Raw genomic sequence first — 69,461 nt, 5'->3', positions numbered from 1 at the left:
GGCCCCGGCCCCTTCCTCTTCTTCCTCTTCTTCCTCCTCGCTGCTGCCGGGATTCAGCCCCCGCCGCCGCCCGGCTCCTTCTGCCGCTCCTGCCCGGCTCGAAGCCTCAGGGCCGGGCCGGGGAGTGACCGCACGGGTGGGGAGGGACCCCCCGATGGCCAGGGCAGGACTGACCCCATGGGAGGGACCCCGCGCCGGAGCAGGGAAGGATTCCTGTCCCCGAGGGCGAAGCAGCGGCACGAACTGACCGCGACTCCCATCCCTTCTCCCTGCCCCGCTGGGCACAGCAGGGAGGAGCCGGGGATAAAGTGAACTCCGTGAAGGAGAAAGAGGTCGGGGGAAGGTTCTGTACCAGGGTTTATTTTCCTCCTCACTCTCCTGTTCTGATCCGCTCCGTCCCAAATCCAGTTCATCTCCCCACGGCGGGGCTCTTGCGGCCGCGATGGCGATCCCTGAGTGACCTCTCCCTGCCCTTAGCCCGAGCCACGAGGACTCGGATCTGTTCCAGTTCCGTGCAATTCACGGGCATTTGGGGCAGCTGGAGCGAAGCAGCTGGAAAGCACAGCGGGCTCGAGAGGGACTCAAGCAGGGCAGGAGCCGGGGCTGCCCCGAGGGAGCTCTCCCGACACGAACCTTCCCGGGCTCTTTCTACGGCAATTGCGGGGAATGTTTCCATTCATCGCTACAAAGCAGAGTCACAAGTGGAGCTGAGCTTTCAGCTTGAAGTGAGGGAATCGAACGTGTGCGCGGGGACTGCTGGAACCTCAAGGTGTCACTTGATACTTTAGTTTCGGGAATATTCAGCCCCTCAGCAGCAACGTTATCTTCGTATTTGCTCATTACCGAAATTTGCATGATCATTAGCGCTGTGATTGATGTATCCACTCATTAGTGAAACATGTATTGACCTTTCTGTGTTTAGAAGCCGGACAAGGCCATGAAATCCAACATCTGGCCTTGTTTGGGGCTATATGGTCAAAGTCGACTGCCTTGGCTCCTCCTTGAGCCCTGGCCAGGCTTAGGAGGAAGCCAAGAGGAGGATGAAAGCAGATGTTCCCACACTGGAAGTGCTGTCAGTTTGTTTCTCCAGCACTGTCAAAGCTGGGCCCTCTCCCAGCGGGGTTGGAGCCTCAGCTGTGGCTGGAGGCAGCTGCAGGAATTCCCAGTGTCCGGGAGTGGCTCTCCAGTCCCTGGCTGGGACAGCTTCCCCCAGCTGATGGGTGGCTCTGGGTGATGGTAAAGTCTGAGGGGGACTGAGGCTGGATCTTGGTTAATCACTGCAGGCAATCTTTGGCAGTGATGGTTGGGGGCATTGCTGAGCTGCTCCTGCTGTGATTCTTTGCTAATGATTATGTGCTTTGCTGAGCTTATGCTTTTGTGATTCTTTGCAGCTTTGCATTTTATAAATTACACAGTTCCTACAGTTGGTGTCTGTGTCTTTGGTGCTGACCCTGCCCACCAGCAAAACAGGGCCCCATCCTGCCTGAGTGTTACCTGGGAAGACAAAAACCCTCACTGCAAATGTCCTCCCTTCCTCCTTGTTCCCCCCACTTTATCCACTGGCCATGATGTCCTGTGGTCTGGGATATGCCTGGGGTCAGTTGGGGTCAGCTGTCCTGGCTGTGACCCCTGCCAAGCTGCCCCGCACCCCCAGCCCCTCGCCAGCGTGGCCGGACGAGGGGCAGGAAAGGCCTTGGCTCTGTGCAAGCTCAGCAAGAACAAAACCATCTCTGTGTGAGCAATGCTGTGCTCAGCACAGAGCCAAACACAGCCCCAGAGAAAGGCCTGGCAAGGAAATTCCCTCTGGCCCAGCCCACAGCAGCACCCCATGGCCACCCAGCATCACCACGGCTCCACAGCTTCCTTTCCATGGCCCCGGCCCTGGCCACGGGACCTTGGGCTGGTGGCCACGGCAGCTGCCTGTGGCCCAGGGCTCCGTGCCCGTGTCCATGGCAGCAGTGCCCAGCCACGGGCCCTGAGTGCAGGTGACCGTGCCAATGCCCATGGCAGCGGGGCCAAGCGTTGGTGTCTGTGGCACCAAAGTGAGGAACGGGTCCCTGTGGCCGCTGCCATGGCACCTGAGGGCATCAGCGAGTGTCACTGCAATTGTAGCTGGCACCAGCCCCGGCAGCGCTCTGTCCTGAGGGCTGCCATGGCAGCCGAGGGCAGCCACAGCTCTGCGGGCAAGTGGCCACGGAGCCTGACTGCAGCAATGGGTCCTGGGGGGGTTTCCAAGGGAACTGGAACTGATGAGGGTTGGCCATGGCATCCAACCCCCTGGGATGTCACACAGCCACCCTGTGATGTCATAGACACTCTGTGATGTCACAGCTGACTCTATGATGTCATACAGCTCCCCTGTGATGTTACATGACAACTCTGTGATGTCACACAAGTGCCCAGTGATGTCACAGCCCTATCAGTGATGTCACAACACTGCTCTGTGCTGTCACACCAGCACCCTGTGATGTCACAGCCTGCTCTGTGATGTCACAATTGCTCTGTGATGTCATAGTCTGCTAGATGATGTCTGATCTCTGCCCTGTGATGTCAGAGCCCAATTTTTGATGTCACAGCCAACGCTATGATGTCATAGCACCACTCTGTGATGTCACAACCCACTCTGTGATGTCACACAGCCCCTTTCTGACATCACAGCTGCTCTGGGGTTCTGTGACACAGGCACAGAGGTGTTACCAAAACTTCAGTGAAACAAAACCTCCTCAGCACCAGCGCAGCACGAAGCAGCAGCATTCTTTATTGGGCCGATGCACGAGGGGAGAGCCCCTCCCAAAGCCGTGTGTGCCGAGTTCAGGAATGTTCCTGTTTGCAGACTGTGTTTCACAGACACATTCCCAGATTGTCCCACAAGAAACACACACATGATCATCATTGCCCCAAAATCATTGCAGATTTCCCCCACCCCTTGGCACATCCGTTCTTCTGCCCTGGGGGTCTCTCTGGGGTCCCTGGTGGTCGCTGACCCCAAAGCCAGCCCTGAGTGCCCGGTGAACTGGTGAAAGTTGGCACACCTGGGCTGGTTGCTGCCTACAGAATCAGCCTTGTGCGGTTCTGTGGCCAGTGGCTTTTGGAGAAGAAGCATTGTATGAACCCACCAGGTGCAAACGGTTTTTCATCTGGCAAATCTCCCCCCCCTTGGAGGGCTGTGAAGCTTCTCCTCCCTTCAAGCCTTCCTAAGCCTCACTCTGCTCCTTTACTCACATCCCACGAGTTCCTCAGCTGCTTTCACAACCATGTTCTTTACACAGCTCAAAGCAAGTGTCATAAGCACAAGTATTGCTGTGATCCCAGTTAGACTTTGCAAAAGTGAGGCCAACCATCAGTCAGGGAAAATCCAAGTCCTCTGAATATTTTATCCAGTTACTGTCTAACCCTCCCCTTAATTCCCTGCTGGATGCAGTAACTGATTTTATCCTCTCTACCCGATCATCCCATCCAGCATCACATTTGGAATGTGCACACAACAAGTGTTGCTGTTTCAGTTCAAGAATCCACACACTCCCTGTCCATGTAGCAGCAATAGGGCTAAAGCCAATCTGCTCTGGAAGGTCATTTTAGCTGGGGCTGGCAATTGTTCCTTTATTTCAGCAAACCCCAAAGGAGCTGCATTCACTGAAGTTCCCATTTGCAGAGCCCAATGGTGTGGGGCTGGTCTGTTCCTAAAGGCAGATCTGTGCGGAGCAGGGATGGATTCTAAAATCCATCCCGCTGGAGTTCCCACACTGGGATGTTTCCAAGTTCCATCCCCTTTAACCTTTCCCCACAGTCGGGTTCCCAGTGGTGACTCCTTGTACGAGGGACGGAACGTTCATACCCCCAGTGTCCATGGTGCTCCTGATTCTCCCGGGGCAAACGTGTGCTCCAAATTCCATCCCTTCCCACCCATCCTGGGGCTCCTAAGGATCTGACCGTGTCCTGCTGACACTCTCTGCCTCTCCAAGGCTCCTTGTTTGTTGGCTCAGCCCAGGTGTCCCTGAGAAAGGCAGAATCATTTCTACAAACACAGCCCAGCCTCAGAGCCTGGGCCACAGCCAGGAGCCGCTGGACCTCAGCATTCCAAACAGCTCAAGTGTCTGTCCCAGGGCAATCCCACTTTTCCTTTGTCCTGGGATCCTTTGGCCTTGACCTTGTTAAATCAGGATCTTTTATACCCACCTCTAAGGGGTCCTGTGGGAGGCCTGGGCTCTCTTCCCAGCCCAGACGCCCCTGAACTGGCTGGAAACATTCCCATTGTCCTGTCTGAGGGTGATTCCATACTTCTGGAATTTGACAGCCCCAGGGGGTATCAGTGCACTCTGTCAGCTGATCAATATTTCCTGAGGTAATTTCCAGATCCGCTTTGGAAGTGTTACAATTCTCAGCAGTATTGTTCTGATGTGTCCATGGTAAGGAATATTCTCCTTCCATCCCTGTCCAGGTGCCCTGGGTGCTATTTCCTTCCCACACGCGCTCCCAGATTTTTGTCAAATTGCTGACTGAAGCTTCCTACGGAACTGGATTTTCTGCAGAGGTTGGTGTTGGCAAACAAGCTGTTACAGGGGTTACATTCTGTCATCTGCCAACATCTTGCACTGACTTTGAAAACCGCATTTCCCTTCCCTGAAGTCAGGAACATCGTTTCTATTATTATTATAGATACACAATTATTGATCATCTTCATCTAGATCCAATAAATAGTATCCCCTTAGAAAATCATATTCAATACCTAAAACAATAGGATTTATATAAAAAACCCAAACTCCACAGTGTCAGTCAGTCTTGTTTCTGCTGTGTTTAATGTGGGCTCGCTGGTTTTACCCACATGTGATGAACCCCGAGTTTGATTCCTTCTACCTTGAGTGCAGGGTAGGTTACCAGGAGGACTTGAGATGGTCCCTTCCACTTTGGCTGGATTGTGCCAAAATTCCAGGTTCTGATGCACACCGCATCTCCTGGATGGAAAGGATGTACAGGCGAGTCCAGCCCCAGTGATCTGTTGAGAACCATGCACCTTTTACGGCTTACAAGAGTTAGTCCCAGTGCTATTAAATATTCATTTCTGCAAAACTTCTGAGACTTCCCTTGTCTTGTTGGTGCCACATGGGAAAGCTTCTGGCCATCCAGAAAAAGGATCCACCAATACCAAAATGTGCCAGTCCCCCTTCTGCCTGGGCAGTTCTGCAAAATCAGTTTGCCAAAATCACCTGGTGATTCCCATTTAACGAGCCCTGGAGGCAGCCTTCTTCCTTCAAAGCCAATCCCATCTTTCTCAACAACTGATCTATTATTTTTTGCCATTTTTGTGCTTACTAGATGCTTTTGTAAACTGGCCACCAGATTCTCCATTTCCTCATGTGTTTCCTGATGTTTTAGTTCCGTTATACATTAATTGTGGAGCTACAATTACCTGCCCACACGGGGTTACCAATCACCTGCTGGCATTTTCCGTAGCTGCTGCTGCTGCTGCTGGGGCTGACTGCCTGTCCTGATCACTGGAATCTGGTTTTTGTTGCAGAACATTCCAGTTTTTGCCAGGTATTAGTGCAAGGAGAGCTTTTTCAGCACCCTCTTGAGCTGTTTGGTCAGCCAATGGATTCCCTGGATTAACTGGGGAGTCTCCAAACCCATGGGCTTTACAAGGGCGTCAGGGCCACTTCTTTTGGCTTTGGCACACTCTGCAGCAGGTGACTGATTTCTTTTTGTACTCACTGGAGACCTCTGTGCCCTTTCCTTCCATGTGGCTCCCTGGGCGTGTATTATTCCAAACCCAGAGTTCAAATCAGTCCATATGTTCACCCTTTTTCCTTCAGTGATTTCTAGGCAAGGTCATTCATTCTGCTTTTTGTGCTGCTGTGTTCAAAGCTAAAGCCTGGCCTTCTATGACCTGGCTCGAGGTTCCCACTGCACACCCAGCTGCCCGTTTCCCATCCGCACCACGCTGCTCCCACCAGGGTGCAGGGCCAGTGCTGGCTCCTGCATGGGATTGCTCTCGAGGTCCCAGAGTCTGCCAGAACACACTTGTTCCATGGATCCCAGGCAGTCATGGCACAAAGACTCCAAGCCTTCTCTTAGAAGGGACTCAAATACTTCCCTGTTCCAACCTTGGGGACCTTGAACCAAACCCTGCAAAGCTTTTGCTGCACCTTACAGGCAGGTCAACAGATTACACAAAAAAAGGAAAAGGAAAAGGAAAAGGAAAAGGAAAAGGAAAAGGAAAAGGAAAAGGAAAAGGAAAAGGAAAAGGTGCCTTGACCTGACCAGGGCTCTTTCTCTGATTTCCTTTGGAGCAGGGATCAAAGGCTCTCCCCAGAATCCTTCCGTGCTGCCTGCAGGTGCTGCCATCCCTCAGATCTGTTGGAATTCCAGAGGATGAGGCCACGGGGTGTCCCAATGGTGCCTTGGTTCCATGGGCCCCGCAGTGTAACCATGGTGTCCTTGGCTCTGCAGTGGCACCATGGACCCTTCATTCCATGAGGCCCCACAGTGTGGCAATGGTCCCTTGAGTCCAGGAGGCCCCACAAGGTCCCAATGGTGCCTTGGTTCCCTGGCCCCGCACTCTCACAATGCTCTCCTTGGCTGCACAAGGTCCCGCAGTGTCACAAGGGTTGCATTTCTCTTTCATTTCTTTGAGCTTTCTTTCTTTCTTCCTTCATTCTTTCATCTTTTTTCTTTCTTTCTCCTGTTTTTTTTTTTGTTGCTTTCTGTCTTTCTTCTTTCTTTCTTTTCTTCTTTTTTCTTGTCTTTCTTTTTTTCCTTGTCTTTTTCTTTTTTGGTTCTTTCCTCTTTTTTTAAAAAGTTTTTTTGCTTCACATTACTTAGTCTTTCTTTCTTCTTCTCTTTTTCTTCACTTTTTAAATTTTCTGGTTGATTTCTTTTCATTTTCTTTCCTTTTTTCTTTCCTTCATTTTTTTACCTTTTTTCTTTTTCTTTCTGTTTTGTTACTTTCTGTCTTTTGTCTTTCTTTTTTTGCTTTCCTTTGGTTCTCTTGTACTTTTATTTTTTCTTGTGTCATTCTTTCTGTCATTTTCTTTCTTCCTTGTTTCTTTCTTTCTTCTTTTTTTGACTTTTCTTAACATTTATTTTCTTGTTGGTTTCATGTTTTAAGCCTTTCTTTTTTTTCTTCCTTTCTTTCATTTTTATTATCTTTTTGCTTTTTTCTTTCTTTCTTCATTTTTGAATATTTTTCTTGGTTGTTTTCATCGTTTCTTGCTGCTTTCTTCTTTTCTTTTTTTTCATTTTTCTTCTTGGTCTCATGTTATTGAGTCTTTCTTTTATCTTTTACTTTGCTTTTTAAATTTTTGTGTTGATTTCTTTCAGCTTTCTTTCTTCATTCTTTTATCTTTTTTTCTTTCTTTTAATGTTTTTTTTTGTTGCTTTCTGTCTTCCTTCTTTCTCTTTTTGCTTTCTTTCTTTTCTTCTTTTGTTTTATTCTTGTGTCTTTCTATCTGTTCTTTTTTTCTTTCTTCCTGGTTTCTTTCTTTCTTCTTTTTTTTCCATTTTCTTTTATTTTCCTGTTGGTTTCATGTTATGTACTCCTGCTTTCTTTGTTTATTTCTTTGTTTCTTTCTTCTTTTCTTTTTTCTTCACTTTTTTCATTTTCTTGTCTTTCTTTTCTTTCTTTCTTTCTTTCTCTTTCTTTCCTTTCTTTCCTTTCTTTCCTTTCTTTCCTTTCTTTCCTTTCCTTCCTTCCTTTCTTTCTTTCTTTCTTTCTTTCTTTCTTTCTTTCTTTCTTTCTTTCTTTCTTTCTTTCTTTCTTTCTTTCTTTCTTTCTTTCTTTCTTTCTTTCTTTCTTTCTTTCTTTCTTTCTTTCTTTCTTTCTTTTTCTTTCTTTCTTCTTTCTTTCTCCTTCCTTTTTCCTTCCTTCCTTCCTTTTTCCTTCCTTCCTTCCTTCCTTCCTTCCTTCCTTCCTTCCTTCCTTCCTTCCTTCCTTCCTTCCTTCCTTCCTTCCTTCCTTCCTTCCTTCCTTCCTTCCTTCCTTCCTTCCTTCCTTCCTTCCTTCCTTCCTTCCTTCCTTCCTTCCTTCCTTCCTTCCTTCCTTCCTTCCTTCCTTCCTTCCTTCCTTCCTTCCTTCCTTCCGAATTCCTTCCGAATTCCTTCCTTCCTTCCTTCCGAATTCCTTCCTTCCTTCCTTCCTTCCTTCCTTCCTTCCTTCCTTCCTTCCTTCCTTCCTTCCTTCCGAATTCCTTCCGAATTCCTTCCGAATTCCTTCCGAATTCCTTCCTTCCGAATTCCTTCCTTCCTTCCTTCCGAATTCCTTCCGAATTCCTTCCTTCCTTCCGAATTCCTTCCTTCCTTCCTTCCTTCCTTCCTTCCTTCCTTCCTTCCTTCCTTCCTTCCTTCCTTCCTTCCTTCCTTCCTTCCTTCCTTCCTTCCTTCCTTCCTTCCTTCCTTCCGAATTCCTTCCTTCCTTCCTTCCTTCCTTCCTTCCTTCCTTCCTTCCTTCCTTCCTTCCTTCCTTCCGAATTCCTTCCGAATTCCTTCCGAATTCCTTCCGAATTCCTTCCTTCCGAATTCCTTCCTTCCTTCCGAATTCCTTCCTTCCGAATTCCTTCCTTCCTTCCTTCCGAATTCCTTCCTTCCGAATTCCTTCCTTCCTTCCGAATTCCTTCCTTCCTTCCTTCCTTCCTTCCTTCCAAATTCCTTCCTTCCTTCCTTCCGAATTCTTTCCTTCCTTCCTTCCTTCCTTCCTTCCTTCCTTCCTTCCTTCCTTCCTTCCTTCCTTCCTTCCTTCCGAATTCCTTCCGAATTCCTTCCGAATTCCTTCCGAATTCCTTCCTTCCTTCCGAATTCCTTCCTTCCTTCCTTCCTTCCTTCCTTCCGAATTCCTTCCGAATTCCTTCCTTCAGAATTCCTTCCTTCCTTCCGAATTCCTTCCTTCCTTCCTTCCTTCCTTCCTTCCTTCCTTCTGAATTCCTTCCGAATTCCTTCCTTCAGAATTCCTTCCTTCCTTCCGAATTCCTTCCTTCCTTCCGAATTCCTTCCGAATTCCTTCCGAATTCCTTCCGAATTCCTTCCTTCCTTCCGAATTCCTTCCTTCCGAATTCCTTCCGAATTCCTTCCGAATTCCTTCCTTCCTTCCGAATTCCTTCCGAATTCCTTCCGAATTCCTTCCTTCCGAATTCCTTCCGAATTCCTTCCGAATTCCTTCCTTCCTTCCTTCCGAATTCCTTCCTTCCTTCCTTCCTTCCTTCCTTCCGAATTCCTTCCGAATTCCTTCCTTCTGAATTCCTTCCTTCCGAATTCCTTCCTTCCTTCCGAATTCCTTCCGAATTCCTTCCGAATTCCTTCCTTCCGAATTCCTTCCTTCCGAATTCCTTCCGAATTCCTTCCGAATTCCTTCCTTCCTTCCGAATTCCTTCCTTCCGAATTCCTTCCTTCCTTCCAAATTCCTTCTTCTTTTCTTTCTTCCTCTCTTTCATTTTTATTATCTTTTTGCTTGCTTGCTTCATTTTTTATGATCTTTCTGTTTTAAAAATTTTTTTCTTGTTGCTTTCTTCTTTATTTTTTCATTTTTCTTGTTGGTTTCATGTTATTGAGTATTTTTCTTTCTCTCTTCTTTATCTTCACTTTTTTCATTTTCTTGTTGATTTCCGTCTTTTCAATTATTTTTTCTTTCTTTCCTTCTTCCTTCCCTCCTTCCTTCCTTCCTTTCCTGCTTTCTTGCTTTCATTTTTATATCTTTTTGCTCTCTGTTTCTGTTTCTTGTTGCTTGCTTTTTCTTTCTACTTTTCTTTTTCCTTCTCTTTTTAAATTTTCTTTGTTGATTTCTGTCTTTTGATCTTTCTTTTCTTTCTTTCGTTCTTTCCTTTTTGTTTCATTTTTTTAATCTTTTTGCTTTCTTTCTTTTCCTTTTTCTTGTTGCTTGCTTGCTTCTTTTCTTTTATTCTACTCTCCGTTTTTTCCCCCTCTTTTTCTTGTTTCTTTCCGTCTTGTTTTTCTTTCATTAATGTTTTTATCTTCTTGCTTTCGTTTTTTCTTTCTTCATTTTAATATTTTTTCTATCTTTTTTCCCCTTTTTTTGTTTCTTGTTGCTTTCTTTCTGTCTTATTTTTTAAATTTTTCTTCTTGGTTTTACGTTATGGAGTCGCTTTTTCATCTTTCATTTTTCTTCACTTTTTTCATTTTCTTGTTGATTTCTTTTAGCTTTCCTTCTTCATTCTTTTATCTTTTTTCTTTCTTACTCCTGGTGTTTTTTGTTGCTTTCTTTCTTCTTTTTTTCTTTTTTCTTTCTATTTATCTTGTGTATATATTTCTGGGGTTTTTTCTTTCTTCCTTGTTTTTTTTTCATTTTTTTTGTTTTCTTGTTGCTGTCTTCTTTGTTTTTTTTCGTTTTTCTTGTTCATTTCACGTTTTTGAGTCTTTTCTTTTTTTCTCTTCTCCTTTTTCATTTTCTTGTTGATTTCTGTATTTTCATTTCCTCCCTTTCTTTCTTTTCTGCATTCTTGCTTTCATTTTTATATCTTTTTGCTTTCTTTTCCTTTTTCTGTTTCTTGTTGCTTTCTTTGTTTCTTCTTTTCTTTTATCTTCTCTTTTTGATTTTGTTGATTTCTGTCTTTGATTTTCTTTCTTTCTTTTATTCTTTTTTTCTTTCACCTTTTTGCTTTTTCTGTTTCTGTGTCTTTTTTCTTTCTTTCTTTCTTCTTTTCTTTTATTCTGGTTTTCCTTTTCTTTTTTCCTTTCTTATTGCTTTCTGTCTTCTTTCTTTCACTTATTTTCTTTCTTCATTTTTTAGTTTTTTCTTTCTTTTTCTCTTTTTCTAATTTCTGTTGCTTTCTTTATTTTTTTTATTTTTATTCTTCGTTTCATGTTATTGAGTCTTTTTTTCATCTTTTGTATTTCTTTGCTTTGTTCATTTTCTTGTTGATTTCTTTCAGTTTTCTTTCTTTCTTTATTTCCTTCTCCAATTTTAATTTTTTTTCTTTCCTTTTTTTGTTTTTTGTTGCTTTCTCTCTTTCTTCTTTCTTGTTCTTTCTGTTCTTTCTTTTTCTTTCTTCCCTGTTTCTGTCTTTCTCTTTTCCTTGTTGGTTCATGTTACTGAGTCTTTGTTTCTTTCTTCATTTTTTAAATTTTTTTTCCCTTTTTTGGGTTTTTTTGTTGCCTTCTTTCTTTTTTTGCTCTCTTTCTAATTAATTTTTCTTGTGTCTTTCTTTTTATTCTCTCTTTTTTTCTTCCTTGTTTCATTCTTTCTTCTTTTTTTTCTTTTTTTTTTCTTTTCCTGTTATATTTTTGTTGGTTTCATGTTATTTAGTCTTTGTTTCTTTCTTTCTTCTTTCCTTTTTTCTTCTCTTTTTTCCTTTTATTGATGATTTCTGTCTTTTGATTTTCTTCCTTTCTGCTTTCTTGCTTTCATTTTTATTATCTTCTTGCTCGCTTGCTTTCTTCATTCTTTATGCTTTTTCTTTCGATTCTTTTTTTGTTCTTCTTGCTTTCTTCTTTCATCCTTTTTTTCAATTTTTCTTATTGGTTTCATGTTATTGAGTCTTTCTTGCTTGCTTTCTTTTTGTCTTTTTGCTTTTTCTTGTTCCCTTCAGGTTATTGAATCCTTTTCTTCTGTCTTCTATTAAAAATCTTTTTTCTCCCTTTTTTCTGTTTCATTTGCTTTCTTTCTTCTTTTTTTTCTTTTTCTCTTTAATTTTTTCTTGTGTCTTTCTTTCTGTTCTTTTTTTTACTTTCGTCCTTCCATTTTTTTCTTTTCTTTAATTTTCTTGTTGGTTTCATGTTATTTAGTCTTGCTTCCTTTTTTTTCTTTTCTTTTTTCAATACTTTCCTTTTCTTGTAGATACCTGTCTTTTGATTTTCTTCCTTTCTTCTTTTCTTTCTTTCATTTTTATTATATTTTGCTTGCTTCCTTTCTTCATTTTAAAATGTTTTTTCTTTTTTTTCTTTTTTATTATTTCTTGTTGCTTTCTTTTTTCTTTCTTCTATCCTTCCTTCCTTCCTTCCTTCTGAATTCCGAATTCCGAATTCCTTCCTTCCGAATTCCTTCCGAATTCCTTCCGAATTCCTTCCTTCCTTCCTTCCGAATTCCTTCCTTCCTTCCTTCCTTCCTTCCTTCCTTCCGAATTCCTTCCTTCCTTCCGAATTCCATCCTTCCTTCCTTCCGAATTCCTTCCTTCCTTCCCTCCCAAGCTACTTCTCACCCCATTGAAGGGGTGCAAACCAGCAGGATCCCCTCCCAGTTGGGGTCCCCACACCGTCCCAAAATTGGGGACTTCACCTCAGGTGCCCAACTTGCGGAGGGTTTACGGCACCTTCCCCAAATTCACTGCAACCTCCCAGAAGCCACTTAGAGGCCCCAAAATTGAGAAAAAGCAGCAGGAGCCTCCCCAAAAGCAGCTCCTGGTTTCCCTCCCTGGAGTGCTTCACTCCAAGTGGCCAAAGCACCCCATCCCTCCCAAACTTCATCCCACCCCAACAATGCCACCCCCACCCATCCCATCCCATCCCATCCCATCCCATCCCATCCCATCCCATCCCATCCCACCCCACCCCATCCCATCCCACCCCATCCCATCCCATCCCACCCCATCCCATCCCACCCCACCCCATCCCACCCCATCCCATCCCATCCCATCCCATCCCATCCCATCCCATCCCATCCCATCCCATCCCATCCCATCCCACCCCTCCTGGACACCAATTCCCCTTCTGTGATTCCTGACTCCCCACAGCCGACCCTTGGGGCTGACGGATCGAGCCATTTGGGGCTGCCATCAACACATTGGGGCTGGCATTGAGTTTATTGCAGGCACCCGCTCAATCCCTCCATCCCAAATGGGAGCTTGGAACCTCTCCTGAGCCCTTGCTGTGCCCATGGGCTCACCTCAAGTGCCAAAATGAGAGCCAGGGCCCCACAGCCCATTCAGAACCTCTCAACATTGCCAGAAACAGCAGCAGCCTTCCCAAAATGGGCTCCCCACATCCCTGACAACAGCTCCCCCTTCCAAGTACCAGAGCCCCCCTCTCACAACCCCTCCCAAAGCATTGGGGGCACCCCAAAACTGCCTCAGAAACGGGACATACCCTGACATCCCTTCAGGAATGTGGGATACCCCAGCACCCAGTCAGGAACGGTGTCCACCCGGCCTCATCATGCGCAGCCTTCAGCTGTCTCAGGCAGAGCCCATCCCGCCCTCAGCAGCCCCAGCCCAGCCCAGCCCTCGTGGGCAGGAAGCCCCAATGGCCGAGCCGGCCTGGGACACTTGCAGGGATGCGGGGGCAGCCGCAGCTTCTGGGGCCAGCCTGTGCCAGGCCCTGAGCGCCCTGCCAGGGAACCATTGCTGCCCCACATCCCATCTCAGCCTGCCCTCGGGCAGCGGGAAGCCGTTCCCTGGGGCCCGGCCCTGCAGGCCCTTGGCAAGAGTCTCTCTCAGCCAGCAATTGCTGCTCCTCCCTGCTGCGGGGCCCAAGCTGCAAGTTGATTTTCTGCTGCTGGCCCCGGCCCAGCCCCGAGCCAGGGCCAGGACCTTGCCCTGCAGCTCTGCGGGCGCTGCCTTTGTGCGGCCGCAGCGCAGCGGCCGAAGCTCGGAGCTGCCCTTTGTGTCCCCGCCGGCAGCTGGCAGAGCTGGCGGGGCCGGGCCAGGGCCGGGCCAGCCCCGGCCTTCCCGGCTCTGGGACACAGCGGCGGCAGCCCCAGCCTTCCAGCCCTGCACACGCTCCCACACAAGCCTCCAGAGCCGCGGCCACGCAACGCAACTGACCGGCCGCTGACCCCCCAGCCTGGCCTGATGGCCATTCCTCTGCCCACACCTCGGCCAAGCTCCCCTTGGCCACCTCCTGAGCCACAGTGCCACAGACAAGTGGCACATACAGGTACAGAGCTCTGCCCAGAGCTGGCAGGGAACGTTCATTCAACAGAAAAACCACCAAGAAAAAGAGAACTGCCCCCAGCAGAGCTGTTCCCTCCTGCAGTAGTTACACCTGCACACCCACAGTGCCTGAGACTGCAAGCAATGAGCATTCCCTGGGCACATGTGCAGCCCAAGCAGCTCGAGGACAGCCTTGCAGCAGGACTGCTCTCAGCTGAGCCAAAAAGGCCCCTCTGGCAGCTGCAGGGCCATTGCAAAGGGCAAGGGCCAGAGCCTGGGCCCACGGGGGAGGAAAGGGCTCTGAATTCCCCTGCCCTGGCACCTAAACCCTGTTCCCAGGGTACTTCCCACACAGGATTCTTCTGGAGGACTGCAGAAAGCTGAGAGGCAGCTCTGGCTTTTCCACTTTTCATGTGCTAAAGCTGCCTGGCAGAAGAAATGGAGGGACAGCTCTGGTGGCACAATCCCTCCCGGCCCAGGGCACAGCGCTGGGAAGGTCTTTCCGTGCCGAGGCTTTGCTGCGGCCAAGGAAAGCTCCTGGCTCAGGGTCACCTTTCCTGCTGGGCCAGACCCCCCGAGCGGCCCAGCAGCAGCAGCAGAGAATTCCAGCACAGCCCCGGCACGGGCAGGGCGGCCCTGGGCGGGCTGCGGGAGCCGGCAGCGCCTCAGCTCAGAGCAGCTGAGCCCGGGGGCTCTTGGCCAAGGCCGAGGCCCAGCGAGCATTTCTCAGCTCGCAGGGCGGCCTGGAAAGGTGCTGGGGGGGATAATTCACCTCCCAGTGCGGTCCCAGTGGCTCCCAGTATTTCCATGTCTGTGGTCCCAGTGCTGCTCCCAGCCCTGATCCTTGGGGATGGGAATGTCCCGCTCCCTTCCCGGGGCAGGGTTGTAATAAATGGTTAGAAGTTTTTTTTTTGGTTAAAAGGGAGTTAATAGTTGCTTGTTATATACAGTTAATAAGTTGATTATCGTTGCGACTGTACGGGTGTAATGCTGCTTTGTGATCGCTAGATGGTGACACCAATGGGGGAAGAGTGGTGGGTCTATAGAAAAAGGGGAACGTTCTGGAATGTTCTTAAGATGACTTAATAGTTTATGATGTAAACATCTTGAGGAATTATTGGTAAGAGGGCAAACCAATCACTCGACGCCCCAGAGATTGATGGAGCTGAACACCAATGAGGACCCTGGCAACAAGCCACCAGAGGGAGGATCGGAGCTCCACCAATCATAACATCAGAGAGACTATAAAACTGCCCGGGGGCTCAGCCTGTTGCGGGGTTTTCTGAGGCACCTGAGTCTGAGGGAATGTCTTGTGCGTCGCACGGTTGTTTTTTTCTGGGTTGCCAAGTGGGACTCAGGCTTATCTCGAGTTTCCGCTCCTGGTTTTTCATTTTAAATAAACGAGCAGACTTTTACCCCACCCAAAAAAAGTCCAGGCTCCGTTTATAACAGGGTCACACCTGAGCCAGGTGTGCAGGGCAGGACCTTGCCCTGAGCCCAAGCCCTGTCCCCCCTGCAGGATCTGCTTCCCATCGGCCTCTTCCTCCTGCGGCCCCAAGCCCAGCTCGGTGCTGAACGAAGGGCGCTGGGCCGGGGTCATCCCCCGGCGGGGGCTGCGCACCCCCTCTGCCCCCTCCCCAAATTCCCTCCCGGGGCAGCAGGGGCTGGCTCAGGAGCCCTGTGGGCAGGGAAAAAAGGGGGTGACACCGGGATGGGGGGGTCACACATGCTCTGGGGGACACCCAGGGCCCCTGGGGACCTCCCCTCACCTTCTCCCGCAGTTCCAGGAGAATGAACCCCAACATGGAGCCTTTAACTCTAGGCAGCATCTTGGCGGTGGGGTCTGGTGGCAGCTTTGGGGTCTGGGGGAGAGGCCCTAAAACCGTGTCCCAGCCCCACAGCCACTCCTGGACCCCTCAAAGCACCCCACAGCTCCTGGCCAGGAACCCCCCCAACCACTCCCTGCATCATAAATGACCCCAAGAACCAACCAAATTCTCTCCGAGCCACACAGCTCAGCCAAGATCACCAAAACTCTCTCAGAGACCCCCCCCAAAAGGCCCCTCCAAGCACCACAAATGGCCCCAAGAGCCACAAAAGCCCCTCCCAGTCCCCCAAGGAGCTCCCAGACCCTCTCCACCCCCCATGGCACCGACAAGGACAGGCTGGGGGACAGGAATATCCACAGCCCAGAGCACCTCGGGCGCTTCAGCAGTGATTTGGGCACTTTGGAGGTCACACCCCAAAGGGAGAGACCCAGGGCAGAGACTGGGACAGACAGCCAGAATTCCTGGAGAACAGACAGGCTCAGGTGGACACGTTCTGCCCCCACAACTACGAGATCGTGGCCCCAATCTGCCTGCCTTCATGGCCCCACAACGCTCAGATCCTCCCAAATATTCCTCTGAACCCCAAGTTCACCCCCAAATTCCAGGAAAACGGTGCAGCTTTAGATCTCTTTGTTTAATTTCTTTATTTTTACACCAATTTTGGTTGTTTCAGTAGGATTAACACAGAAATTACTGTGAAGCAGAAGATCTCCAAGATCATCCAGGGTTGCTTGATGCCACCAGAAGAAACAATTGGACAGAGCAGATGAAAATTTTAGGGTGTAAAGGTAAAAAATCAGCTCTTTCCAATGAATGTCTAATGCTGATCTGAGTCCCGATGGATGTTCCTGCCCCTGCGTTCACCCAGGTGACTACGGGGATCCAGGAGAACGTGGAGAGCACCAGCCAGGGGTCTTCCCAACACGGATCACAGGGAATGTAAGTCACCAGGGCTCTTCCCAACGTGGGTCCTCTGATGGCAGATGGAGTTGGAGCAGAGGACAAAGCTCTTCCCGCAGTTGGGGCACTTGCAGGGCTTCCATTAGGGGTGCCTTTGTTGGTGTCTGGTCAAGGCTGAGCTCCTGGAGAAGCTCTTCCCACACTGGGGACACTCGTAGGGCCTCTCCCCGGTGTGGATGCGCCGGTGCCTGACGAGGTGGGAGTTGTACCTGAAGCCCCTCCGGCACACAGAGCAGCGGAAGGGCCTCTCCTCTGTGTGAATCCGCTGGTGCAGGAGGAGATAGGAGCTGGTCTGAAACCTCTTCCCACACTTGGAACACTCGTAGGGCCTCTCTCCTGTGTGAATGCGCTGGTGGACGATGAAGGCGGAGCTCTGTGAGAAGCTCTTCCCACACTCGGGACACTCGTAGGGCCTCTCCCCGGTGTGGATGCGCCGGTGGCGGATCAGGTGGGAGCTGTCTGTGAAGTTCTTCCCACATTCCCCACACTCGTAGGGCCTCTCCCCGGTGTGGATGTGCTGGTGGCGGATCAGGTGGGAGCTCCATCTGAAGCTCTTCCCACATTCCCCACACTTATAGGGCTTCTCCCCATCGTGAAGCTGCTCATGAACCACCAGGTCCGAGCTCTGGCTGGATCTCCAGCCGCCTTCCCCGCACAGGGTGGGTCTTTCCTCCTCAGAGCACCCAGGGCTGCGTTTGCAGCCCCTCCTCCTGCAGGACCTCTGGGGCTTTTCCTCCCCGTTGGATTCCTGCGCCGTGGAGCCGCTCAAAACGGCCTCTTCCACCAGGTTCTGCCATGGGGATTTGTCCTCCCTGGGCTCCGTGCTCAGCTCCTTGTCTGGGGGAGGAAGGACAAGGAGAGGATGGGATTTGCCTCCGTGCCACAGGGAAGGGGAAGGAGATCCCCCCAGTCCGTCCCCGGCAGGACAGCGTCGGCAGCGGGGTTGTCCTGCAGCCGGGGGCGATGCTGGGCTGGGAGATGGAGCAGGAGAGAGGGGAAAGGGCCACTGACTTCCTCCTCACCTGCCTGGGGCTCCCGGGGCATCTTCCTCTTCCTCACAGCCTCCTCCTCCATCTGGCCAAGGGTCGGGAATGGGAAATCCTGTTTGGGGAGAAACAAGGGATGAGTGTGTTGGGTTGGGGGTTCCTCCTGCCCAAGTCCATCTCTAGAAGTCACCGGTGTCCATAAAACCAACAAAAAATTGACAGTGAGTCCAAAAAAAGCCTCCAGGAGTTCCCCCTTTCCAGTCTCCTTACTTTGGGTTCTGGGGGTCCCCCTTGTCAGGGCTGCAGGGGGTCCCGTGGGTCCTGAGGATCCCCCCCGCTCTCTGGGGTCCTGCTTAGGGATGCTGGGGGGTTTTGGGGGTCCCACAGGTCCCTTTTTCCTGATTCTGCATTGGATCCCAGAGGTCCTAGGGTCTCCCTCTTCAGCCTCCCTCCACTCCAGGCACTTGGGGCTCCCCCTTCTCCTCATCCCCCCTTTCAGGGCCAAGGGTCCCAGCCCTGCCTCATCTCCAGGCCCCCCCACCCCTTCAGGCTCTTGGGGGTCCCCCAGTTCTGGTATCGTCCCTCTCTGCTCTCCCCACTCCAGGGGTCCCATGTTCCAGCCCCCGGCTCTCCTGGGGATCCCCAAAGCCAATGTCCAACCCCACCAGTACCGGGTGATCCTCACATGGACCCCCCAAGATCCCCAAGGGGCAATTATGGCTCAGCTTTGGAGTCCTGCAAGATCCAGGTATCCCCTCCGGCCCAAAAAATCCCTCCCAGGGACATGCAAGGACATCTGGGGCTCAATTCCAGAATCTGCAAGCTCCAAACACCCCTCCAAAAAAACCCCTCCTGCTGACCCCCCGATAGATTTGGGGTGAGCTCCCCTCCCCGCTCACCTGCAGGATGGGGGGGAAGATGCTACCGGGGCTGGGGGTGCTGCGGACACAGTGGGCGGGCAGTGGAACCTCGTGGTTCTCCAGCTCCTCCTCCTCCTCTCTCCCTCCTCTTCCTCCCGCTCCTCCTCCACTCCCACCCTGCCCCCCTTTCCCACCCCCTCTGCCCCACGGCTGCCGCAGCACCGGCTGCTGTGTGGGGGGAGCCCCCGATCAGCCCCAGGGATGGACAGGGGGGTTGGGGACCCCCCCAGTGCGGATCCCTCCCTTCCCCAGAGCCCCAGGGAATCGCTCCAGGGCTCAGGTGCTGGGGGACAGGGCTGGACCCCAATGGAACCGCTCTTCTTCTGGCCCAACCCCACCTTTCCCTCCTCTCTCCTCCCCTTTCTCAGCGTTCCCCCAATCCACAGCCCCATTCCAGCTCAATTTGGGTGTCCCAGCCCCATCCCGCTTTCTTTGGGGATCCCAGCCCCCTCTCGCCCCCCCCTTCTGCACCTTCCCCATCCCCAATCCCCACCTCCCCTCCCCCGGCCTTGGTTTTGGGGGTTCCAGGCCCCTCCTGCTCACTTTGGGGGTTCCATTCCCCATTTCGCTCAATTTGGGCTCCCAGACCCGCCCCCTTCTCACCGCTCGCCCCGCGGCCGGGGGGGCTCCCAGCACCACCAGTGCCACCAGTGCGGCCCCAGCTGCCCCCACACGCCCCATGCCCAGCGCCGGGCGGTGCCCACAGCCCCAAAGCAGCCGCGCTGTGCCCTGGGGGGTCCCCAGAGCGGCCCCGCCCCGCACGGCACTGGGAGCACCAGTCCGGACCAGTGCGGAGCGCGGCCGGGCGGCATCAGCCGTGCCCGGGCAGGGCCGGGCCCCGCGGGGCTCCCGCCCGCACTCGGCCCCCGCCGGGACAGCGCGGGGGGGCCCGGCCTGGCCGCCCCCACCTCCCCCTCCCCAAATTCCGCTCCGGGGGGCGCTGGGGGCGGGGGGGGCTCAGCTGGGGCCAGAGCTGCCGGAGCCACGTGTCCCCCGCTGCCAGCACCACCCCCTCAGGATTAGGGGTGCCCCAAAACTCCCTCAGAGCTGCCGGATACCCCGCAGGCCCCTGAGGAGTGGGGTCCCCCCGGCCTCATCATCCCCAACCTTCGGCTGCCCCATCCCAGGCCCCATCCCGCCCATCCCCCTCCGCCACACTTCATCCCACACCCCAATCCACATCCCACCCTTCCCGGGCCCCATCCCGCCCCATCCCATTTCTCCCGGCAGCCGCCACCGGGACCCCAAAAACCCCGCGTGCCGGGGACTCCCCAATATCCCCCAAGGGGCATGTGCGGCGCACATTTGGAGCCCTGCAAGATCCAAACATCCGCCTCCCCCCCGCCCCACCAAACCCCCCTTCCCCCAGGAACCAACAAAGATATTTGGGGCTCGGTGCTGGAGTCCTCCAAGCTCCAAAACTCCCCTCTCCCAAAAACAACCCCAGGCACCAACAAAGATATTTGGGGCGAGCTGCCCCTCCCCGGTCACCTGCGGGATGGGGGGAGCGATGTTCCCAGAGCCAAGAGCTGCGGACGCAGAGAGCGATGAATGCACGTGGAGGATCCTTTTCCTGCCTCCTCTGTCCCGCCTCTTCCTCCCGCTCCTCCCCCTTTATCCCCCCTCTTCCTCCCGCTCCTGCTCCTTCATCCGTCCTCCCCCCTCGCTCTTCCTCCTCCTGTTGTTTGTGGCTCCCATCCCGGCTTTGTCTGGCATCAGCCCTGGGGCCGTCCAGTGCTCAGCAGCAGCAGCAGCAGCAGCAGCAGCAGCAGCAGCAGCAGCAGCAGCATCCTGTGCTCTGGCAGCACTCGCTGCTCCTTAGGGAAGGCTTTGGCATTTCTGCCGGGCACAGACACTGAAGCTCACCCCGACCTGCCCCGCTCCCATTGCTGTCCCCTGGGCGCTGGGCAGCTGCTGTGCCAGGGCAGCCAGAGGCACAAACGAAGCCAAGTCCAGCCCAGCTGCCCGGGCTGATGCAGACGAGCCCCAGGGCCGAGGTCCTGCAGAGCCCCACGGAGCCCTGGGCTCCTCGCTGGGAACGGGCTGTGCTGCGGCTGCCACAGCGGCCACAGCGAGTCCTGGGGCTCCCCCGGCGCCGCTGCAGCAGCACCCAGGTTCCACCTCCTGTGCCAGGCCCTGGCCAGGGGCCATCAGATCCATGGGCTCCGTGCCGAGAGGGAACACAACAACAGTGGATCAGATGCAGCCCCCAAGGACCTCGAGCAAATCGTGCAGGAACATCTAGACCTGGACCTGACGTTTGCAAAGCTGCAGCCGGCAGAGTTCTGTGGCGCAAGAGAGCCGGCACAGGGAGAGGAGACCTGCAAGGAGCTGCAGGAGAAACACCCTGAGCCTCAAAGGCCGCCACGGCCTGAATCTGTGCTGGGGAAAGTTCTTCCTGTCCAGGAAGAGATCCCGGGATGAGGCAAAAGCCAAGGTCATGGCAAAGTATTCTGAATACACATACAGTACAATATACTAGAGTCCAAAATTAAAAACTTCCAGTCATGGAAATATGGGGTAAGGGATATGTTTATTTGGAAAAATCAGTTCAGCAGAGATCTCTTTGCTACAAATATCTTGAAGTTAATTCTTCTGCCTTGATACAACCTCCTGAGAAAATAAAAAATAAAATAAAAATCCTAAAGGAAAACCTTGTGTTGGATGCAATCTACTCCCTCAGACCTGATACAAAAGTCTAATTTATTCTCTTGATTTATTGTCTTAAGGAGAATGAATTAATTATTCTTCCACTCAGAGGTCTATGGCATTAATCCTTGAGTTGAATCAGAGAAAATTCAATCTCTCATGAGTTCCCACTCCATTTACTTTTCTTGTAGTATTCTGTTTCAGGGACATGTAATGAGAAAATTACATACAAGCTCCTCCACTGTTTTTAATTTGGCATAAAACCATGTATTTCACCAAGAGAAAATTCCACTTCCACCTGTATGAATTTAATACTCTTTCTTCACTGCACTGAAATCAAAGCCAGTGATTCTAACCACGGTTAATTGTGCTGGAACAGAGTCCGAGAGACTTGTGAAGTATTCGCATAAAATGTCCAGTGATTTACTCCACTTCAAACGCTACAATCGCTTTGTAAAAAGTCCTGAAGAAGCCCAGATCCTGAGGTTTATTTATTTAAACAAGAGGCTGAATCACCTTTTAACTTGTATTAAAATTGTCTGTAGTGTTTTAGAATACAATACATAAGAAAGACTTGGTTTTGATGTAAAGTGCAAAAAGAAAGACAATCAAGACAGAGGCACTTGGGGCTGAAGCTGCTTCTCACGTGCTTTAGAACCAGACAGGAACTCCCACCTTTCTGTCTTAGCAGATGACTCTTTTCCTGATTGTGATCAGAAGGAATTACCCTCAGAGGCACAGCAGTGAAAATGAGTGCCTGCACACTGCAGCTCTGTCAAGGGTCCCTCTCGAGGCCAGAGACCATCCACGTTTCACCCGCACGAGCAGAGGTCCTTCGGCAATCCTTATCCATCTGAGCTATGAAAGTCTCTGTACTCACTCCATGAGCAAAATCCTCACACACATCCCACTCCGTGCTTCTTAAACACAGGAAGATGGAAGATGAAAAATTACTGGTTTAAAGGAAAACTCTCTGTCTCTGTTGCCTCATATCAATACAAAGGAGATTTTTTCCTCCTTCAATGAGCATTCAGTATCACATAACATTAAAAGCTTTTGCACAGGATGAGCTAGATTTGAAAATGCATGGTTCTGAGAGCTTACCAATATATTTTGGGAGAAAAAATAATTTTCAGTGGTGAGCATTGCTATGGACGAACCAGCAATTTACAGAAAGAACACTTAAAACTGAGGATAAGCGTCTCTGTGCAAAACTGCTTTGCCTCATGCACCCTTTCTGAAAAGCAGTAGTGATCTACACATGGGGAAAAATCTGCATTGTTTGTAAAAAGATTGTTTGAAAGTATCCTGTTCCCATCTGCCAGGGACTGCAGAACTGATGCACAGAAGGTGCTCCTACACGGATCTTTTGCAAAAGTAGCACTCTGGAGAACATCTGAGGAAGACATACAGGGATGATAGGAAAGTATATTTCATTTACTTTATTTTTTCCAGATGAGCCAGTAGCAGAGCCTCAGCATGTCCAGTCTGAGAATTTTGGAACAGTTTGGATGGTAACAGATGGGTGAATATTGCTGCCAGTGACTGTCGATGGGGTGCAGTGCCTTTGGTGCTATGTCTGAAAGAGGGAGGGCTTCACACTGCAATAAAAGAAGAACGGGAAACAAATCATTAAAGGTACAGAAGAAGCTGAGTGGGCTGTGTGTTTTGTGGCAGCCCATTTCTGAACTGTTTGAACAGGCAGATCTAAGGCTGTTTTACTGCCATTCTTGAGAGCTTATTATGGTGCTCAAACAGCTGCTATCTCTTAGCACAACTCTATTAACCTTAGTTCCACGACAATGAGTTTAATGTTAGGGTTATGTCACTGAAACAGGCTTGGGAGTTCCTCTGGCTTTCCCATACAATTATCTTGGTTTGTTGTTTTCTCTCCAAGCTTCACGTTGCACATTCCTCAATCCTAATCTGTGTCCACTTTATCCACATGGAACCATTTACTCATGGCAGAGTCAGGAGTGTCAACCCAGCCCTACACTGTGTTACACAATTGTGCAACCATCAAGGCTGTGAAGTAATTTACCCAGTTATTCCTAATTTACACAAATAAAAGTGAAAATAGGATTGTACCAAAGAGGACTGGAAACTCTTATATTGAACAGTAACCTGAAAAGTTAAATAAAACCATCAAATTAAAAAGTTGCCTCACTTAAATTTTTATGGACACAAACACATCTAGACAAATGGGAAAAGCATCTACCTTTACTACATCTAGAGTAATCCCAGAATGCTTACAAACAAACTGGTGAGCAGTAGTCCAGTAGCCCAGTATCTGTTCTATTCTTGCTCTTCCTTGCAGAGAAATCAAAATAACCTCAATTTAAGAATAAACGCTTTTGCTAAAAATGTTAATATTATGCTTTCCAGTTGGCAAGTTCCAAAAAGGAGGATTAAGTACATAAATGAAAATTTAGCACTGCACTTTCAAACTTGAGTGCTTGAGGGAAGGCATCTAATAAGGTATCTAATAGTTAGAATTGTTATATCTGAGTTACTTTAACTGAAGAATTTGGGTCCCAGTTTTTCACACTAAGATACTGAAAATTTTGTACATTATACTTGTGTCACTGATAACAAATATAAAAGGAATTTGGAAATATAGTGGAGCTAGGGCAAGGAATATCTGCAGAAGCTCAGAACTTCCTGAAGTCAAGATCATTCATTCTCCCATAATTGCCCTCAGTGGCAATGACCTCCTACTAATCTAAGAAGAAGGATTCCCACAAACATGCTCCCTGCATGCCAGCAGCCTGTGGGTACGGATGGGTCCTGCAGAGAGAAAGACTGGAGAACCTCTTCATTCCTTTCCCACCTGAACGTGTTTTCTTAGGAGGGTTAACAAAAGCCATGCATTAAACAGTACCTGAAAATAAGGCTCCTGGAGATGGGAAGCACCTCATTCATACAAAGAAAATACATTGCTCTAAACTAGAGCCATAAAAGCCCAAATGCTTCTTTTGCCCTTACATCAGCTTTGCTTCAATTTGGTCCAGGCTTTAGCTCAGTCACACCAAGGACATGGTGAACAAATGTGTGATGAAGGCCTGAGCTTTATAAACTCTTTACCTCCAGCTCCACATTAGCAGCTGCACACACTGTCAGCCTCCTCCCTGGGATGGGAATGCACCCTCTGAGTTTCACTGAAAAGTGAGACAGAGCACCTTAAACGACAGGTGATTAACCTGATAAATGAGCACATTTTATTCTGCACTGAACAAATGAGGAACGTTTACACACAAAATTCCAATATCTCAAGTGAGAAGGCTGCAAGCCCCACATGAGGAGCAAGAACAAACAGCTGGATAGCATTTTAAAGTTAGATTATCTTCATTCCCCATCTTTGTGGTATTCACAGAAAAGTTTACATTTGCTAAACTAATTAAACATTAAGCTTCAATATATGTTACCTCAGTGGGTTTAGGATTTGGGGTGGGGTTTTTTCCCTTACATAACCTATATTAAGTATAATGGCTGAATGTGATAGTGATCTTGTCTTGTGTGGAAGAAAGAGCAATAAAAAAAGGTTTGGTTTTTTTAAAAAAATATTTGAGCAGATTTTTTCACAAGGATAGCCTCCTGAAAGTCTTTCTTTTCTGGTACTTTCTAATTTCTAACACAAATTTTGAAATCCAGAAATAAAAAGAGTAGTTCATCCAAAACTTAATGACAAGGTACCTTCTGCAGAAAGAACAAACTAATTCCCTACAGAGAAATTACTCACTTCAAAGGCAAAAAATGATCCCAAATGTTTTGTGCAACTAGGAGGAAAGAGGCTTTCAGGAGTCCCCTGCAGCACATCATGGAAAAATAATGGTGGGAGCCACTGGCTCTAAGACATCCGAGAGCAGAAATCAGTCATCTGCAGAGCACATGCTTAGGTGTTCTCTGGGTTTGTTACTCTGACTTTGGCTGGAAGGTTGAGAAAGACTCTGGAAACTGCAGACACCAATCTATTTTTTATTAAAAGTTTTGGCAGCAGGACGGGTGCGTGCTTTACAATAAGCGAAGGGTGGGGGAACAGAGCGCTGAAAAACCTCCAGTCACAGCACAGGGCTGCAGCACATCTGCTGGAGCAGCAAGGGCTGCGGTTTCTGAGAGGCTTGTGGTGAACCTCAGGGCACGGAATGAATGATCCCTCCAGCCCGGCCTTCATTAAACCGCCCATCCTCTGAAGCGTGGGACGAAGCCGACGTGTGGCCAGCCGCCCACCAGCAAGGGGACGATCCGTCCCCAGGATGCTTTCTTTCTGGCCAGGAGGGAACAGAGATGTTCATCCCACATAATTCTGAGCTGTTTCCACTGTGTGCTGCCCAGAGGTATGGACAACTGCCGTGCCTTAATTCAAACAGCCCAAACACACACATCCTATGGGATGTCGTGCAACGCCTTGCGAGGGCGAGCACTGCTCAGAGCCTGCAACTGCAGCCGCAAACATAAATCAGATACAAGGACTAAAGGTGTGCTCTTGGAAACGGCCGAAATGTCAAAGGGTAAGGGCAGCTTACAGTTAAATTTGCAAAACAAAACAGCCTTAACACACCATCTGGGCACCTCTGCATAAATTTCTGCAAGACTTAGGACAGAAGTGATTGGAAGACTGAAATATTTAGATATAAAAGCTTTTATGCCTCCTGTGTGGTTTATCTCTCTTGCGAGGGTCACTCATGGCATGAGTGATCATTAAGTGATTGCTACTGTATGACACTTTAAATGGTAGAAAAACAGAGAAAGAAAGAGAGAAAATAAACATAATTGGAATTTTGACATACATTTGACATATATTTGACAAATAAAAATGGCATGTGATGTTGGGCTACCATTTAAATTAAGGTTTTCCCAGATAGGATTATTTTAAAGTGTTCATATGGTGAGGTCTGATTTGCTGGAGCACTTAGTTATTATCTGCAACAGGGATGAAGAGGACCTGGGCTGAGGGGCTATAAAACACTAAGTTCTGGGAGAAATCAGTGTACAGGCAACTCCTCAGACTCCTTCAGCCAGACACTTTGGGCACCAGAACCATCACATCTCCTTCCTCCAGAAGAGATCACATCATCATATTTCCTCACAGGGAGAATAGAACAAGAATAGAAACCCCATGCCAATGAAGGAGCTGGAAAACCTCACAAGGAAACTGCTGAAGCTGTTCTCAGAGCAACACCTGAATGGTATGGAATAAATAAGGCACGTGAGTTACAAGAAATAAAGCACAAGCTTAGTTAGCAGCACACTCAGTGAGCACAGACTCTCCTCGCAGTCTACTTGGAAACTGAGACAACACTTGAAAATCAGATCAGATAACCCTATCACCAAGAGGCTGGCTGGAGAATCCAGGTAATCACCAGATCCAGAACTATCTCCGTTATGAAGTCTCAGAGCTCTCTCTTTTCTCATACAGCATAATTTTACTCTTGATTCTGAAGAAGTCATGCTGTGTTGCTGCTGACTTAAGGAAAATAATTATGATTGTCTGAATGTTGGGGAACCTTCTTTGAGGGTTGCAGAAATTGGCAGCGGAGGAGAAATTTTAAAAGAAAAAGGAGAAAAGATAAAATAATTAGTAGAAGTCCAACAAGGATCAACAATTTCAGCAAAGAGTGGAATATTCTGCAAAACGCATTAAGCGTTTGGTCAATACCTTTGTATGAGAGGTTGTTTCCCTCATACTGTTGGCAGGGGAGAACTGAACACATTTGCAGAACTTGAAGATTTATGGTTTGCACAATGAGGGGGGGAGATGGAATACAAAAGGTATAATTGTCCCTAGTTTACATTTTTTTTAAACAGAGCAATAGAAGTTTCAGGCATTTCAGAAGCCAACTACAAAGTATCTTAATTGCTGGCAAGACCAATAAGCTGTTACTCGCTGAGTTTGGAGTGGGGGGTGGTGGTGGTTTTTTTAAGCAGTAGTCACATTTTTTCCCTTTGCTCTTCCCCCGATCCTTAAACATAACATCCAAAGGCTAAGAGAAAAGCCCTTCAATGTTGTATGCACTAGAAGGAGCTACTGTAAGCTGACAAAATTTCAATCTGAAATCAATTTATTAGAAAAGGAAGTTCCAAGCAACTTTAAATTCCATATATGCAGCAGTCAGGTTATCTCTCACAACGAGGAGGTGCAGTCCTAGAATGCAGCTTGGCTGAGCTCTCATTTGAGCTTTCCTCCAGCCTTCTCCTTTATGCCCCCTACCCAGGTTTTTACAAACATGAGCTTGAATTACTGTAATATAAATAATGGGCTCAGTTTCTTGACTTCTTTCAGTGTTAAATCTAATGCATTATAGATGGCTGAAAAGGTGTTTCAAAGGGACTGAACACCATTCTGAAGCTCAGGCCTGCTCATCTTTTTTTAATTTTGCACAGAAAAAACCCCAAAACACGAACATGCATACATGTATAGGGGGGTGTGTGTATATGTATGTATGTATTTATATATTTATATGTAACAGCTCACATTTAAAATAATGCCCTGCATCCCCAATATCACCATTGTCTGTTTGTCATGGCTTCAAATGCCCCTTGGTATTACTCCTCCTCTCAGTCAATAAAGGCAACCTATTGCAGTCCTGCATTGCCTCCCAGCTCTGTCTCAAAAGGCTGCCAGAAAGAAGCTGTTTCTTCCTCCAGGTTCACAGATGCTAATCCTCACTAATCACATCTCCTCTTCCCATTTATTACACAAGTCACTGGGCTGAAGGAGAGGCTGGTCACGAAAAAATGGGGCAGTGTTATATGTAAATAGAGCAGTAATGAACTCAGGAAGTGCACCCAAACGAACCTGAACATCATTATTATTGTAACCCTGACCCTTCCTCTCCCTGCTCCTCCCTGCCCCACACATGCGCACACGCTTCTCCTCTCATGCACTGACTTCTGTCTCCAGTAAGATCTTTGCTCCTGAGGACGGGGCCGTTGCTTTCACACAGTCTGTAAAATCCTCAGCTCAAGTGCCATCCAAGTAAAGAATAGTCTGACATCCAGGCAGATACCTGGATAAAATTAGTCTCATTCCCAGTAGGAAGGGATGCTCCTTAAGCAGTGCTTCAGTGAATGTGGCCAAAAGGCTTCTCTTACTTATTTTGAGGTGATCTTTCAAACAGAGACAGAGGTACAGGAAACAGACTGATGAAGTGTGAATAAAACTGTCATATTGCTTCTTCTCATTAAATATCCTTTATGATGTATAGATCATGCATTATAAATTAAAATTCATAATCTACAACGTGTTAAAGCTCTCAGCTTTCCTAAGCACTATATATCACATGAACAAAAACTCTTTATTTGACTTCTCTAAGACATGTCAAAATCATCCACTCATTAAAAATAATAAATAAACAATATGAATAAACAGATATGTTATTGTTGGCAGTCATTTCACAAAAAATATAAGCAAGTTGGTTCTTCCAATCCAACTGGTTCAAGGTAGTTATAAACTCAGTGGATTAACAAGTCCAATAAATTTAAAAAATCAAATCCAAAAGTCACAAATTAAAATTTGTTTTGTATGCTATGAAATACATCATCCTTATGCTCAGGTTGTTTCTCAGAACACAACTCAGGACCATGCAGGGATGACTTTGCTACCAATAAATAAGCCAATGAACTAAGACACTAAGCCTTAGCTCCCCTAGAAAAACCAGACATATTTTTACACAGTTTGTCAGTGGGGATTATTTCGTTTGAGCAGAGCTCTGTGCTGATGTACCTGGATCTGGTCCTCTGGGAACTGAACTCTCTGAAACCACTGCCCTGCACCCAGTAAACTAGCTTTCCTTCCATTTCCTTTAGCATTAATTTTTCCACTTTTTTCCCCCTAAGCTACATCAAAATGAGGACTTCAGCTTCCAAGAGTTTCTTTGTTTCCAAACATTTTCAAAATGGAAGTATTTGTACACATTTTGCTTTCTAGCAGATTACCTCAGCAGCTGAAGCTTTTCTGTGTTCAGGTGCTATCACTGAGTTTCCCTCAGCGGGTTCAAACTGAGTGGGCTGAGAGGGTGAAAGACTGAGACACGAAACAGCGGCCACAAAAGGATGATCTGGAATTGTCAGATTTGTACTTTTGCATTGCATTCAGCAACTGTAAGAGAGGCCCCACTCACCAGAAACAGTGCTAGGAGGGACAGAGAAAGTGTGGAGAGGAATAGATCACACACGACTCTCCACTGCACACAGAAATAAATGCTTTGGGCATAAATTATAACACATTTTTCTGCTGGGGTGAGAGTTTCTTCAGGGAGGTCTCACACCGGTTCATTATTATTTGGCATTACTTTTCCCGCTTGCTAAGCAGATGCATCAGGGGAAAAGATTACCTGTGACAGGCTGGAACTCTTTCAGAGGCAGGGGAGCATCTTCAGAAGAAAGAGACAGCAGCCTACAGCAGATGGGTGGTGACTGGGGCACTTCTGCAAGGAGCAGGGAAAAACATCCAGGCCCTGGGGAAGAGAGAAATTCAAGCTTTTTCTTTAATATCTTAGAGTTGATTAGAGTTTATTATAATTCAGATAGCCATCAAAAACTGGTGGACAGAGAGCAAGGAGTGAACAGTGCTCCTGCAAGGACAAGCGGGCAGAGAGGATATCTGTTCTCAGCCTTTTTTACCTTTATTTTGCCCTACCACGTAGACCCAAAGTTTTCAATTCCTGAAGCTTGTTGTTCTAACCATCTAGAACTGAGAGATTCCAAGTCCAGCTGGTAGATATATCTCTGGGAAAAGGCACAAGAACCTTCACATACTCCACTTCTACATGGCAACCTGCAGGAGCCAGGACAGTGGTTGGATATTCCATCCAAGCCCATCAGACATTGTAAAGCAAAGAGTGTTGAGTGGGTGCCACTGTCAGTAAATTCAGTAACCAGAAATGATCCCAAATAGTCACCATTTTCTGGTCTCTAAGCTACAAAAAAATCAATCAATCCCTAATGACTGACTCATATTATGACCCTTAACAGGCATCCAGACAAATAATTGCATGGTATTGCTTTGAAGAAAAAAATATATGCCTTACAAAAAGACCAGCAATACAGGGGAGGACTGTTTGTTGATTTAAAAATCAAACTTGAGATTACCTTCACCCTGAGTTCTCAATTCTGACTTTCAGATATGTCTTTTACCATAAGGATCCATAAACTTTCCCAAATAATTAGACAATATTTCAAACAACTAACAGTATTTTATGAGACCTCATAAATAGAAGTGGACTAAGTTATATCTGACCAATGCACATATTGTCCATTTCATAAGAAAATGATATTTAGCACTTACACGTGCATTAAAATGTTCAAAACGTGTGTATTTTCAGGTGATAAATAGCTTCTTTTCAGTACTGACATGAACTGCTCTCATTGGGGGAAGGCCAGGACGTACATCAGGAGGAGAGCTGTGCTGCAACAGCACAATGAATGTTAAGTGCAAATACAGGTGGCTACAGCCAATGTGCATTCGTGGCCTGTAGCTCACTCGTGCAGCAACACTGCACCTGCACCACAAAAGCCGGGCGGTGTCAGCACTGACAGCCCATCAGAACACAGAGTCAGATACCGCCACCCTTCCAACACGAGATTTCAGGAATCCAGTATCCTGGCCCAGACCCTTAGAGTAGACAGGGGCTGGAGAAACTGCAGTCTGAGAGGAGCTCTTTCAACTACTTTTCTATTTAAAGCACAGTGTGGTAAGAAGCTTTACTAAACCCTAGAAATGAAGAGTGTCCAAATATCCTGCATTTCCAATTACTTATATTCCGTCAGTCCAAACACATGCCACAGCGTTAAACTCCACCCAAGAGTCTGGCTCATCATACCTCATTCCCTGGAATACCAGCTTTAGAAGAGGATAATTCTAGGTAAAACGTTAGAAGTCAAAGCCCTTAAAACAAAAACAAAAACAAACGAACCAAAAAAAAGTGAGGTGGAAAGCAATAATAATTTTCTCAAGTAAACACTTTTGCATGTGTCTTTAATCCATAAATCTGGCAATGCATCCTTCCAACTAACAGCCTCTTCTGCTATGAAATAAAATACTGACAGGTAATAGATATACCACCAATAGATGTGAATTTGTTCACTGAGATGTAATGATCCTGGATTGGATTGTAAAAGTGTTGTCCAGCTTTCTACAGATGCAGATTAAGCAGATGAAGAAAAACAGGAAAGTGGAAGAAAGCGTTCACTTAGAGCAGCAGCTTCCAAACGTGGTGGAGGTACCACAGGTTTGCCTTTTCTGCCTTAGTGACTCTTGGGTGTTTTGCATTTAAAGACGGCAAGTAGGACAGAGCAAAGCAGTCTGCAGTCACCTGATAAAGGCCCTGAGCATGCTGCTAGAGCAGCTCTGCGCTGCCATGTCCAAGGTGGTAACTAATCAGTGCCAGAGCACAGATCTGTCTCCAGGTCAGATGAGGACTAGTATCCCATTCAAGTGTTCCCAGCCCAGCCATACACCCAGCTCTTTCTCATTACAAAATCCTCTCTTCCTCCTCCAGACATTGTGGGGTTTTTGCCCCTCTAGCTGTAGTAGAAGAACAAGTGTCAGTGAGATTGCTGGAACTGTATCAAAGTACAAGGAAAATAAAACAGTTCCAGGAATATTTTTACATGGGAGCAGTTCTTTCATCCATATCACAAAAGAGTTCCACAGTTTTGCTTCCACAGCTGAGGAAACGGTGCTGCAAAGCAAAGGTAGAGTAAAAATGCACTGAGCTAATAATGTCACTGAATTTTGCACACAAATCCATGGCCAATTGCAAAGATCAGTGAAACAAGAACACCAACAGGCAGCTAGTAAACTATGGAATGCACCACGCAGGGTGGGGAGCAGACAGCGACTTTGGAACTACAGTGCCTTTCATAAGATAATGTTTTCCTAATGATTTTTGACATCTCCCTGTTAAGTGCTACCGGACATTTCAACAATGAGCAAAGAATTAAATTTTATCACCCCCAACATATCCATGGGTGGGCTAATATTCAACTGATAGCAATAAATAATTTTCATTATACAGAGCCTTTGTGGGTTCCTTTTCACTGCTAGAGTAGTCATTTGACAAATTAGGAAGTGGAATTGCACACTGATAGGATAAAGAGTCTTGTGGCAGCAGCAGGGAGTCAGAAGAAATGTAGAAGATGGGTGTCAAAACAAATAAATTAAGCAGTTCTTGCCTAGCTTGCCCATGTGTATTTATATCACAGCTGAACTCCAGGTAGGATTCATAAAACTGCCCCTAAAACAGGCTGGACAGGGAGCCGGGGGACTTATAGGCTGTGTTTGTTGTGAGGCCGCAGTTGACTTCAACTGCCCTTGGGAGTTCATTACTCGTCTTTGTTCTCTCACAGTTAATATTCTTCCCAAGAAAGGACAGGAACAAGGAATGATGCCTCACATAGTGCAACAAGTCAGATGCTACATCAAGAATCTGCTTGCAATTCCAGAATCTATTTTCACTAGATTTCAACTTAAAAAAAAAAAAAAAAAATCATTCTCCTGTGATTAGGTTCCAGTTCAAGTTACAGCAGGCTACAAGGAACCAACACCAGCCAAGTGCTTTGTGCTGTAGGAGCCTCCTTCCTAAAGGGAGAAGCTGAAATAAGCATGCAAGAGCTTCCCTTGTAACTTGCTGGGTTACAAATGCTGCAGAGCTGTCTCCTTCTCCACGGTGCTAATTGCTCCACATTTAGAAAGAAAACAACCAAACAAACAACCTTTATTCTTCAGCTCCCAGAAGGGCACCAGAATATGCAAAGTGCCTATCTACCCCACACACTTGACATACTTTCTCTGCAAGAAAGATGAAGAGTTAATTGCTTGTGGAAGTTACTGAAACCTACCTACGCATTCAGTATCCAAAAACGTAGGCAGATCTCGCATGCACTTTGAGGAGAATAAACTGCAGTCAGAGGTTTTGTAAAGCAAACTTGAACTGACTTCTTGGCTAGCTTGCAATTCACGGCCACATCTAGCTGTTGGTAATACATGTCAGGAGAGTGTCACTACTTCTAGCTAAAGATGACCAAAACATTAAATCAAAACTCACACTTCCCCTAGAGATCATACCCATATTCCATCGACTTCCTCCATTTCAGCTCTGCAACAAAATAAAACTAAAAATAGAAGACACCAGCCAATGATGGGGAAAATATTTCAGTAAGGAAAAGAGATTAATAGAGAAGAGTCATCCCTTGCAAAATAAAAGAGATTTCATGTTTACATCGATGTTTACATTGAATGCCTCTGCCTTTGACGTGCTGTCAGGCACAGTAAAACTGAGCAGATGTATATGCAAGAATATCAAGTAGTTCTGCCTCAGGCCAGGCCAGCTTGAAACTCTTCTAGTTTTTTTTTTTCCTTGGTGTTTTAGTTTTAATACTATTTATGCACATTCTTAGGGTGGGGCAGGGGGAGAAGGGGAGGATAAAAGAAATATTTGTCCCTTTGTCTGTCTGGAGGAGAAGATGGATTTTGGTTTTTGTTTTAATCCGACTCCTCATGCCCTGTGAAATGTTCCCTGTCTCAGAAACACAGCTCCCGCTGAGGTACTAAACCAAGGTGCCTCAAAGGTCACAATCTCCTCACCATGATTCCTTTCTGAATTAAGATATTTGCGGAAGGATACCCACAAAAGCAATAGAAACAACACACTGGCGACCGTAAGTTAGGATATGAAGTCGAGAAGATGGAACAAAGTGGGGGGGAGGGGGGGAATAGAGAAGAAAAAGCAATGTAATAGAAGAAAAAAGTTGGAAAAAAAAGAATAAAAACAAAAATAAAAGTATAATAGATTATACAATAAAATAGCATAAAATAACTATGAAAGAGGAGAATAACAACAGAGCCGAGAAGAGACTTTGGGTCTCTTCTCCAAGCTCCGAGCTGGGTCTGAGCCAGGAGCCGGTGTGCTGGGAGAGACATCGCTGCTGAGGGGCTGAATATTTCCGAAACTAAAGTATCAAGGGACACCTTGAGGTTCCAGCAGTCTCCGCGCACACGTTCGATTCCCTCACTTCAAGCTGAAAGCTCAGCTCCACTTGTGACTCTGCTTTGTAGCGATGAATGGAAACATTCCCCGCAATTGCCGTAGAAAGAGCCCGGGAAGGTTCGTGTCGGGAGAGCTCCCTCGGGGCAGCCCCGGCTCCTGCCCTGCTTGAGTCCCTCTCGAGCCCGCTGTGCTTTCCAGCTGCTTTGCTCCAGCTGCCCCAAATGCCCGTGAATTGCACGGAACTGGAACAGATCCGAGTCCTCGTGGCTCGGGCTAAGGGCAGGGAGAGGTCACTCAGGGATCGCCATCGCGGCCGCAAGAGCCCCGCCGTGGGGAATGAACTGGATTTGGGACGGAGCGGATCAGAACAGGAGAGTGAGGAGTAAAACAAACCCTGGTACAAAACCTTCCCCCGACCTCTTTCTCCTTCACGGAGTTCACTTTATCCCCGGCTCCTCCCTGCTGTGCCCAGCGGGGCAGGGAGAAGGGATGGGAGTCGCGGTCAGTTCGTGCCGCTGCTTCGCCCTCGGGGACAGGAATCCTTCCCTGCTCCGGCGCGGGGTCCCTCCCATGGGGTCAGTCCTGCCCTGGCCATCGGGGGGTCCCTCCCCACCCGTGCGGTCACTCCCCGGCCCGGCCCTGAGGCTTCGTGCCGGGCAGGAGCGGCAGAAGGAGCCGGGCTGCGGCGGGGGCTGAATTCCGGCAGCAGCGAGGAGGAAGAAGAGGAAGAAGAGGAAGGGGCCGGGGCCGCCTGCGGTGTCCGATCCCCGGCAGCAGCGGGGAGGCCTCGGGGAGCGGCGGCGGGCGGGGCCCTTTGGAGCCGCCCCGAGGGCTCGGTGCCGCCCCGGGCCCCTGAAGGAGCCGCTCCGCGGGACGGGCGAGCTGGGAACGAGAGAAAACCGCGAGCAAAGAAGAAAATCCTATCAAAGAGCCGCACCGAGGGGCGTCTCCGCCGGCCCCTGGCACTGAAGGAGCTGCACCGAGAGACCGGCGAGGAGCCCGGCGCTGAAAGAGCCGCAGCGGAGGGCGTGGGATGGGAGGTGCGAATGGAATAAAAGAAGGAGAATGGAATAATAAATTCTAGAAGAAGTGCACGGGGAGTGGCGGCTGCGCAGCGACTGAAAGAGCTGCAGCGAGGGAGCGTCGGGGCAGCAGCGCGGGCTCTCGGCCGCTCCGTGTCACCGAAAGAGCCGCAGCGAGGGACAGGCGGGGCGCGGCTCGGATCGAGCCCTCCAGCTGCGCGAAGAGCGGCGACCCCGCGGGACCGCGCCGGGGCCGGGCGGCGGCGGCAGCCGGAGCCGGGGAAGCGGCTTCGAGCGGCGGAGACGAGCGGGGTGTTCCCGTCAGCTCCGCTCAGCCCTCGGGCACCGGGGGGTTCCGGGGCTTGTTCCCGTCAGCTCCGCTCAGCCCTCGGGCACCGGGGGGTTCCGGGGCTTGTTCCCGTCAGCTCCGCTCAGCCCTCGGCCACCGGGGGGTTCCGGGGGTTGTTCCCGTCAGCTCCGCTCAGCCCTCGGCCACCGGGGGGTTCCGGGGCTTGTTCCCGTCAGCTCCGCTCAGCCCTCGGGCACCGGGGGGTTCCGGGGCTTGTTCCCGTCAGCTCCGCTCAGCCCTCGGGCACCGCGCTGGGGCCCCGCGCACTTTTCCAGCCCGGCCGCCCCCACGGGCCGGGCCCCGCGGCTCCCGCTGCCGCCGCCTCGGCCCCGCCGAGCCCAGAAAGCCCGGAAAATCGCTCCCATGCACTAAAGAACCTTTCCGTGCGCAGCCAGGGGCGCAGAGGGAGATCCTTATGAAGTCCCCTCCCCTCAGTCCCTGCTGGGCACGGCCGGACATTAGCGCAGCTCCCGGGGCTGTGTCCCGGCACCGGCTGCTGCCACAGGGCACGGGGCTGCCGCGCTTGGGCATTAAACGCGACAGATTTGGGGAGGAGGGACAGCCACAGAAACCCTCAGGGAGCCCTCGGGAGCCTGGAGCTGCACGAGGGGCACAAAGGATGCCCCGGACACAGCGCTGGCCCCAGCAGCGGCTCTGCCCCCCAGCACGGGGCTGTGTCCCAGACCCCACGGTCCAGCCCGAGGTTCGGGGGCGGCAGCGGAGCTGCTGGACGGAGCTTCCAGCCCCGCCAGCCGCAGCTCCGATCCCTTGGGCCGTGACGCCGCTGACGGGTGTCCGTCGGCACTCGGCGTCTGTCTGTCAGCTTTTGCAATCCAGATTCCAATTGTGAGAAATGAGTGAATGATAAATGTTGTCTTTCACATCTCTGATTTTAACATTTAGAAGTGATGATGTACTATGTAGAAATAGCGTTAAGGTAAAATGTAGTTAAGTAGAAACGAGATTAATGTAAATTGTAACTTCGGAATAGTTGAAATACGCTAAGAAATGTATTAATAAACACATGGCAATAAATGTCTTTTGAGCTGAGAAACTACAGAGCCAGGAACCGAGATATCTTAGAGAAACAAAGAAGATAAACCGCGTGCATCCCAGGAAGACTGTTCTCCCACCAGAACTCACACCTCCCACGGGAACTGGCAGCTGCAAATGAGGCTGGAGACTGGGGAGGCACCGGAGGGGGGTGCCTGCCTTCAATTCTGAAGCGATCCAGAGCACCGAGGCGGCGGCGTGCTGGCGGAAGGGGCAGAGACCGGAGAGGGGGGAAAGTTGAGTGAAGTGTAAATGACTTTCTGGCCTTAATGAATATGTAACAGTTTAAGAGAGTCCTTAAGTCCACAGTAAATTGAATGGAGGGCGCCTCTGGCAATATTGCCAAGCGCCCCAGCGCTGTGATTTGCCTTTGTTCTACTAATAAATGTTCAATATTATATTGCTTAAAAAATTAGCTTTTGTATTCATTTTCTTCAGAGAGAGAATAAAGAGAGAGTAAAGAGAGAATAAAGAGAGAAAGAGGGAGAGAAAGAGAGAGAGTAAAGAGAGAGAAAGAGAGAGTAAAGAGAGATGGAATAAAGAGAGAGGGGGAAAAGAGAGAGACAATAAGGAGAAAGAGAATAGAGTGAGAGTAAAGAGAGAGAATAAAGACAGAGAGAATAAAGACAAACATTGCTGCTAAAGAACGTCCGTGCAGTCCCTAACGCCTTCGCACATCGGCCCCAGTGTCCGTGCTCGGGGCTTCATTTACCAAGATATGAATATCGATCTCATATCGATATCCAGCTGGGACAGACAAAAGCTCTCTAACAGTTTAGAGTTAGAAAGTGAATGTTTTATTGGCGCCGGACAGTGGCGTGGAACAGCTTCCTAATGCGCAGTGTCCAGCTATGAACGGTTACCGAGTTCATTTATCCACAAAAGTGATGAATATCGAAAATACAAATACATATTTATAACAGTGACCCCTCCCATTCTCCGCTTCGTATGGAAATGAGCTTTAATGTCATTAAGCAAGCCTAGTGCGTGCTCTGAATTGAGTCGCTGCTCTCGAATTGGGTCGGTGGTCCCAGATAGGTGAAGTAAGCTCATCTCCCTCACTTGGACCTTTTTTGCCTTTCTGAACTTTAACAATCCGAATTACTTTAGTGACCTCCAAATCTCCTCTTGCCTGACTTTTGAATAGGTTCCCACAGAGGGAGGAAATTGGGAATTGTCCTTGTTCCCTACACCAACTGATCAATATTTCTGTTCCTCGTTCTAAGCACAGCTAAACGAACATACAAATGACAGATCATCATTTATTCCGTAATCAATTACTAACATCTTAAAAACCATTTCAAATCTAGCTCTCTTAACTATTTTAATTAACTCTAGTCCAGCTCAAATTCTTTCTTATTCTAACTCATATCAACACAGCTAGACTATAACTAAAATCTTTATGTTTCTTTTAAATCTATGTTTCAGGATGTCACCATGGCCACGGGTCTGCCCCAGGGCAGAAATCCCCTGCGGAGGTACCGGGACCGGCTGTGTGAGATGGGACGCCAAACACACCGGCTTTAGTCTCTTTGAGATGAAGAAACGTGAGTTTTAATCTCTTTGGACAGAAAACTACTTGTGATTGCATCAGTCAGTTGTACATGGCATTCAAAAGGCATAATAAATACTAAAAAGGAATAATGATAAATAGCTGTGGTTCAAAAGGCATAAAGAAGTAGTTAGGTGCAACATATCTACTGACAAAAGATTTAATAAAAGAAAAACTATACTGTAATAAAGTCTTTCTTCTGCATTTTCATCAGAGGTTGTTCTTGGGTTTTTAAACTTAAATTTCTTGTTTCCTCTGATCTGCTTTGTTTTGCAACCATTGAAGCTCAAATGAGCAACATCAGGACCAAATCAACAGTTGGGTGCAAAGCCTCAGAATGAATGTGGAGCTAATGGAGGATTCACGTGCTTTAGACACGTGTGTGCACAGGCGCAGAAAAGTATCGCTCCTTTTGGAGGCTGCATTACAGCACACGGGTGGTAAAATCAGATTTACTCCTGTTTTCACAGGCTTCCCGGGCAGCACTTCTCAAGGATCTCCTCAAGTCCAGTGAGTGAGCGAGGACAGATCAAGGGCGGTTCTGGATAATCTATTTTCACTCAAATTTTCCAACTCCTTACACTGGTTTGAAGTGCCAGTGTCCATTGTTTGAGCCAGCACAGTGGAAAGGAGCAGCACAGCTGAACAGAGAAAGCGACTTTTGCCCTCAGACCAGAGCAAGCAGGAAGGCACACGGCTTGCACACATGAAGGTCTCTTGTCCATTCCAAGAAAAAGGCATCCCTCAAAAGCAAAGATTTGTTGAATTCAGTGTAACAATACAGTGATTTCAGGGAAACAGTTGAAAGGAATGTGATGAATGTGTCTCTGCAAACAGACCCTGTGAATCTGCTGGTAGGCAGGGCCAGGGACTTGTAGGTAGGGAAGTGACAGAAGAAACTATCAGCTCGAGAGTCTTCCTGATGCAGAGTGAAGAAGAATCTGCAACCAGAATCAGCATCCATTGAGCACCTTGCACCCAGCATCAGCCCTGGATCCCCCAGCTCCCATCATCCAGCTCTGGATCCCCCCAGCTCCCATCATCCAGCTCTGGATCCCCCCAGCTCCCAGCATCCAGCCCTGGATCCCCCCAGCTCCCATCATCCAGCCCTGGACCTGCCCAGCCCCCTCACCCAGCTCTGGAACCACCAGCCCTCCACTCCCAGGCCTGGACCCCCAGCTCCCATCAGCCCTGGATCCCAGCCCAGCTCCCATCAGCCAGCCCTGGTCCCTGCCCGAGGTGCCCCACGGCCACAGGGATGGGCATGCGGAGCTCTGTGCACAGGAGCTCATCCCAGCCCTGCATCCAGGGGGTTCCCAGGGGATGGCACTCTCTGGGAACTCCAGGAACAGCTGAAGGTGTTTGTGCTCGCTGCTTTTATGCCCCCCCCCCCCCCCCCCAGGGTGTTCAGGGCTGTGTCTTGTCCGTGCACTGCAAACACGGAGCCCTGACCCAGTCACTGGATGTCCCTCCATGGAGGGAAGAACAACCTCTGTGACCTGGGCAGAGAGGCCCCTGCTGGCAGCGGCGCTGGCTTTGCCAGGGCACTGCTGGGTGCCCCCACCCTGAGCACTGCCACCCTTTGCTGCTCAGGGCTGGTTTCCTCTCCAGGGCGCTGCGTTGGGCACATCCTGGAGACAAAACTGGGAAGGAGATGGAAGCTTTCAGGCCCTGCACTGGGGAGATGCCGTCGCATGACGGAAATGCTGCTGCAGAGCCCAGCTCTGTCCCAGCAGTGCCCACGGCCTGTCCCTGCCTGCAGTCCCTGGGCAGTCACACAGCAGGGCTGGGACCGAGCTGACAGAGCCCTGAGGCCTGAAACCAACGCAGGGGCTCTGCAGGGGAGTGTGGAAGGGAAGGAAGAGGAGTCACGGAGGAGAAGTCCTGAGGCTCCCTGGCAGTGCTCTCCTGCTGGGACTCTTTTCTCCTCCAGCTCTGCCCAGAGGCACCGACCCTGCAGCTCCAGAGAAGTCAGGGAGGAAAGATGCCAGGGAAACAAGACAACACAGGGCTCTTTCTTTTGTTCCAGCACACGCATAGTGTAGTGCAGCTCCCCGTTTATACAGTCTCTGGGTCACACTGGAAAGGCAAATACCAAATTAAAAATGGAACAGACAAAGATTTTTGTGAGAACAAATTCACAGCAGCGTAACACCTGTGTCAGCAGCAACAAACACAAGACACAGAGTGGGCATTAATGAGTCACATCAGAGCAGCTCTGCAGGAGAAGGAGAGTTTATTGCTGCTGAAAACAACCAGTGATCCTTTTCCTCAGGGCATCCCTGAGCTCCTGGTTCCTCAGGCTGTAGATGAGGGGGTTCAGGGCTGGAGGCACCACCGAGTACAGAACTGACAGGGCCACATCCAGGGATGGCGAGGAGATGGAGAGGGGCTTCAGGTGGGCAAACATGGCAGTGCTGAGGAACAGAGAGAGCACGGCCAGGTGAGGGAGGCACGTGGAAAAGGCTTTGTGCCGGCCCTGCTCAGAGGGGATCCTCAGCACGGCCCTGAAGATCTGCACATAGGAGAAAACAATGAACACAAAACAGCCAAAGAGCAAACAGACACTGACAGCGATGAGCCCAATTTCCCTGAGGTGGGATTTGGAGCAGGAGAGCTTGAGGATTTGGGACACTTCACAGAAGAACTGGCCCAGGGCATTGCCCTGGCCCAGGGGCAGGGAAAATGTATTGGCCGTGTGCATGAGAGCGTAGAGAAAGGCACTGGCCCAGGCAGCTGCTGCCATGTGGGCACAAGCTCTGCTGCCCAGGAGGGTCCCGTAGTGCAGGGGTTTCTGTTTGTGTTCTTTATGGGAGTAGAGGTTTCCCTCCTCACCATCATGTGCTACGACCGCTACGTGTCCATCTGCAAAGCCCTGCACTACGGGACCCTCCTGGGCAGCAGAGCTTGTGCCCACATGGCAGCAGCTGCCTGGGCCAGTGCCTTTCTCTACGCTCTCATGCACACGGCCAATACATTTTCCCTGCCCCTGGGCCAGGGCAATGCCCTGGGCCAGTTCTTCTGTGAAGTGTCCCAAATCCTCAAGCTCTCCTGCTCCAAATCCCACCTCAGGGAAATTGGGCTCATCGCTGTCAGTGTCTGTTTGCTCTTTGGCTGTTTTGTGTTCATTGTTTTCTCCTATGTGCAGATCTTCAGGGCCGTGCTGAGGATCCCCTCTGAGCAGGGCCGGCACAAAGCCTTTTCCACGTGCCTCCCTCACCTGGCCGTGCTCTCTCTGTTCCTCAGCACTGCCATGTTTGCCCACCTGAAGCCCCTCTCCATCTCCTCGCCATCCCTGGATGTGGCCCTGTCAGTTCTGTACTCGGTGGTGCCTCCAGCCCTGAACCCCCTCATCTACAGCCTGAGGAACCAGGAGCTCAGGGATGCCCTGAGGAAAAGGATCACTGGATTTTTTCAGCAGCAATGAAGTGCTGGTTTTGTTCTCCACAGCTGCAGTGTAACTCAGTGCAGGCCCAGCCTGTCTGCTCAAGTTTTTAGTAGTGGCTGTGTGTGTGCAGGGTTTCCTTTTTCATTTTGTGATAATGTTGTGCACAATGAAACTTTATTTAGCCCATCGACATCCCATTACTGGGATCATTCATCCTATTTAAATTCACTGCTTACACCTCGAATTTTACCCAGAGACAATGGAAATGAGGAGTCACCTACTCTGTGCACTTTAGCAAAATAAAGGATCCAGCAGCAACTTGTTCATCAAAAATGCTTCCTTTGAAACCTCATCTGGATCTGGCAGGGCAGTGCCTGTGTGCAGAGGGGGAGAGAAGCTGAGTCCCAGCACAGCAGCAGGGCCAGGGAGCAGCAGCACTCGGTGCTTTCAGAGCTGCTCTGTTTATCCTTCCACGCTGTCCTTCTGTCCTTGTGGGAGTCCTCAGCTCTGGCTGCTGTGCTGCTGTCCTGCTCTGTGGCACTCCTGTGAGCACAGGAGGGGTTGACAGATTTGTGTTATTTAAAAGTAGACAGCAGTGGCTGGAATTGCTGGGCTGATCAGTGAAGTTTTTCAGAATTTTATGGCCCTGGCATGTGAGTCACAGGTGGATCACAGCGAGTCCTGGAGCTGCCAGCCTGAACATGAATAATAGAATGGACAAAGCTGCAGCTTAAACGTGACTTAAATCCCCAGAGTGGCCAGCCCAGAGATCGTGGTGTGTGAACTGGAACAACCACATTACAACAGGGACTGCAGACCCACCAAAACCCCACCCAAACCCAGCTCAGAGGGGCCATGGTGGCCCCGTGGCAACCACTGGGCACCAAAGCAGTGAAGCCGTGGAGAGCAAGAGGCTCAGTGGCTGACATTTCTGTGGGACGGGGCTGTCGTGTGAGGGGTGGGGGCTTTAGGTCACAGGGGAATCATTGCCCAGGGAGTTTTTGTTCAGGTCTGTAGTGCACTGATGCTGCCTGGACTCCAGGCACCCACCAAAGCTGCTCTCTCACTCCTGTCCACAGCTGGACAGGAGAGAGAAAATATAACAAAGGGTTCATGGGTTGAGACAAGGACCAGGAGAGATCTCTCATCCAACACCGTCCTGGGCAAAAGAGGCTCAACTCACAGATATCAAGTGAATTTATTAATAACAAAATCAGAGCAGGATAATGAGAAGTGAAAGAAGAGCTTTCAAAACACCTTCCCCCTCCCCTCCATCCTTCCCACCGATGGTGCAGGAGACAGGGAATGGGGATTGTGGTCAGTTCATCTCCTGTGGCTTCTCCCGCTGCTCAGGGAGAGGAGTTGTTCCCCTGTGAGACCGTGGGGTCCCTTCCCACGGGAGACAGTTCTCCGTGAGCGTCTCTGACGTGGGTCCAGTCTGACGAGCAGCAGCCCCCCCAAAACTGCTGCGGCGTGGGTCACTCTTCCATGGGGTCAGTTCTTCAAGGCCAGGCTGCTCCAGCCTGGGAGCAGGGCCCCTCTGCACCGGGTCTGCCCCTGGATCCCAGCCTCCTGCAGGCATCCACCCGCTCCGGCATGGGCACCTCCCCCAGGGCTGCGGGTGGATCTCTGCATCCCCCGGGGATCCCCAGGGGCTGCGGGTGGATCTCTGCATCCCCCGGGGATCCCCAGGGGCTGCGGGTGGATCTCTGCATCCCCCGGGGATCCCCAGGGCTGCGGGTGGATCTCTACATCCCCTGGGGATCCCCAGGGGCTGCAGGGGCACAGCTGCTCCACCATGGTCTCACCACAGCCTGCAGAGGAATCTCGGCTCTGGCTCCTGGAGCACCTCCTGCCCCTCCTCCACTGCCCTTGGTGTCTCCCTGTTGTTTCCCTCACATGTTCTCCCTCCTCCACTTCTCTGACTACAAAAACACTGTGTCCCACTTTGTTTTCATTTCCTTCTGAAATCTGATCTCACAGAGTGTTCCCAGCCTCTCTCAGTGGCCCAGCCTTGGCCAGTGCCATGTCCATCTTCAGAGCCATTGGGGATCGGCTCTGCCAGACATGGTGGAAGCTTCCAGCAGCTTCTCACAGAAGCCACCTCTGTGGTCCCCCCGCTACCAAAAACCAGGCCGTGCCAAACCAACACACACAGGAAGGAAAGCACAGAGCCCCAGCGCTCCAGGGCAGGTGAGAAGCAGCTCTGGCCATGCCAAGGTCAGCCGGAGCTGCCAGGCGGCCCCAGGAGCCCAAGGCAGCCAGAGCTGTTCCATGTTCCCTTGATTCTGTGGGCCCTGCAGGGTCACAAAGGCCCCTCAGTTCTTTGGGCCCAGCAGTGCCACAGTGGCCCCTTGGTTCCATGGAACGCCACAGGGTCACAATGGTCCCCTTGGTGCCACCAGCCCTGCAGGGTCACAACGGCCCCTGGGTTCCACGAGGCCACGCAGGGTCACAGTGGTCTCCAGAGGAAGGGCAGCACCGAGCCCCAGGGTTTCAGGGCCAGATGAGGCACGGCCACCAGAGGCCAAGGCCAGCCACATCTGTCTGTCCTGGCAGGTTTGTCTGGGAGCAGCCCTTGGATACTGGGAATTTGGGAGGTGGAATCCCAGTTTTGGCCATGGGCACCTTGTCGAGTAACGCAGTTCTGTGCTCGCTGCACGAGCTCTGGCGTGCCCTCGGTCAGAGAGAGTCCAGCTGTGTTACTTCTGTGTGTCGCAGAAGCGACTTCAGCATCAGGAAAAGTGCTGCTGGCTGAGCTCGCTGGCTTCTTTGCAGAGGAGACACAGCAGGAGCTGATGATATCGGCTCACGTTAGTTCGGAGATAAAGGAAGAGAGAGAGGGTTCTGGTCTGGCTTCCAACAGGTTTATTGTCAGAAGTTTAGCAACCAGAACATGGCAATGATCTTAATCTGGGATCCCACTGAGAGGCTTTTCCCTCAGTTTTAGAGGGGGGTTGAAAACCGCGGGCAAAGGGGAAAACAACCAATGAGTTACAAGCCAGGGGGAGGATACAATTCAACAAGAACTACTGGGAGATACAACAAAGAACCAGTGAACAACCGAGTAAGAGGGAATTCTCCCAAACAGGGAAAGGCAGTTTGGAGCCGGGCGCAGCCCCGGGGGGATGCGGCTTAAGCTTCTGAGCTGTCCATCGACCCACCCTGCGAGTCTGTGTCCCGGGGAAATTCGATCCACGGGAGGGTCCGGGGCTGATCGGCATCTCGCTGCCCCAGCCCAGCAGTGGGCTGGGTCATAGCAACAGCTGAGAAGGATGGGGTTTTTCCACATGAAAGAAAAGCACAAAGTCCAGGTGTTTTGGAAGATGATGAGAGGTGGCCACCATGGGCGAGGGCAGCCAGACCTGTCTCTCATGGCAGCTTTTGTCTGGGAGCAATCCTTGCATAGACAGAATTTGGGAGGTAGAATCTCAGTTTTGGCCATGGGTGCCTGGATGAGAAGGACGGTTCTTTTCCTTAGGAAGGAAAGCACGGAGAAGCACGGAGCCCCAGGAGCCCCAGGGCTCCTGAGCCAGCCCCTGCTGCCCCGGGAGGGAATTTGGGGAGGGGGCAGAGGGGGTGCGCAGCCCCCGCCGGGGGATGACCCCGGCCCAGCGCCCTTCGTTCAGCACCGAGCTGGGCTTGGGGCCGCAGGAGGAAGAGGCCGGTGGGAAGCAGATCCTGCAGGGGGGACAGGGCTTGGGCTCAGGGCAAGGTCCTGCCCTGCACACCTGGCTCAGGTGTGAGCCTCCCCCGGGAAGGGAGCGGGACATTCCCATCCCCACGGATCAGGGCTGGGAGCAGCACTGGGACCACGGACATGGAAATACTGGGAGCCACTGGGACCACACTGAGGGCTACTGGGGGCTACTGGGAGCAACTGGGAATGACGGGTGTGTGCTGGAGGCAACTGGGATATACTGGGAATGAATGAGATCATGCTGGGGGCAACTGGAACCATGCTGGGGCAACCGGGGTGACTGGGAATGAGCATGCTGGGGGAAACTGGGAGCAACTGGGAGTGACTGTGTCTGTGCTGGGGGCCACTGAGGTCATGCTTGCAGTGACTGGGACTATACTAGGGGCAACTGGGAGCAACTGGAACCATGCTGGAGGTAACTGGGATTGCACTGAGGGTGATTTGGATCATACTGGGAGTGACAAGGAGCATGCTGGGGGCAATTTGGACTACGTTGGGGGCAACTGGGATATAGTGGGAGCAACTGGGACATCACTGAGGGTGACTGGGAGTGGCTGTGGGCACTCTGGAATCATGCTGGAAGCAACTGGGAAAAAGGGGCAGTGACCAGGAGCATGCTGGGGGAAACCGGGATATGCTGAGAGAGACTGGGAGTCACTGGGATCATGCTGGGAGTGACTGGGAGCGTGGCAATGGCCTGGGCTGGCTGATGTGGGGCCTCAGGGTGCGCAGGGAGCACTGCGACACTGCGGGGCCCCTGGAACTGTTATAAACGACCCAGATCCGATATGGAAATGAGTTCTTAAAATTTACTGAGAACTCAAGAAAAATGGCAAAGCAAAAGGGGGCAGCGCTGGGAGCGTGGCTGGGTGCCAGAGGCTCGCCCACAGAATGCCCATCCTGCCTTTTCTACCCCTGTGATTGCAAACCGCTCTCTGTTCCGAGGTCCACTGGAGACTCCTCCTGGAATCTCCCAGAGTCTTTCCATCTCTGGTTTAGGCGCTTTATATCCCAGCTGGGATCCCAAGAGAGCTCCCAATCAGGGACCTGAGGTGATTTTTCTCTTTTGACGAGAAGGAAGACGAGGAAGAGGGGGAGGAAGAAAAGGAGAAGGATGAGGAGGAGGAGGAAGAGGAGGAAAAGAAGGAGGAGGACGAGGACAAGGAGGAGGAGGAGGAGGAGGATGAGGAGGAGGAGAAGGAGGAGGAAGAGGAAGAGGAGAAGGAGGAGGAAGAGGACGAGGAGGAGGAGGAGGAGAAGGAGGAGGAGGAAGAGGAGGAGGAGGAGGAGGAGGAGGACAACAAGGATGACGAGGAGGACGAGGAGGAGGAGCACAATGATGACCATGAGGAGGACAATGAGGACAAAGCGGACGAGGATGAGGAGGAGGAGGAGGAGAAGGAGGAGGAGGAGCATGAGGAAGAGGAGGACGAGGAGGAGGACAAGGAAGAGGAGGAGGAGGACAAGGAAGACGACGAGGAGGTGGTGGAGGAGGACGAGGAGGAGGAAGAGGAGGAGGAGGAGGAGGACGAGGACGAGGAGGACAAGGAGGATGAGAAGGAGGAGGAGGAGGAGGAGGACAAGGAGGATGAGGAGGAGGAGGAGGAAGAGGTGGAGGTGGAGGAGCTGGGAGAGGAGTTGGAGGAGGAGTCGGAGGAGGAGGAGGAGAGGGAGGAGGAGGAGGAGGAGGAGGAGGAGGAGGAGGAGGAGGAGGAGGACGAGGTGGAGGAGGAGGATGAGGTGGAGGAGGAGGAGGAGAACGAGGAGGAGGACGAGGAGGAGGACGAGGAGGAGGACAAGGACGAGGAGGAGGACGAGGATGAAGAGGATGAAGAGAATGAGGAGGAGGAGGAGGAGAAGGAGGAGGACGACGACAACGAGGAGGACGAGGAGGAGGAGGAGGACGAGGAGGAGGACAAGGAGGATGAGTACGACAACGACGAGGACGAGAAGGACGAGGACGAGGAGGACGAGGAGGACGAGGAGGACAAAGAGAATGAGGAGGAGGAGGAGGAGAAGGAGGACGACGACGAAGACGAGGAGGACGAGGAGGAGGAGGTGGAGGTTGAGGAGTCGGGACAGGCGTTGGAGGAGGAGGAGGAGGACGAGGAGGAGGACGAGGAGGAGGATGACGAGGAGGAGGATGACGAGAACAACGAGGAGGACAAGGAGAATCAGGAGGAGCACGAGGAGGACGAGGAGGACGAGGAGGATGAGGAGGAGGAGGAGGTGGAGGTGGAGGACGAGGACGGCGAGGAGGACAAAGAGAATGAGGAGGAGGAGGAGGAGGAGGAGGTGGAGGAGGTGGAGGATGAGGATGAGGACGAGGAGGATGAGGAGGACAAGGAGGACAAGGAGGACAAGGAGGACGAGGAGGACGAGGAGGACAAGGAGGACGAAGAGGACGAAGAGGACGAAGAGAATGAGGAGGAGGAGGAGGAGGAGGAGGAGGAGGAGGAGGAGGAGGAGGAGGAGGAGGAGGAGGAGGTGGTGGAGGTGGAGGACGAGGATGAGGACAAGGAGGACGAGGATTACGAGGACGAGGAGGAGGAGGACGAGGAGGAGGAGAAGGACGAGGTGGAGGTGGGGGACGAGGAGGAGGTGGGGGACGAGGAGGAGGAGGATGAGGAGGACGAGGAGGAGGATGAGGAGGACGAGGAGGACAATGAGGATGAGGAGTAGGAGGAAGAGGAGGAAGAGGAGGAAGAGGAGGAGGTGGAGGAGGTGGAGGAGGTGGAGGAGAAGAACGAGGTAGAGGAGGACGAGGAGGAGGAGGAAGACGAGGAGAAGGAGGAGGAGGAAGAGGATGAGGAGAAGGAGGAGGTGGACGAGGAGAAGGATGAGGAGGAGGAAGAGGATGACAAGAAGCAGGATGAGGAGGATGAGGAAGAGGAGGAGGAGAAGGACGACAACGAGGATGAGGAGGACGACAACGAGGATGAGGAGGAGGAGAAAGAGGAGGAGGACGAGGAATAGAAGAAGGAGGAGGAGGGAGAGGAGGAGGAGGATGAGGAGGAGGAGGAGGATGAGGAGGAGGAGGACGAGGAGGAGGACGAGGAATAGAAGAAGGAGGAGGAGGGAGAGGAGGAGGAGGATGAGGAGGATAAGGAGGATGAGGAGGATGAGGAGGAGGGAGAGGAGGATGAGGAGGAGGACGAGGAGGAGGAGGACGAGGAGGAGGAGGACGAGGAGGAGGAGGACGAGGAGGAAGAGGAGGAGGAGGACGAGGAGGAGGAGGACGAGGAGGAGGAGGAAGAGGAGGAGGAGGATGATGACGAAGATGAGGAGGACGAGGAAGAGGAGGAGGAGGATGAGGAGGAGGAAGACGAAGAGGAGGAAGACGAGGACCAGGAGGACGAGGAGGATGAGGAAGAGGAGGAGGAGGATGATGACGAAGATGAGGAGGAAGAGGAAGAGGAGGAGGAGGACGAGGAGGAGGAAGACGAGGAGGAGGAAGAAGAGGAGGAGGAAGACGAGGACCAGGAGGATGACGAGAACGAGGACGAGGAGAACGAGGACGAGGAGGATGAGGAGAACGAGGACGAGGAGAACGAGGATGAGGAGGATGAAGAGGCCAAGGAGGCCGAGGTGGAGGAGGAGGATGGGGAGGAGGACGAGGATGAGGACGAGGACGAGGAGTAGGTGGTGGAGGAGGAAGAGGAGGAGGGGTAAGGGTGGAGATCTTCCTCATCCTGCTCCTCCACTGCTGACATCAGGGAATTCCCTGGAGCTGCCAACAGCTGCCTTTGCTGCTGCAGGATTTTGTCTGGCAGCTCTCTGAGGCTCTTCACCTTTGGCAGCGCCGCAGCATCCTTGGAGTCATGGACTGGCACCTGGCAGCTCCAGGACACTTGCTGCTGGGATGCTTTTCTCTGGGAAAATCTTCTTGGACACGGCCTGGCTCCAATTTTTACTTCCAGCCCTTTCCTGCCCATCTGCATGCTCAGCCATGAGCTGCTTCTGCAGATCACCGTGGCTCTGGGGGAGCAGGGACTCCTGTCTGGGGGCAAAGAAAACAAAGACAACTTGTAAGAAGAGAACCTGGAGCTTCTAGTTAGAAGAGAAAAGACTATTCAATCAAGGCAGGGCCGATGGAGGAAACTTTCTAAAATGGAACAAGCAGCAGAAGCACAGGAGTTTTGCAGAAGAAATTCTCCTTCCAGCACTTGGCTTAGCGAAAAAGCCTGATGTTGCTAGGAGAGACTTGTTCATGTCTAGTTTTGGGTAGCAGACATCTGAACATTTAGACTATTGGCTTGCCAGGCTCACGCTATTCAAACCTGGGAGTGAAACTCTTCTAAAAGCTAGAGATGCTTGGAAGAAATGTTTCTGCTCACACCACGACTGGGGACCGTGCATCATTCATACCTTGCACCTGTCCAAAGGCCTTCCTCCGTCTGCGCTCCGGCAGCTCTCACCGAGGCTTGCGCAGGGATGGAGGGTCTTGCCAGAAGTATCCCAAGTGTGCAGATCTTCCTCATCTTGCTCCTCCACTGCTGACATCAGGGAATTCCCTGGAGCTGCAAACACCTGCCTTTGCTGCTCGAGGATCTTCTCTAGCACCATGCCAAAGGCCTTCTCCTATGGCAGCGCCACAGCATCCTGCTAGTCACGGACTGGAACTGGCACCTCCAGGAGAGTTGCTGCTGGGAAATATCCGTCAGCCATTCCCTTACTGCAATGAGCTGGCCTCCTGTTCCTCTGCAAGGCTCCTCCTGGCCAGGTGCATCCTCAGCAATGAGCCGGTTCTGCTGAGAGCCGTGGCTCGGAGGGAGCAGCGAGTCCTGTCCAAAGGGCTTCCTCCGTCTCCAGTCCTGCAGCTCTCACAGGGGTACCAGGTACGGTCATGTCTCCTGCCAGGAGTATCCAACCTGTGGAATTCATCCTCATCCTTCTCCATTGCTGAGGGCTCTAAGTGCCCTGCAGATGGGAACATCTGCCTTTGCTGCTGGAGGTTTTTGTCCAGCACCACACCCAAAGTCTTCTCCTCTCGTACTGCCACATCATTCTTGGAACCTTGGTTAGGGAACTGGCGGCTCCAGGACAATCGCTGCTCTGCCTCTGGCTTGTGGGAGTTCCTTACTGGAGGCCTCCTCTTTTCTATCTCCTGCTTAAACAAGAAAGGCTTCGTAACTTGACTGCTCTATGCCAGCTATGAGTACATCATCTCCTCTGTAACTCTTTTACAGTGGACACAGAGTTTGTTGAAGCTCATTCTCACAACTCTTATCGTGACTATGCCTCATAACTCTTACAACTCTTATTAGTTCATAACCTGGATTATACATCGTCTCTGTCCAGATTAGAATTTTAAAATATACAATACAATTCTCAATATCCTCTAGCTACAAGATGTAACCACACATCTTTGTCCTTTTTTATTTTTGCAAAAACATTGGCAATTGTTTCTCTCTTTTATATTTTTCCCTTCGGAACTCATCTGTTTCCTGTTTTTACTCCCTCTTCTCAGAAGACCTTTCCTTTGGTTTATTCTTGTACTGATCCTCCAATCTTTCCAGGCTACTTTATAGAGATGTAGCGGGTGCAATGTGTACTTAGTAGATAGTTTTTGTTGTTTTGATTTATACTACAGGAAGATGATAAAACACGTATTTTACATTTCCTTGGACGGCAAAAATTTTTTGCATTTTTAATGGAAAATGTACTTTTAAAGTTTGGATAGCATAATTTAAAAAAAATAGTTTCATTACCTGTCCAGTAGCCATAACATAGATCTGTATCCATCATCTAAAAGTAAAGCCAGCCTTTGATTTGATACACACATTGAGACTTTATCCTGTATGAAATAAAGCAGAAAAAATATGCTATTACAGTTTTATCTTCAACTGCACATCACTTCTAACCTTGAGTGAAGGCTCTGCATTATTGAATAGAACCAACGGAGGCAGTGCAGCTCTCGCTTAACACATGATCAGAACCTTAGACTGGTAAGGAAGAGCAGGAAATAGTTTGGCTGCCACCACGAGGCAACAGCACATTCTCCTGTTGACATTCTCACGGTCAGAGTGAAACTGGAACTGAGCAATCCCATTCCTTTGCAACCACCCTTATGCTGCAGAGATGGAGCCCTGAGCTCAGCAATGCCATTTGTGACACCATTTCCCAGGTGGGAAGGCATCCTCCCTTCCCAGAGGTATTGCAATTCCCCTCTCCCCACTCCATTCCATCCGGAAATGGAATGCTGACAATCCATAAAGGTTATACACCACAACACTGGCATGGATTCTTTCCCTTAGGCAGATCTAAGGCAGTCTGTGAGTCGCTCAGCCTCTTGTGCCCTCTTCAAGGGAGCATTTGTAACTTTTCTTCTTACAATAATCCAACCAAACAACTTGGTTACTGCTCCAAGTAATTATCAGAAGCTTTGGCTGTGTTTTCCCATTAGATTTTATTTAACCCAATATTTTGCAAATATTGACACTTCTATATTTGAAATTCCCAGCATACTACAGAGATTTGAGAGGTGATCTTCAAACTTGAGAGGTGATATTGACCACAGAGTAGCAATAAATAGGAAATATCAGGACAAAAGTTAATCCAATACATACCCCCAACAATCCTCCAATTTTTAAAAAAAAAATTTTTTTAATTGTGGAAGAAACAAATTTAACAGCACTGCCATGCATGCAACAAAGTGACCCAGGCATGAAGATGAGCAAGCTGTTGGTCCTTCACATTCCAGTTTTCAAGGGTGACATTAGTGGGACACTGCTTGGAGCACTGCAATGATATCAAAGTAATCCCTTAAACTTCCTGCTAACTGGAAATTTCTTTTAAGATGCACAGATAATATAGGGCTTATTACTTACACATACAGTCAAAAGGAAAAAACAAGTTTCACCACATTCTCATAAACCTCTGGAAATAAAGTCCTGTAAACTTAACTGCCTTTCTTACTTTGAGAAATTGCTACTGCTATAACATTACCTGTACTGGACCTTGTCAATTGGATGCTTTTGCCCAGACTCCTTGCTCCATATATGTCATTTACACCACAGAAAACAAGACAGAATCCTATCCAAGCTAAAAATCAGTGGGAATGGAGAATGACTTACTTGGCAACACCTGATTCTCTCTGTGCAACATGCACTACAGCTTTCTTACGGTCTGATCAGACACTTCTTACGGTAAAGATCATCATCCTATAATCTGGACTACGGACTGACTTCCTGGCCTGACGTGCCTCATCGCCGCCACCCTGATCCATTATCTGGACATTGACTGAGCCTGACCGTACCTTCTGCAACCACCACCTCCCTGGGCAACCTGTGCCAACGCCTGACCACCCCAACAGCAAAAAAAAAATTTTAATATGTCATCCGAATACCCACTGTCTCATTTGAAGGCCACTCCCTCTAGTAGCCCGCAGGCTTCTTTTCAGAAGCGATGTGAGGGGAAGGCGGCTCGCCGCTCCCCTTTGCCCACACGGCTGGCTCCCTTCCAGGCCCGATCCCACCCACAGCAAGGAAGGAACGCACCCACCCACACGCCCGGGGCCACTCCTTCACCGGGGCTCTGTCAGTCCCCCGCCGGGGGCTGGTCAGTCCCTCGCCGGGGGTCACTCCCCCAGCACAGCCCGCTCCCCGCGCCCGCCCCGCCGCCGCCGCTCCCGCGCTGCCGCCCCCACGGCCCCTCAGCGGCACCGGCCCCTCCGGGCCCCGCCCCCGCCCCGCGGCCCCGGCCAATCCCCGCCCAGCCCCGCCCGTCCCGCGGCTCCCCATTGGTGGCGCGCGCTCCGCCCGCGGGCCGAGCAGCGCGAGCGACGCAGGCTCCGCCCCCTGTCCCGCTGCGCGCGCGGAGCGCTCGGCCGTGCCCTGGGGAGCGGCGGCCGCGGGGCCCGCGCGGAGCGGCCGTTCCTTCGTGGCTGCGCCGCCAGCACGGCCGGCAACGCGGGCGCGCAGAAGGCGCTTCGGCCACCGGGCAGGAGGGATCACCGCAGAAACCCAAACGTTCTGCAAGAGTGGGAATTGGTGTCCAAGGACATAGTTTACACCTGCACTTGGCTCGCAGCATCCCCCTGCAGCGCTACGGGCTGGTTACTTTAGGCGGCCACAGAGCCCTTAAAGGGAACTGGGCCGCCTTGACTTGTTAGCAAAGCGGCCACAGAGTCCCTGAATTAGACTGGGCTGCCTGGAGTTGTTACTGAACTCCCCACATTGCATTGACCGTTCTGTGCAATTTCCAGTGGCCCCGCAGAAAAAGACCTGGGGGTGCTGGCCAAGAGCTGCTGAACATGAGCCCAGGTGTGCCCAGGTGGCCAAGAAGGACATTGGCATCCTGGCCTGGGTCAGCAACAGTGCGGCCAGCAGGACCAGGGCAGTGACTGTCCCCATGGTTTGGGCACCGCTGAGGCCCCACTTGAATCGTGGGGTCAGTTTTGGGTCCCTCACTGCAAGAAAGACTTTGAGGTGCTGGAGCGTGTCCAGAGAAGGGAATTGAGCTGGGGCAGGCTCTGGAGCACAAGTCTGAGGAGAAGCGGCTGAGGGAGATGGGGGGGCTCAGCCTGGAGAAAAGGAGGCTCGGGGAGGACCTTCCCTCTCTCTCCAACTCCCTGGAAGGACACCAGCTTGGGGGGGATTCCTAACCATAAGGTATCTATCCCATGATCTTTTGCGCCAAAAAGATTGTCACTGTATCTTTAGGATTTGGCAGCCGGGAAACCGTGGGGAGGATGGACGGCTTTGCTTTAGGGCACGTGTTTTTAAAGGCTGCCCAGGCAGTCGCACATCGTGCAAAAGGTGTACGCTCTGCGCGAGACTTACGGGAATCCTGGAATTCAGTGACTGCGGTGTAAAACTGCCTGCTTCCCTTCTGCTGGCGGATCGGGGCTTGGTTGCTGCGGGAGCTTTTGTGCATTTGGCTTCGGGACTTTGCTACGCTGCAATTCGGCAATGTGATCGAATGTGCCTGCTTTCCCTGCCTCCTTGCCGCTCGGGAATGCACAGACGGTGCACGGTGTGCCGCCTGGAGCCGGGGCTGTGTCCGCCGTCCCCTGAGTGCCCGGGGAATCGCTCCCTTCGCTCCGTTGTGTCCGAGCCGCCGCTGCCCCCGCCCCGCTGAGGGGCCAAGCGTGCAGCGGAGCGCCCCCTGCCGGCCGCGAGTGCCCCCGGCCCCGCCCCGCGCCCGCCGCAGCCGCCAGCGGCCCCTGCCGGGCGTGGCCGTAACTGCAGCAAAGGGCAAACACGAGGCCGGGGGAGCCTCCTGTGCGTGTGCTGTGTTTGTTCTGTGCATATTCTGTACTAAAGAACTGTTACTCCTCTCCTGCATTGTTTAAGCCCCATAATTTTCGAAGTTATAATGATTTGGAGAGAGTGGTCTTCTTGGCATTCCAGGAAGGTTCCCACCTTCCTTAGCAGACATTTGACTTTTAAAACAGGACACTTTGTTAAAAAAACCAAACTCGGGAGCATTTCATGATTTCATGTACTATGTGATTTCACATCTAAAGAAACGGGGCTGTCTGCCCTTTTCTTCTCAGGCAGTGCATTCCTCTGTCTTCAAGTACAAAAGCAACAAAGTGATTATCACCAGTGATCAAAACCAGGGAAACTAGACCCCCTGTCTCCTGTCAGTGGGTGAAGAGATGGAGCATGGGTATACCTGAGAATGCTCACTAAAAATAAAACAGGAGATATAATGATCACAGCTATTACAGGCCCTAAACGGGCACCTGTAACTTTTCTGATTGACACTGGGGCACAAATTTCTGCGCTGACAAAGAAAGATGCCCAGAGGTGTGGAATTGTTCCAACAAAGAACCGATATTGTGTTTTAAATGCCTTGGGAGCGACAGAATCTATGAATGTGGCCTTAGTCAAGCTCACTTTGCCTGGAGAGGAAAACCAACTCTCTATTCATATAGTGATTGGAGATATTCCAACCAATTTATTAGGGATGAATGCCCTTGCTGGGAGGCAGTGGGAGGACTCATAGGGTCTCCTGTGGTCTTTTGGCACCCCACGTTTCAACATCAGACTGCTCCAAGCTGCACCCTCCCTACCGTTCAGCAAAGTAACTAATGTGAAACAATACCCCCTCCCCCTGGGTGCCAAAGAGGGTATCAAGCCAGTGATACAGGAGCTGCGAGAACAAGGAGTAATACTTAATACCCATTCTCCTTTCAATTCTCCGGTGTGGCCAGTGCCAAAGCCTAATGGGAAGTGGAGGCTGACAATAGATTTTTGCAGGCTAAATGCCAACACAAGACCCTCTCACAGCAGCAGTCCCAAATCTGGCAGAATTGATAACATTGATTCAAGAAAAGGCTCGTTCAGTCATGGCACCTATAGATGTCAAAGACATGTTTTTTATGATACCTTTACAGCCAGAAGATATGGACCGTTTTGCTTTCACATGGGAAGGACAGCAACACACTTTCACTGGGCTTCCCCAAGGGTACAAACATTCTCCTACCCGGGCTCATCACGCTTTAGCCCAAGAGTTAGAAAAAGTACCCAAAGCTGACAATGTGGCTGTTTATCAATACATTGATGATATCCTAGTGGGAGGAGATGAAAGAGAAGAAGTGAGAGATACCCAACAGAAAATAATCTCCTACTTAGAAAGCCTTGATTTGCAAATTCCCTCAGAAAAAATCCAAAACCCTTCACATGAAGTGAAAATTTGGGGAATTTGGTGGAAAGGAGGTATGACATGTATCCCACCTGATACCCTAACCTCTTTAGAGCAGATTAAAATGCCTGAATCCAAAAAAGATCTCCAACATGCTTTAGGATTATAAGTGTTCTGGAGAAAACACATCCCAGATTTTTCCATAATTGCCAGACCTCTTTGTAACTTGTTGAGAAAAGGGGTAAAATGGGAATGGACTGCTTCTCAAGAAGAAGCACTGCAATTGTTGGTTTTTGAAGCAACAGTTCACCAAGCCCTGGGCCCTATTCATCCTACAGATCCTTTCCAGGTGGAATGGGGATTTGCCTCCTCAGGGTTGTCAGTACACATATGGCAGCGGGGCCCTGAGGGTCTGACGAAGCCTGTTGGTTTTTACTCCCGTGGCTTTAAAGATGCTGAAAAAAGGTACACTACCTGGGAGAAAGGATTGTTTGTGGTTAGCTTAGCTCTCCTAGAAGTGGAGAAGATTGCATGACAACAACCAATTGTTTTGAGAGGCCCTTTCAAAGTTATTAAGGAAGTCTCTACTGGGACCCCCCACCTGACGGGGTGGCCCAGAGGGCCTCAGTAAGGAAGTGGTATGTCAGATTGAACATTATTGTAGCGTCTTCTCAATAACTGAAGGAGCTGTAAAAGATCTGGCAATCCAAGAAACTGAAAACTTGGGTAGCAGCCAGGACAAACCTGCCTCAGCCATTAAAGTAGCCCCTCCTTTTTCCCCCAAACAGTCAGCAAATTCTTGGTTTACGGATGCTTCTGCCAAGAGAGAAGGAAAGGTGTGGAAATATAAGGCTGTAGCCCTCCACACCTCCTCAGGTGAAGGAATTATCACAGAGGGGGAAGGCAGTGCCCAAGCTGGTGAGCTGATAGCTGTTTGGAGTGTTTTCCAACGTGAGGCACAGAATACTTCTGTCTGTATCTACACTGATTCCTATGCTGTGTTTAAGGGATGGACTGAGTGGCTTCCTTTTTGGCAGCAAAATGATTGGGAAGTTAACAGAATAACGTGAAACCAACAAGAAAAAGGAAAAGGACAAGAAAAAAGAAAAGAAAGAAAAAGCAAGCAACAAGAAATAGAAACAGAAAGCAAGAGATATAAAAATGAAAGCAAGAAAGCAGGAAAGCAAAGAAGGAAAGAAGAAAGAAAGAAAAGAAAGAAAGAAAGAGAAAGAAAGAAAGAAAGAAAGAAAAAGAAAGAAAGAAAGAAAAAGAAAGAAAGAAAGAAAAAGAAAGAAAGAAAGAAAGATTCTGTGGTGCATAAACTAAGGAAAAAAGTTAATCTCTACTTCCCATTAGCAGCAATGTTCGGACGCTTCCCGGCAAGCTGGGCTTCAGTACAGGGAATGGTTTCTCCAGGAGGCAAACGTTGAGGAATCACGAAAGCCCCCCCACACCCTTCCTCCTCTCTCCCTTAGCTTCAGCTATCTGAGCTGGAGTCATATGGTATGGAATATCCCCTTGGCTAATTGGGGTCAGCTGGCCTGCTTGTGTCCCCTGCCAGGATCTTCTAAATGCTGCTGCTCCCTTCAGCTCTTGGACACCTACTGACACAGAGCTGGGAAAAAACATCCCCTGCCCGCCAGCTTACAAGGTGAGTTATGCCAAAGTTAGAGCTCTGTGGGAAATCTCTATCCATGCCTATCCTTTTAATCCATCTGTGCACATAGGGGCTGCACATAGATGTGTCTGGTATCTGAAGGAAGGAGTGCACAAGCACCAGGACTGACACTTTCCCTCTCCATGTGCGTTCCACAGCCACGGGTACACAGACACGATGGAAAGCCTGGTAGAGCCAGAGCCTTCTGTCCCTGCAGAACGGAGTGCGGCAGGTGGGGGCGGTTGGTGGGCAGCGAGTCCCGGACAGCGGGCGAGATCCGGCTCCACAGCTGCCAGGCCCTGCTAAGGCTCAATGCCGGCTCCTCTGCAACAGCAAAGACCTTCAGCCTTGTCACTGCCCAGAGGGGCGGTGCTGGCCCGGCCGCACAGCTCCTTTTGCCCACAGGTTGCAGGAGATGAGAACACGCTTGCAAACACTGACTGTGAGCCACAGCTCTGGGTGCTCACCGTTAAGCTCAGCTCTGGGAGCACTGCCCCAGGCTCCAGGGGATGCAGTGGGAGCCCGGCTGGGCTCTGCCCTGGGGCCATCCTCCAGGGACAGCTGCACACAGGGAGCATTTGGTTGCCACAAAGAGCCAGGCCATGGCTGCAGGGAGCTGCTCCAGGTGCGGCCTGCACTGCTGTGTGCTGCGCTCTGGGGCTGCTGCTCCCCACAGAGGGGACTGCACTGGGGTGCCAGAGGAGACAGAGAAGCTCGAGCTTAAGCCTAACTGAGGCAGGTGGCTGGGCTAGGAAGACTGGCGAGGGTCAAGGGGATTCCCAGAGCTCATGCTGCTGGAAGGACAAGGAAAAGGGAGTGGCAAGCCAGCAGTGAGCAGAGCTGAGGCCTGGAGAGCAGCTCTGAATGACACTCAAATCTCACCGGAACTCTGAGACATTGCTGTTCTTCAGCCAGTGACAGCATGAGCCCCTAAACATGGGGCTCGCTCTTCCTCGAGCCCAGGGCCATCAAGGAAAGCTACAGTGCGATGGAGACTGCTGTGAGCTGGGAACTCACTGGGGAAAAAGAGGGAACACTCATGAAGTAAAAGGCAGGTGCGGGAGAGCACTGTTCAGAAAAGGGCTAAGCTGCAGCTTGAGCAAGCTGAAAACTGTCATTTGGGCTCATCTCAGACTGATTTCATTTCACAAGCTATTGAACAAGTTTATTTTTTGGGGGGTGGCATGTGTTCCCCTGGAGGTGCACGCTCTGCAAACTTGAGCTGCACTGCCGAGCTGCTCAAGCACGTCTCTGCTGCAGGTCACGGCGTTTCTTCTTTGGCTTCTTGCGGCCCAGGGCCGAGCTGCAGCAGAGCCCCGGCGGAGCCCAGAGCAGCCTCAGCATCCACAGAGCCGGGCTGCAAGGAGACAAAGCAGAACCCGCCCGTCAGCTGAAGCCTCCTGTCCCCTTGTCCCAGCTGCCCGCAGTGCCCAGGCCGTGCTGGCCGTGCTCAGAGCTGGGCCCAAAGCTGCCCAGCATTGCTGCCTTTGGGAGCAGAGCAGGAGGGCAGGACATGTGCCCAGCCTGCAGCTAGCCATGGCACATCCACCTCCTCAGCAGCTGCCCAGAGCGGGATGCTACTGTGCTCGCTGCTGTCTCCCAAAAGCCCTTATCCCAGCCGTGCCAAGAGGACGGGCACCCACCTCACGCCTCCCGCTGCCAGAAGAAAAGCTGCTCCCAAACGCTGTCCTCAGCCTTCTCCAAGGGCACGTCCCACCCACGCCGCAGCTGCTCCCAAGCGCTTCCCCATCCGGACCCGACAGCACCTAGAATGCTTCCTTTAACAAAACAAACAACACATCAATGAAAAGAGATTACAGACAAAAAGGGGAAACAAGGAAAAAGGTAAAAAATCTTCTCTCCATCAGGGGCTTGAGGGAGGCCCAAGCCCTACATGCTGAGGAATAACCCACCCACGGGCCAGGGAAGCCCATGCTTTCTCCCCTTCCCCCTGCACTGCCCCCAAAAGTCATGTTGAGCCCAAAGCCAACAAGGGCAGTGGAGCAGCCCAAGCCCCTCTTTGCCTGCAAGGCAAAGCAGCCCCTGCACAACTTCTGGAGTCCCACCTCTGCTCACCATGGGGCTTTGTTTGTGTCGGGCTGGCTGCCCTAGCCCCAGCCTGCGGCACGCTGGGTGCTAGGGGCTGTTGGCAGGGCCAGGAGCCAACTCCCATTTCGGAACCACCCCAGCCCATCCTGCCAGCTGTGCTGAAAAGCAGCTTGGCAGCCGACTGAAGAATTAGTTGCATCCGCCCCAGCAAAGGGGGGAACCTTTGCTTCCCAGCCAGGCTGTGCAATGCCCAAATCTGGGAGCATCCCCCTGCATGTGGACTCATCTGCAAATTCGCTGTGGAGCCTGGCTTTGAGGAAGGTGCCCGAATAGAAGCCCATCATCTTCAGCTGCCGCTGGCCAGGTGGAGGAAGAGCTTGTCATCCTTGATGTCGTCCTCCATGTCTCCAGCAGCAGCAGCCCCAGCTGGCACAGCTTCTCCAGGGGCTCCTTCTTCCCTGGGGCTGGAGCAGGCTGTCAGTGATCTGCCCAGGGCCCCGGCTGTCAGTGAAGCAGGACAAGCAAAAGCAGCTGGCATGGGGGCCACCAGTGCTGGGAAGAGCAGCTCAGCTCCAGCAGCAGGGCTGCGCGTGCCCAGCTGAGGAGCCCTGCGCAGTGGTAAAGGCAGGGCAAACAAGCCTGCGGTCCTTTGCTTCTTCTTGCCAAGGCACGTGTGCAGCTGGAACTTATCAGCTCCCTGGATCAAAGCCTACATGTGGCTCTCTCCCTTCTCCTATAGCACGTGAATATCCTGCATCCAAGGATCACACAACAGGTCTTCTAAGGAGGGCCTTTCCAAGGAGTGCAGGGATAAACACCCCCTTATCACATCCTGGCACTCTGGGCAGAGAAAGCAGAAAGCACCAGTCAGTTGCAGAAGGCTCCTGTCCGCTTTGCCCCACTCTTGCCATGCCCAGGCCGTGCTGCGTGTGCTCAGGGCTGTGCCTAAACTTTCCCATCAATTCTTTCTTTTGGAGGAGAGCAGGAGAGCAGGACATGTGCCACCTCCTCAGAGCTGCCAGTGTGGCATGCTCCTGAGCCCGCTGCTGTCTCCCAGCACTGCTATTGCCCCCGTGCCGCAGAGATGAGGATCCACCTTGAGAGAGCCGTTGTGGGAGCGGGAGCCGGCCCCAGCTGATGTTCCAGCCCCTCTTGAAAGGGTGCTCCCCGCAGACCATCTGGTGCAGCACGATGCCCAGGGACCAGACGGTCGCTGCCTCACCGTGGTACCAGCTGAAGTGCGTCCATTCTGGGGGGCTGTAGGACGGTGTTCCTATGGAATAGAGATGGAGTTCTTCAGGGGGATGCTGCCTGCTCCCAGAGCCTCACCCCAGCATCCCTGGGCACGCGGGGGCCGCACCAGTGGCACACGGCATGACCCGCTTCCCTGTGACCAGCACCTGTGACTTGTGTACAAACTGGAGGTTGGAAAAGAAGCCACTGGTGTTGCAAGAAGGCAGCGGAAGCATTGAAAAAGGCCTGAGCATTCCATGCAAAGGGAAAACCAACTCCGTGCTGGGGAAAAACCATGCCTTCGTCCTCCCTGCCTGCATTGCCCCAGAAAACGTTCTTAAGCCAAGGCAAACAAGGTGAGTGGAGCAGTCCAAGCCCTTTCTCACCTGCACACCAAACCAGCTGCCACACAGGTTCTGGCCCCCCCTCTCTGCTACGCCCACCCCGGGTGTTTTTGTCGCGCTGGCTGCCCCAGCGCCAGTCCTGGGCAGAGGGGCTGGCGAAGGCTGCCAGCAGGGCTGGAAGATGGCCCCCCAGCCACCCCCACTCACAAGCAACTCAGCTGAAGACTCAAACTGCCAGGACAGGCAGCAAAAGGGTGAATCCCTGCTGCCACAGCCAGGTTCAGCCACGAGGTGTTGGGCCATGAGATGCTGCCACTGGGAGCCTACCCCTGCGTGGGCTCACCTGCAAAGCTGGTGTAGGCTGAGGCTTGCAGGAAGGTGCCACAGCCGAAGTCGATCAACTTGGTCTGCTCGGTGGCCAGGTCAACCAGGATGTTCTCTGGCTTGAGGTCCCTGTGCAGGACCCCGCAGCTGGTGCAGTGCCGCACGGCCTCCAGGACCTGGCGGAACAGCTCCCGTGCCACCTCCTCGCACAGGAAGCCCCGTGCCCGAATGAAGTGAAGGAGGTCCTGGGACCGCTCCGGCCGCTCCATCACCAGCACCACACTGTTGGGGAGCTCAAGCCACTCGAGGAGCTGGACGACACCGGGGAAGCCGGTGGACACCTTGTCCAGCAGCACGACCTCGAGTGGTGCGCTGGTGCCGTCGGGCTGCGGGAGGAGCACGATGCCGTCAGCGGGGCTGATGCCGTGCCAGGCCTCGGGAAGCCCTCACCCAGCCCGGGATGCTCTGCGCCCTCCGCTGGCCTCACGCCCGCTCTCCCTCGAAGCTTCCTGGTGGCTTCCACCCTGCCGGGCCCCGGCTTATCCCCCCTGCCCGTCACACCCCGGCTTCTCCCGCTGGGCCCCCCGATCACTCACCAGCTAGCCCCAGTGACGGATGCGGCTCCGCGGCACACGTTTGATGGCCACCTGCAAGCCAAGGGGAGCAGCAGGCTGAGCTCGCCACCCACCCTGCCGAGCCCCATCGTCCTTCTCCTCCGCTTTCCTCCTCCTCCTCCGCCCCCCTCCTCCTGAGCCCGCCGCCGGCCCCGCCACTCACCGGGGCGCCGTCCGAGAGCCGCGTCGCCGCGAAGACGCTGCTGAAGCCGCCGCGCCCCAGCAGCGAACCCAGCCGGTACCGCTCCTTCAGGCCCTGCTGCGCCTTCCCTGCCGGCGAGACGCGGCCGTCAGCGCTCGGCCCGGGGCCAGGAGCAGCCCCCGAACGCCCCTCAACTGCCGCGGGCCGGGCATCCCCACATGTTGCCTCTTTTGAACGGGACATCGGCGGCCCGGGGCCGGCGGCCGCGCTGCCGAGCGGCGGAGCTCGGAGCGGAGAAGCCGCAGCCGAGGCGGCGGGAGCGGCCGCGCCGCCTATGTCCTCGGCGGGCCCCGGGAGGAGCCGGGGCCGGGGCCGGGACCCGGGCCGGGGCCGGGGCCGGAGTCGGAGTCGGAGTCGGAGTCGGAGTCGGAGTCGGGCCAGCTGGAGCCAGGGGCTGGCGATGGTGCCCAGGAGCCAGGCGCTGATGCCCGTCCAGCCGCGCCACCGCCAGTACGGCGAGAGCCGGGCGGAGGCGAAACCGCGGCGGGACGCCCGGGGGCGGGGAGGGCGCAGCCCCGCCCGGGGCCGGGGGCGGGCCGGGGGCATGGCCCGCCCTGGCATGGGGAGAGGGAGGCCGCGGAAGGGGGTGGGGGGTGGAGCACTGAGGGGAGAGCGGGAGAGGGTGGGGAACACGGGCAGGAGAAGGGACGCAGAGCGTTTGTCCACTCGCTGCTCTTTTGCTGCTGCCGCTGCCGCTGCCGAAGCGCTGGGAGCGTTTGTCCGCGTGTCCGTGTGTCCGGTGTCCGTGTGTCCGGTGTCCGTGTGTCCGTTGCCTGTTCCCCCCCGCGCGCCCCACAGCCCAGCCCTGCGCGCCCCGGGGCAGCACGGGCCGCTCCGCTCTGGGGCTGAACCGGAGTCACTGTGAAAAACGAGGTTCACTCTTTGTAAAATTTTTTTAAAAATTTAATAAAAGGGACAATTAGGAGACTATAGCAAAAAGGGTATTACGGCTGGGTGCTTTGGCAGAGAGCCAAAGGCACACCTCTACATCCAAAAGATCGTCTTTAAAAGTACATCTCTTACTGCATATTCAGCACAATCATGCATGATTCATAAATTCTTTGGAGTTTCTGTGTATCATCCCATCAGCCTTATCCTCCTCCTTGGCTCCACTATGTCTCTGCTCTCTCCATAAATTCTTCTCTCTGGTTTCTGGTTTTCTTCTTCTAAGATACTCCAGGAATGTGAAGACTTTCTCTGCCTATCTTTTCTAAATTGACTACATAAACAATAGACATTCTATGTCGTGCATTACATTACAGAACCTAGGTAAAGTTTTTCTAACATTATGTAACATGCGAACAGCCAACATCACAATATATTCGTAACAATCCCTCCCTTTTCCTTTTTTTACAGATCATTTGGCTTGAGCAGTATTCCTTGTTTTCTAGCCTTTATTATTTGCTCTTTTTTTTCCCAAATCACTCTTGCTTCTTTAAAGGGGTTTTTGGTATCATTTTTTCATTCAGGTATGGAATGATTAATAGGATAGACTCAGATAGAGGGACACACTTTTCATCAAAAGTTCTACAGCAGCTAACTCAAGCCTTGGGAATAAAGTGGGAACTATATACCCCATGGCACCCACAGAGTTCAGGACAGGTAGAGAGGATGAACCAAACTTTAAAGAGAACCTTAACTAAATTAATAATTGAAACTCAAATGTCGTGGGTAAAATGCCAACCTCTGGCTTTATTGAGGGTTCGGACACAACCCAGGTCAGACCTGGGAGTGTCACCTTACAAAATGATGTTCGGGTTACCCTTTCTGACTACCCAACATGAAACTGCTACCTATGAAGTAGGGGAAATGAGCGTTAAAGGATATGTCAACACAATTGCAAGGACCCTTGAAGATTTGCGGTTGAAAGGGATAATCCCTCAAACCACTCCTTTAGAGTTTAAAATCCATAATATCCATCCAGGGGAGTGGGTACTAGTAAAAACATGGAAAGAGCAATCTTTAACTCTACAATGGGAAGGTCCTTTTCAAGTGCTACTGATGACTGAGGCAGCGATCTGGACCAAGGAGCAAGGGTGGATCCACGCCAGCAGAATCAAAGGACCCGTGGAAGAACCCAAGGAGTGGACTAGAACATCTAAGCCTGGTGATACCAAGTTAACTCTTAAGCGGGAACTGGGTGGTAATGCACTGGGAAAACCCAAATGATCCAAGGGATACACCAAGAACCACACCTGATTGGGAAATAAGGCCAAGCTTTTATCAGTGGTTTCAAGTGTTGCCCGGACAAGTCCTGAGACACCTCCAATACCCTCCTTGGGGAGGAATACTTCCACTCCAAACAGGAGGATAAGTACTATTTCAGTCAGAGCGTTCCCATATTCTGGCCTTAGCCTGTGACTTATTTAAAAAGGAGGAGGAATTGTCACTTCCAACAGTGCCATACCATATACCCTGTCTGATTCATCCCAATACTGGACATGCTAGCTGGGTTAAATGAAATGTCTAGAGTGTAATAAATATTGGTGTAGTAGTTCACAAAAACGACACTCTCATTGCATGAAGTGTAGAATTCCCCAATCCAGGCAGAGCAAAGAACAGCTGAAATAGTAACCTTGCTTTGTGGATGTGCCTGTTGAATGGGAGATACCTGAGGAACGGTGGGAAGCTACAATTAAGTGTCAAAAGCAATTTGCCTGGAAATTAGCAAAAAGGAAGTGACGAGGAAATAGAGGGCAAGACCGAATTGACCACTGTAGCTGCCACCAAGAAGATCACATACCCCTGCTGTGGGTAGCAACCCCATAGGCACGGGGGGTGGAGGTATCAGCCATATCGGAGCTCTGTTATTCCTTTATCTGTCACTCCTTTTTTGTCTCTGCCCTCTGGGGATACCGACACAGCCATGCCATGGGTGTTACCCAAAGCTGTATATGGAAAAACACCGAGGTTCCTTTTTTGTTGCGCATACCCATGTCAACAGTCACTGTTACAACCCATCCAAAGTAGGAAACTGTATACAGAATGGGAAAAAGTACTGGACTGTAGAAAATTTAGGAACAAGTTGTAGCAGGTTGGGAAGTAAATGTCCAAAAGGGGAAAGATGGATTTGTTTCACGTATATTGTTGGGAGTAAAGTCTCAGGCTTAGTAAAAGAACAACTGGTAAACAAGAAGGCAAAGCTAGCACAGCAGTCTAACTCTATATCGACCCAAATTCAAGACTTGTATGTGAAACTCAAACAACAATTAGAAAATGAAAAGGATATCTCAAAATTTGGAAAAAACCTGTTTGTGGAAATAAGGGAAAGGACAGGTAAGGAGCTTAATGTAACCAACTGTTGGGTCTGTGGAGGGCCTCTGATGACAGAGGAATGGCCATGGAAAGGCAGTAGCTTGAGCCCAATAGAACTCCTTAAGTGGAATCAGACAAAGATAAGGGGAGAAAACAGACCAGAAGGGTGGGTACTGAGTTCAACAGTGATAGGAGAGGAGTGTCTCTGGCACACCAGGAACAATGTCCTTTACAAAGCAGGAAATACTCCCTATAAGAGATATAAGGTCAGTAATGGAACTTTTACCTGGTGCGTTCCTGAGAAACCAGCTCTGTATTGGACTCAGAGAAAAACAAAGGAAGAGAATTGTAAGTAGAACAGTAAGATCGAACTCTTTCAATGCAATAATGCCAACAAAAATCCTTATTTTGGGATCCCAGACATATCAAAATTTTGGGAAAATATAAATCAACAAAAATTTGATTACTGGAAGGCACCAGATGGCCTACTTTGTAAATGTGGAAAAAGGGCATATGCAAAGCTCCTCTCTCGGTGGAAAGGGAGTTGTACCCTGGGAATCATACACCCAGGATTCTTTCTTTTACCAGAGCCAGACAGAGATCAACTAGGAATACCAGTGTATGAGTGACGGAACCCAGAATGCAGAGAATATTTCTCTGCCTGTTTTGAAGAGTTTTATCTCCCAGGACTGTACTGGTTTTGGCTTTTGTCCATGGGAAAATTTGCCTTGCCTCTGGGAAGAATTTGAATCTACAGTAGTGTGAATTAGGTGATAGAATACTATGTGAGATTATCACAGGGTGAAAACTTTAGAGTTTTTAGGTCCATTTGCATAGTAAATAGATAAAAGTAGAAAACCTCAAAATGGAGGGTAAGTTGTAGTTAAAAGCTTCTTTCTCCTTCTTCACTAAGTCCATATTTTGCAGCAATAGTGGTCTGGGATGATTGGATACAGAATTCCGCAGTTCCTGTCTACGTGATTTAGGAACTTGTTGGACATTGGTAAAAAAGTGGAAATATCTTGCGTTTTAAGTTTTCATGGGGTAATTTACCTTTAAAAAGGCTGTGAAATCTTGATAAGTTGTCTTTTTGCTGCATTCTCTGCTCTGTGCTATGTCTAGGCCACGCCAGTGGCATGTACTCCTTAGATAAGAATTAATAAACACCTATCTGGAGACTGAGAAGCATGAAGTCCCATTCACCTCCTTTTTCCTCCTGGCAAAAATCTGAACGTCTCTCCCATCAGGGGAGACAACAATTAATGACACACACAGCATTATATGAGGATCTGAAAAGGAATAGAAGAGAATTGATTGGAGGATCTCAAAAACAGAGAGACGAGGAATGGCCTGCTGAGCACATAATTGAAGCATATGGGTCAGCCACCTGGGCACAAGATGGGAGTTGGGGATATCGAACCCCAATTTACATGCTGAATTGGATTATAAGACTCCAAGCAGTTGTAGAAATAATAATGAACCAAACCGGTCAGGCATTGGAATTACTAGCTAGCCATCAAAGCCAAACAAGAGCTGCGGTGCATCAGAATAGGTTGGCTTTAGACTATCTATTGGGTAAAGAAGGAGATGTTTGTGGAAAATTTAATACATCAGATTGTTGTTTGAAGATAGATGACCATGGGGATGCCATCCTAGATATAGCCAAAAATATCAGAAAAATAGCCCATGTACCGGTCCAAAAGTGGGAATCTGCACTAAAACTTAGCCGATGAGATAATGTATTGGGAATAGAAGTGTGGAAGAAGCTAGGCTTCTTCCTTTTATGTGTCACTGCCTGCTTGATATTTCTCCCTTCCTTGGTGCCCGGTTTTATTTAATTAATATCTACCGTGGTCCAAGGCATGCAAATAGTACCAATGCCTGTGGAACCAAAATTGGCTGCATCAGGAACAGCACAAAAGATCATGGTGTTGAAGAAGCAAAATGGTACCAAAGACCCCTTTAAAGAAGCAAGAGTGATTTGGGAAAAAAAAGAGCAAATAGTAAAGGCTAGAAAACAAGGGATACTGCTCAAGCCAAATGATCTGTAAAAAAAGGAAAAGGGAGGTACTGTTATGAATATATTGTGATGTTGGCTGTTCGCATGTTACATAATGTTAGAAAAACTTTACCTAGGTTCTGTAATGTAATGCACGACATAGAATGTCTATTGTTTATGTAGTCAATTTAGAAAAGATAGGCAGAGAAAGTCTTCACATTCCTGGAGTATCTTAGAAGAAGAAAACCAGAAACCAGAGAGAAGAATTTATGGAGAGAGCAGAGACATAGTGGAGCCAAGGAGGAGGATAAGGCTGATGGGATGATACACAGAAACTCCAAAGAATTTATGAATCATGCATGATTGTGCTGAATATGCAATAAGAGATGTACTTTTAAAGACGATCTTTTGGATGTAGAGGTGTGCCTTTGGCTCTCTGCCAAAGCACCCAGCCGTAATACCCTTTTTGCTATAGTCTCCTAATTGTCCCTTTTATTAAACTTTTCTTAAAATTTTTTAAAGAATGAACCTCGTTTTTCACAACCCCTGTGCCTGTGTCATAGAACCACAGAGCCGCTGTGATGTCAGAAAGGGGCTGTGTGACGTCACAGAGTGGGCTTGGCCATCCCAGAACAGGCTGTGACATCACAGAGGGGGTTGTGACATTACAGACTCTATTGTGACATCATGGAGCAGTTCTGTGACATCATAGAGTGGGCTGTGACATCACAGAATGGGCTCTGACACCACAGGGCAGCAATCAGACATCATCTAGCAGACTATGACATCACTGAGAAATTGTGACATCCTAGAGCAGGCTGTGACATCACAGGGCACTGGTGTGACATCACAGAGTGGTCGTGTGACATCCCAGAATAGGCTGTGGCATTGCAGAGTGGGTTGTGACATCACAGGGTGGCTGTATGACATCATGGAGTCGGCAGGGACATCACAGAACAGCTGTGTGATATCACAGAGAGGACTGCGACGTTGCAGATGGGTGGTGTGACATCACAGAATGGCTATGACATCACAGGGTGGCTATGTGACATCACAGAGTGAGCTGTGACATTGCAGATATGGCTGTGATATCACAGTGCATAGGTCTGACATCATAAAGCAGACTACAAGATCACTGAGTGGTTGTGACATCACAGAGCAGGCTGTGACATCACAGGGTGGCTGTGTGACATCACAGGGGGTTGGATGCCATGGCAACCCTCAGCAGTTCCAGTTCCCTTGGAAACCCCCCCAGGACCCATTGCTGCAGTCAGGCTCCGTGGCCACTTGCCCGCAGAGCTGTGGCTGCCCTCGGCTGCCATGGCAGCCCTCAGGACAGAGCGCTGCCGGGGCTGGTGCCAGCTACAATTGCAGTGACACTCGCTGATGCCCTCAGGTGCCACGGCAGCGGCCACAGGGACCCGTTCCTCACTTTGGTGCCACGGACACCAACGCTTGGCCCCGCTGCCATGGGCATTGGCACGGTCACCTGCACTCAGGGCCTGTGGCTGGGCACTGCTGCCATGGACACGGGCACGGAGCCCTGGGCCACAGGCGGCTGCCATGGCCACCAGCCCAAGGTCCCGTGGCCAGGGCCGGGGCCATGGAAAGGAACCCGTGGAGCCGTGGTGATGCTGGGTGGCCATGGGGTGCTGCTGTGGGCTGGGCCAGAGGGAATTTCCTTGCCAGGCCTTTCCCTGGGGCTGTGTTTGGCTCTGTGCTGAGCACAGCGTTGCTCACACTGAGATGGTTTTGTTCTTGCTGAGCTTGCACAGAGCCAAGGCCTTTCCTGCCCCTCGTCCGGCCATGCTGGGGAGGGGCTGGGGGTGCAGCGGAGCTTGGCAGGGGTCACAGCCAGGACAGCTGACCCCAACTGACCCCAGGTATATCCCAGACCACAGGACATCATGGCCAGTGTATAAAGTGGGGGGAACAAGGAGGAAGGGGGGACATTTGGAGGGAGGGTTTTTGTCTTCCCAGGTAACA

At 50.8% G+C, this 69,461-nt stretch overlaps 4 protein-coding genes and 1 long non-coding RNA gene across 6 annotated transcripts; 1 reads left to right on the top strand and 4 right to left on the bottom strand.

The window, feature by feature from the left end:
* Window positions 1-16,262: 16,262 nt before the first annotated feature.
* Window positions 16,263-18,593, bottom strand: LOC116455425 (zinc finger protein 397-like). Its single transcript, XM_032133314.1, has 3 exons — window positions 18,483-18,593; window positions 17,620-17,698; window positions 16,263-17,434 (listed from the first exon to the last, which is right to left on the bottom strand). The coding sequence occupies exons 2-3, from the start codon at window positions 17,669-17,671 to the stop codon at window positions 16,680-16,682; spliced, it is 807 nt and encodes a 268-aa protein (XP_031989205.1). The 5' UTR covers window positions 17,672-17,698; window positions 18,483-18,593; the 3' UTR covers window positions 16,263-16,679.
* A 21,577-nt stretch (window positions 18,594-40,170) lies between these two features.
* Window positions 40,171-40,911, bottom strand: LOC116455552 (olfactory receptor 14J1-like; the record flags this gene model as incomplete). Its single annotated transcript, XM_032133519.1, has 1 exon — window positions 40,171-40,911. A coding segment is annotated over one exon (558 nt), but the record flags the coding sequence as incomplete, so codon positions are not given.
* Window positions 40,912-40,916: 5 nt separating this feature from the next.
* LOC116455496 (olfactory receptor 14J1-like) lies at window positions 40,917-41,544 on the top strand. Its single transcript, XM_032133435.1, has one exon. It carries the CDS (start codon window positions 40,927-40,929, stop codon window positions 41,542-41,544), a length of 618 nt encoding a protein of 205 aa, XP_031989326.1. The 5' UTR covers window positions 40,917-40,926.
* A 7,347-nt stretch (window positions 41,545-48,891) lies between these two features.
* Window positions 48,892-52,757, bottom strand: LOC116455497. 2 transcript variants are annotated; one of them, XR_004244404.1, is made up of 4 exons: window positions 52,709-52,757; window positions 50,917-51,002; window positions 49,574-50,312; window positions 48,892-49,205 (listed from the first exon to the last, which is right to left on the bottom strand). It is a non-coding gene; the product is annotated as an uncharacterized LOC116455497 (long non-coding RNA). The 2 variants fall into 2 exon arrangements; XR_004244403.1 differs by lacking the exon at window positions 52,709-52,757 and adding an exon at window positions 52,282-52,698.
* A 7,448-nt stretch (window positions 52,758-60,205) lies between these two features.
* LOC116455524 (serine/threonine-protein kinase pim-1-like) lies at window positions 60,206-62,782 on the bottom strand. The gene is given in 5 exon segments (XM_032133476.1): window positions 60,206-60,344; window positions 60,601-60,777; window positions 61,425-61,791; window positions 62,002-62,052; window positions 62,183-62,782. Coding segments are annotated over 5 exon segments (1,302 nt in total). The 3' UTR covers window positions 60,206-60,237.
* Between the last annotated feature and the right edge of the window lie 6,679 nt (window positions 62,783-69,461).

The sequence above is a fragment of the Corvus moneduloides genome, chromosome 24 (assembly GCF_009650955.1).
Source record: "Corvus moneduloides isolate bCorMon1 chromosome 24, bCorMon1.pri, whole genome shotgun sequence".
Taxonomy (NCBI): domain Eukaryota; kingdom Metazoa; phylum Chordata; class Aves; order Passeriformes; family Corvidae; genus Corvus; species Corvus moneduloides.
The sequence above is the reverse complement of the archived record's forward strand: the minus strand, read 5'-3'. Positions and strand labels throughout refer to the sequence as shown.

Bases quoted from the DNA above. Each gene is read 5' to 3' on its own strand.
- LOC116455425 (XM_032133314.1), bottom strand. From the start codon at position 17,671: ATGGAGGAGGAGGCTGTGAGGAAGAGGAAGATGCCCCGGGAGCCCCAG. The intron at 17,435-17,619 runs GTGAGGAGGAAG...TTCCTCCCCCAG, and splicing joins GCCCCGGGAGCCCCAGGCAG to ACAAGGAGCTGAGCACGGAG.
- LOC116455496 (XM_032133435.1), top strand. From the start codon at position 40,927: ATGGGAGTAGAGGTTTCCCTCCTCACCATCATGTGCTACGACCGCTAC.